Raw genomic sequence first — 72,089 nt, 5'->3', positions numbered from 1 at the left:
GTCATTCTAGCAAATTATCAAACCCGAGGAGGGGGTCATGAGAACCCCAATTGATAGCCAGTCAGTCAGAAGTGCAGGTGATAACTGGGACATGCAGTTGGTGTCTGAATGAGGGGGGAGTTTGTGGGACTGAATGCTAACTCCAGGTGGACGGGGTCAGAACTCGTCAAACTGCAGGATGCCCAGGTCTTTTGGGATAAAACCCACACATCTGGTCACTGCTGCTGCTGCTAAGTCGCTTCAGTCGTGTCCGACTCTGTGCGACCCCACAGATGGCAGCCCACAAGGCTCCCCCGTCCCTGGGATTCTCCAGGCAAGAACACTGGAGTGGGTTGCCATTTCCTTCTCCAGTGCAGGAAAGTGAAAAGTGAAAGTGAAGTCGCTGAGTCTTGTCCAACTCTTAGCGACCCCATGGACTGTGGCCCACCAGGCTCCTCCATCCATGGGATTTTCCAGGCAAGAGTGCTGGAGTGGGGTGCCATGAAAGCAAGTTTTCTTTCACAGCTTCTAATACCTTCTTTGCTTCTCAATACCTGTGTGTCCTTGGGCAACTTAGTCTGTTTCAGCTTCAGTTTCTCCATCTGTATAATAGGAACAATAATATCTCTTTGAATAGGTATTAGGAGGATTTGAGAAAACATGCATAAAATATTTAGGGCAGTAGATGGTAGCTCCAGTGGTCAGTGGAGCCTTTTTATGGTGAAGGAAGAAACAGGCTGAGAGAGTTTTTAACAACTTGTTCCAAATCACACAGTAAATTAGGAACTGGATTAGAAACCCACATTAGAACCTCGCATGAACAAAGGCATGAAGGTCAGAAATATCACCTGGGCCTGGACCAGAGGTGGCAGAGGAAGGTTTGGGCAGAGTGGGGCAGGGCAGCACCAGCCCTTGAAAGCAGGAGACCAGCTTGAGATGGTGGAGAAAGAAACAGCAACGCACTCAAGTATTCTCTGCTGGAGAATCCCATGGACAGAGGAGCTTGGCAGGCTACAGTCCATGGGATCACAGGAGTCTGACACGACTTAGCAACTAAACGATGCACCACCACCAGCTTGAGATGGAAGCTACTCAGTTCTCAGGCAGGGTGGTGGTTTATGCAGACTTACTCTGAAGTTGGGTTGCAAATAGATGAATGATATAATTAATACAATAGATTTTGAATCAGGGCTAGGAATACAGTCATTCAGCCACCATACTCAGTGGAGAAAGATCTACTAAACAGCAACCAGAGTCTTTTCATCATTCTCAATCTGTAGTCAGGGAAACAAGGAGACTAAAAAAGACATTACCAAAGAAACACTGTTTTGAAAATATCCATAAAGGAAAGAGGGGAACTAGCTACGTATTCTGTGCCCACGTTCCCATGGCAGCACATGTCTGAATAGGACATTACACCCCAAAGCATGGGCATAATTGTGTGTGTGTGTTTGTGTGTGTGTCAAGGCAGGTATGGACAACCCACACCCAGCTCACATGAGTTGCAGTTGGGAGAAGGGGTGATAAGCATGTGGTCCCCTGTAGTATTCCTTGTGGGTGAGGAATCCCCAGGAGCTTTTATTTTTCTTCTAAAACCCCCAAATGTATACTCAAACCCAAACTTCTTTTCTGAGCTCCAGACCTAAATCCGACCTGCTTAGCAGACATTTTTATTTTCTTTGAATGTCACACAGACATCTCAAATTTCACATCCAAATCCAAAATCATGATTAAGAGCCTTTTTCTTATTAAACTGATTTATTTTTATTTTTTATTGAAGTATGGTTGATTTACAGTGTTGTGTTAATTACTGCTATATAGCAAAGTGATTCAGTTATGCATATATCATTCTTTTTAATGTTCTTCCCCATTATGGTTTATGCTAGGATACTGAATATAGTTCTCTCTGCTATACAGTAGGACCGTGCTGTTTATCCATTTGAGACATAAAAGCTTACATCTGCTAACCCCATCCTCCCACTCCATCCTCCCCAAACCCCCTCCTTGGCAACCACCAGTCTGTTCTCTTAAGTCCATGATTCTGTTTCTGTTTCATAAATAGGTTCATTTGTATTGTATTTTAAAATCCATATATAAGTGATATCATATGGAATTTGCTTTTTTTCTTTCTAACTTACTTCACTTAGCATGATAATCTCTAGTTGCATCCATATTGCTGAAGATTGGCATAATATTTCATCCTTTTATATGGCTGAGTTTAAACTGATTTTTAATCTAGTCTTCAGTATCTTATTAAATGACACCACATCCATTCAGGTATTCAGTCCAAATACCTGAACATCATTTATGTTCTTCCTTTTACTTCACCAAGTCCTATGTTCTCATACCCCAGATATAAGTGGCCATCTTCTAATAATCTAATCTCAGAAGTGACATACCATCGCTTCTGCTGTGTTCCGTTCATTAGAAGTGAGTCAGGAAGCCCAGACCACATGCAGGGAAGGGGATTCCACGTTTGGGGGCCATTTCAGAGGCTGCCCACAGCTCTCCACCACTGTTGAAGCAGATTCTAACCCTATTGTGCTCCTCCAAGCCCCACCAGGATCTTCCTTCCCCTCATCCATGAGGCCTGCTGGAAGTAGGGTGAATACTTCTTTTGGAGTCCAGTGGTTGGCAAAGGCCTAACAATGCTCTGCTGAACTGAGTTGAATTGTCCTCTCTAAGCCCTGGTCAGAGTGTATAAACTGTGCTGATTGTTGGGACTAAACTGAGGAGCTTCTTGAGCTTGTATCTTTTATGGCAAATGAGCTGTGGAGTAGCATCTCAGAAGTCATTTGGGGTGAGTATAGGAAACAGCTGGAACCTGGGGTCTTGCCTGTGAACAGATGGAAGGTGTTTTGGGTGGGGGTCAACTGTGTGTTGTCATGGAAGGAACTGAGGACATGGAGTCAGCTGAACTCTGGAATCACAGTACTCACTCACTGAGGGACCTTTGGCAGTTTGTCTTATCAATACATGAGCGTCTGAGATTCATCACTGAAAGAAATGTAAGATCTACCTTTACTGTTGTGAGAATCAAAGGAAGCATCTGGCATGTGGAGGCCACACATTTATTTTCCTTCCCTCCCTTCTCTTCTCAATCAGAGAGTCTCAACCTTTAGAGTCTCAACAAGCTGCCTGGGAGATTGCCAGCCTTACTTCACCCCCAAGAATCTGATCCAGTAGCCTGCAAATGGGACCGGGAAACCAGCATATTTAGATAGGGCCCTGGTGATCGATGAGGTGACCCAACAACCACACCTTGAAAAACATTTTTCTGGAGGACACTGGAACTAGAGAAAAAAATAGAAGTCAAAGGATGAGGTCTCAGATGAATAGCAGGGGACTTTTTCTGGCTACTTTATTATCTGGGTGGATGAGGAGAAGTTGTTAGGAGCAGCCAGGCTACTTTCCAGGGATGTCGGTCACAGTGACCTGAGGCCAGAAACCATGTTTATAGTAGAAGCCTGGTTTTTAAGCTCAGTCAATGCAGTCTCCTTGTGTAAGGCCATAGGAGGAAACTGAGAGCCCCGGAAGTTGTGCGTTACCCAAGTCCAGAGGTGTTCATTTGTGGCTTAATGTGTTCACTTATTCATTCATAAAATGAATGGCCTATTATATTGAAGCTTATATAAAAGTACAGTACAGGTTCTCTGCCCTCAAAAACAGATGTTATAATATAACAATTTGAATCTCTATAAAGGATAACAGTATAGAATGGAGGAAAATATAAACCGGGCAGTAGAAGGAACAAATTATGTAGTTGCAGGAATATGGGAGTATGAGTGCTTGTGTGCTTAGTCGACTCTCTTCTTTGCGACACATTGGACTGTAGCCTGCCTTGGCTTGTCTCTATATCCATGGGACTTTTCAGGCAAGAATACTGGAGTGGGTTGCGTTTCCTTCTCCAGAGGATTATACCAACCCAGGGATCAAACCTGAGTCTCTTGTGTCTTCTGTGTTGCAGGCAGATTCTTTACCCCCAGAGCCATCAGGGAAGTCCCAGAACACAGAAGCTGTGGGTCCAAAAAAGATTTACTAGAACCCTCGGCAGTCAGCATGAGACTTGAAAAGGGGATTTGATTTGAGTAGATAATGAGAGGAGGGCATTCCAGCTTTCCACTTTCAGCGAATACCTCTTTCTTGTGTATTGTTTTGTGAGTTATTGCATATCCTTTGGTCTGTTTTTATATGTGTTACTACATGTTGTTATTCAAACTTTACTGGTAATTGTAATAAGTTCTCTTTTGGGAAAAAGCTAGGCGCTGCTGTTTTTTTTCTAGACAGTATTTTTTGGAAATTTCACCTGCATGTTTTCCGAAGTTAGAGTGAATTTCTAATGTTCTAAAAAAAATTTATTAGCATGTATAAAGCTTCTGACATGACCAATTAATTAAGGAAGAATTAAAATTGCAGTATATAGTTTTCCTCTTCAAAAACTTTTTAAACTGCTTCCAGGCCTGCTTAGGTGCCGGCCCAGCACACTGGATAAACTTGTATAGCCCCAGAGCATGTGAGGTGAGATTTTCCTCAAGAACGAGTCACACTGGCTATCCGGTCTTGGTGACCCAGAGGAATATTATCACCACAAAGCCAGGAGAGTTTTATCTCTAGAACTTTCTGCCACACAATGACAACCCTAATTGACGGGATTAAACTACAGACCGTTGCCAGGCACCAGAATGATAAAGTCAGAGTGTCTTCCAGCCTGATTTTCAAATCAGGTAAAAAGAAAGAGAGAGCCAAATTCAGCCTGTCTGCGTCCTGATGCCGCCCGACTCTGCAGGTCTCTGAAGAGCTTTGGTCAATTACATGGGGCTTCATCAAGATGTTGTTAAAGAGAAAAAGGACTGACGTGTTTATCTCCTGGTATGTGCCAGTTGTTCTACAAATGTTAGTCCTTAAACCATACACCTGCTCTGTGTTTAAGTATACTCTTCCCTTCTTTACCTCTTCTTCCAACGATCCCATGAGCAGTACATATTCTTAAATTAAGAGTTAAAGGTTAATTGCACATTGACACAGAGCAGTCATTGATCTATATGACTCCAAGGTCCATGCCTTTCTTCATCTACTACACCATTCAGCCCTAACACCAAGCCCAAGATGGCACACATCAGTGTACAGATATAAACAGACATATAGATTGTCCAGAAATATTGGGAGATACACACTTGCATTGAGGAAGTAATGACTGTGAGTTTTCCAGGAGAAAGAATACCCATAAAAACTTGCAATGCAGTGGTCTCAGGAGTGAGCTGGAGCTGTCTTGTATTGGCTTGCTAGACTTGTTTCAGTTTTCAGGAATTTAGTGAGCAAGTTGTTAAACACAGCCATTATTAGAAATATATAACCATTAAGTAGATCTTATTTTAAAATGTCATTGTTACAACTCAGTGCTTCCTAATATTTTATTATATTCACTGTTACCTCTGTTCTTGAGGTAGAAATACTGTATAATGGTATCCTGCTATGTACACTTCTTCCCAACTGATATGCAGTGATATTTGTTGATAGCTTAAAGTTGGCTATGGGAGTTATACCACACTATGGAAATCAGTAGATATTGAGTTGGCCAAAAAGTTCGTTGGGGTTGGTAACATGTTATGGAAAACTTGAACAAACTTTTTGGCCAACGCAGTATTATAAACCAGGGCATAGTTTATCCAGAAGCCAGTTGTTATACATTCACCAACCACGGGGCAGTAGCCATACAGGTGTTGTTATGAAATAAAAGATCCATAAGGACTAATGAATACCATCTGCTGGCCATTCAATAGAGACCTGGTTGGGAAGTCAGAAGAACAGAAAGTCTGGAAAGTTGGTGAGCTGAGTAGTAAAGACTCCTTATATCAGAAGAGCACTTGGTCATTCACACAACTGCAGCACAAAGATGCTTGTGTGAGCTTGATGGTGGCCCTGAAAGGGAGAGCCTGTGCCCTCAAGGAAAAGCAAGCCTCATTTCTTGTGCTTACAGTAACAAAAGCCCTGGAGTGTGTTTAATATTCTGCTTCCTGGGCCTCAGTGCTAATGGACAAGAAGGGGCAGCCCTGGCTGGTGAGGTGTGTGGACACGTACTCACAGCAGGTTGTAGAGCATGGTTTCTGGCTGGCTTTCTTTAGCTCACTGTGTTTGGCTCCTGATGCTGAGCACTGCCAGCCCATTGCCCCAAAGTATGTGCACTGGTTTATTCTGGGTAACTGTCACCAAAGGTCAGATTTAAACCTCCATGGAAATAAGGTACTTGGAAGTGAGTAAGTCAGAATAATTGGGAAGGGGTTCAGAAACAAAACTCATGGTCTCAAATGTAAAGTCATCCCTGTACTCTAGTGCCAAGAGAAGGGACCATAAAGTAAACTTGAAATTTTAGGGTAAATATGGTCTTGGTTGTGGTGGTGGTTTAGTCGCTAAGTCATGTCTGACTCTTGCGATCCCAAGGACTGTAGCCTGCCAGGTTCCTCTGTCCATGGGATTCTCCAGGCGAGGATACTGGAGTGGGTTGCCATTTCCTTCACCAGAGGATCTTCCCTACCCAGGAATTGAATCCTGGTTTCCTGCACTGCAGGCAGATTGTTTACCAACTGAGCTATGAGGGAAGCCCCACATATGGTCTTCAGATCAGATCAGATCAGTTGCTCAGTCGTGTCCGACTCTTTGCGACCCCATGAATTGCAGCACGCCAGGCCTCCCTATCCATCACCAACTCCCGGAGTTCACTCAGAGTCACGTCCATCGAGTCAGTGATGCCATCCAGCCATCTCATCCTCTGTCGTCCCCTTCTCCTCTTGCCCCCAATCCCTCCCAGCAGCATCTTAGGGATCCTCAAACTTAGTAGGTAGATACCCATGACAGGAACGTAGGTAAGATTTCTGTGGATATTATTTCTCTTCAATTACTTTTGTAAAAAAAAGATTACAAAGTGACTCACATCACTATAAAAATTTTGAACAATATTTGAGATTATAAAGCTGAAAGGGAGTTGCCTCTTTATCCTAGCTTTCCTGGAATAATCACAATATGTATCCCTCCAGAACTTTATCTACACACACACACACACACACACATACACACACACACCCTGCTACCTACCTACATAATTTGAAAAATTTTAGGTAAAAAATAGGATCATACTGTCTCCATAAATATTGGATAGTTTGGTGCCTTGTTTAGTTCACAGTATATCTTAGAGGATCTAACCCATGCTTTCGGTGCGCATTAGAGAATTCAGTCATGTCAGTGTACCATAATATATTTAAAGAGTTCTTTATTGAAGAACATTGAAGTTTTCTTCAATGATATACAGTTAAAATAATATAGTCAATAAGCATCCTTATAAATATGTTCTTGTTTACAGTATAGTTATTTCTGTAGGATAGCTTCCAAGAAATACAATTGTAGGGTAAAACTTTATGTGCATCTACACTTTTTATTTTGTCAAATAGCCCTTCAAAAGAGTTGTACCTGTTACATTCCCACAACCTTATAGTGAAATATCTACCCACCCCCCCTTATCCTCACCAATATTTTATATAAACAGTTTTAAATTTTGGCCCAACTCAGGTGAAAACTTGTGTGTTATTCTTATTTTACAATTCTTTGACAAAATATTTGTCCTTTGAATTTCCTGTTCATGCCCTTTGGCTTTTTTGTATTTATTTGAATATGAAATATTCATTTTTGAATTTTATTTTACTGATTTGTATGAGTTCTTTATATAGAACTTTTAATATCTATGTATTAAGGAATATATTAATATTTTGTTATATGCTACAAATATTTTCTCTCTGCCATTTATCTTTTATCTTTAGTAGAGCTATATTTTTGGCCATATTAGCATTTAACATTTTTTTGTAGAAAAATCTCATCTGTTCCTTCTGGGTTTGGGGGCCTTGTTTTGGATTTTTTTTTAAAAGGCTGATAAGGGGAAGCCTTAAAGTCTCACTAAATGAATGTCATAAAGTAATAGCCAGGATTTACTTAATACTTCACTAGATAAACCTTAAAAAAATGTTTTCCAAGTAAGATTAAGAAATGTTTTTCACAGCTCAGGGAAGAAAATGCTAAGTAGAAAGCTGCACTGAGCCTTCTGTGCATGGGAGTGGAGTGAGGGAGGCAAACAGGACCCGGAAAGGTGTCTTGGTGTATGCATTTCATCTCTGGAGCCAATATTTAGCACTGGCATATTCTGTCTTTCTTTGGCACATTAAAAGAAGAGAAAGAGAATGAGAAGTCTGTCAAGTGCTCTGCATTTGAAAAGTGACCACTCTTTCAAGGCCAGGCCCATCCCAGTTTTCTCTTTCTGACACACAGTTGAAGATAATGTATGACATCCTTCTAAAGGGACCAAATTGGGAACTGGTTGATGTTTCAGTTCAGTCCAGTTGCTCAGTCATGTCTGACTCATTGCTTGCCCATGAACTGCAGCACACCAGGCTTCCCTGTCCATCACCAACTCCCAGAGCTTGCTCAAACTCATGTCCATTGAGTCAGTGATGCCATCCAGCCATCTCATCCTCTGTTGTCCCCTTCTCCTCCTGCCCAATCTTTCCCAGCATCAGGGTCTTTTCCAATGAGTTAGTTCTTCACATCAGGTGGCCAAAGTATTGGAACTTCAGTATCAGTCCTTCCAGTGAATATTCAGGACTGATCTCCTTTAGGATTGACTGATTTGTTCTCCTTGCCGTCCAAAGGACTCTCAAGAGTATTCTCCAACACCACAGTTCAAAAATGTCAATTGTTTGGCACTCAGCTTTCTTTATGGTCCAACTCTCACATCCATATGTGATTACTGGGAAAACAATAGCCTTGACTAGATGTACCTTTGTTGGCAAAATAATGTCTCTGCTTTTTAATATGCTGTCTAGGTTGGTCATAACTTTTCTTTCAAGGAGCAAGAGTCTTTTAATTACATGGCTACAGTCACCATCTGCAGTGATTTTGGAGCCCCCAAAAATAAAGTCTCTCTCTGTTTCCATTGTTTCCCCATCTATTTACCATGAAGTGATGGGACTGGATGCCATGATCTGAGTTTTCTGAATGTTGAGTTTTAAGCCAGCTTTTTCACTCTCCTCTTTCACTTTCATCAAGAGGCTCTTTAGTTCTTCTTCACTTTCTGCCATAAGGGTGGTGTCATCTGCATATCTGAGATTATTGATATTACCCCCAGCAGTCTTGGTGTTCCAGCTTGTGCTTTATCCAGTCCAGCATTTCTCATGATGTACTCTGCATAGAAGTTAAATAAGTAGGGTGACAATATACAGCCTTGACGTATTCCTTTCCCTATTTGGAACCAGCCTATTGTTCCATGTCCAGTTCTAGCTGTTGCTGCTTGACCTGCATACAGGTTTCTCAGGAGGCAGGTCAGGTGGTCTGGTATTCCCATCTCTTGAAGAATTTTCCACAGTTTGTCATGATCCACACAGTCAAAGGCTTTGGCAAAGTCAGTAAAGCAGAAGTAGATGTTTTTCTGGAATTCTTTTGCTTTTTCTATGATCCAGTGGATGTTGGCAATTGATCTCTGGTTCCCCTACCTTTTCTAAATCCAGCTTGAAATTCGTAAGTTCTTGGTTCATGTATTGTTGAAACCTGGCTTGGAGAATTTTGAGCATTACTTTGCTAGCATGTGAGATAAATGCAGTTGTGCGGTAGTTTGAACATTCTTTGGCATTGCCTTTCTTTGGGATTGGAATGAAAACTAACCTTTTCCAGTCCTGTGGTCACTGCTGAGTTTTCTAAATTTGCTGGCATATTGAGTGCAGCACTTTCCCAGCGTCATCTTTTAAGATTGGAAATAGCTCAACTGGAATTCCATCATTTCCACTAGCTTTGTTTACAATGATCCTTCCTAAGGCCCAGTTGACCTTGCAATCCAAGATGTCTGATTCTAGGTAAGTGATCACACCACTGTGGTTATCTGGGTCATGAAGATCTGTTTTGTATAGTTCTTCTCTTCTCAATATCTTCTGCTTCTGGTTGATATTTAAATTCTTTAAATGGAAATAAACAATGTTGTTATTTTGAAAGGAATTAGTCTCTGAGAAACACAGGGCATATATATTGGTTCTCCTAGCATTATTTTGCCTTTACTTAAAATATTAAAATCCTTATGCTCCTTTTTCCCTGGGATAGTTTTTCTTTTTACTTGAAATCATGACCAAATGAGAATGTACCAGCAGTTATTAAATATCATTTCTCAAGTGGATAACTCAAATCTAATTACTCAAAATGCCTTCTATTAAACAGGGCTCCCAGTAGATGGGTATATAATTGCTGGAAATATCTCGTAATAGAATGAAAAAGAAGAAAAGACATTCATTTTCAACATTTTAGGATTGTATCCATAAGAATTATAGTGTAGAGCAAGAAATGCTTAGTTTAGACAAGACTATAAAACCAGTTACAATAGAGGATAAGAAAAAGAAAAGAACATTGCAGGAGGCATGTTGTATAGTAAAATACAAGTTAAGATAATTGGAGAGGAAGTGAGAAACACTATATTTCTGATGCCAGGTATCTGTATGCCATTGCCTAAGCATTGAGCAGTAAAGAAAGTGAACTTGCTGTCTTGCACCCAGAATGAAGTAGGACCTCATGGGTATTCCTGAGACTTGATGTGGAAACTCAGTGACAGGAATGGAAGGACAAGCATTGCCCAAGAGAAACAGACTATTAGGAAGATAAAATAGGAATAGAAATTTAAAAATCGAGGACAGCACCGTGCTGATGAATGTCTGAGTACAGACAAGGGGAGGGAGGGTTGGTCAGAAGCAGCCCAGAGGTTGGCAGCACCCACCCAACTTATTGGGCAGCTTCAACTGTTTGATTGTTTTGCTAAGTCTCCTTAGTCCATAGACATATGTGTAGGTCACAGATGCCATACTAAGGAGTTCTGTCTTCATTTGGTGAAGAGCTGCCTAAATTTCTGAGGAGAAGGTGGCCTGTTGGAGTGCTGTATTTAAGAAGACAGAGTGGAGATGATTCTTTGAATTAGGGCAGCAGCAGTGGAAATCCTAGAAGCACTGATAGAGCACCTATTGTATGCCAGGCAGGCTACACAGTAGGCCCTGCAGATGCAGAGTATAGAGACAGACACCAAGTATGAGCTACAAAGTGACACCCAAACTGGAAAACAATGGGATGTACAGGAAGGAACAGTTCGTTCTGCTGGGAGTTGAAGGGGGAGCCTCAGAGAGGGTGATAGCCGAGCTAGGTCTAGGAGGAATCAGAAACATGTTACAGACGTGGGGGAGGTGAGAAGGCGTGGGCAGTCCAGGCCGAGGGAACAGTGTGAATAAAGGCACAGAAGCTTGAACATTCCTGGCATATTCTGGAAAGAGCGAGTAGCTACAGGTCTGAGTGCAGGGCACTGGGCTGGGGGATGGTTGGATGGGGAAAGGCTACCTGGCTGTGAAGATACTGTAAGTTCTTCTGGCAGCAATGGGGAGCTTTTAGAGGGTTTTTAGCAAGGCCGAGACTGATCAGAATCTGCAAAGACCAAACCTGGCCATAGTGCAGAGTATGTGCAGGGTGTGAGAAGCTAAAGACAGGCAGATCAGTTAGGAGACCATTGTCTTTAGATGAGTGAGCGGTAGATCCTGAGCTAGGAAAGGAAGAGGCAATGGAAATAGAAGACAGGAAACAGATGAAATAGAACTTGGTGACTAACTGGAGATGGAACATGAAAGTTTCTGACCTATTGGGTAGCCGATTTTGCCGTTCATCTAAAGGCAGAAATAAGGGACAGGGAGCATAGGAGGCAGGGACGAGTCTGAGTTGGGACATGGTGGGTGTTCCAGTTATCTGTGGCAGTACGGTGAAGGAATCCAAACACGGTGACACAGGATAACGATCACTTTAATGTATAGTTATACGTGGCTCATCTGCTCCTGATCTGCGGCCTCCGCTGGAGACTGGGGATGACTCAGATGATTGGGACAGGAAGAGCTGGAAGGGCAGGAGCCACTTCCAAGATGAGCTTTCTCCTGCTGTTTCTGGCACCTTAGTGGAGGAGACTAGAAGGCTGGCCTCAGCCCAGGCTGGTACAATGCCTGCATGTGCCCTTCACGTGGCAGCCTCGGGGAAGTGACTTCTCACCTGGTGGCTCACTGTGTCAGTAGACAGTGGGCTTTAATGACCTAGCCTTGGAAGTTTGATGTCATCACTTCTATCTTGGTCTGTTGCTCTAAGCAGTCACACGCCCACTTAAATTCAAGGCGAGGGGCCACAGTCACCTCTCAATAGGGAGAGTGTCAAAAAGTTGCAGGCTGTGTTTTGAAACTAGCTCAATAAATTTGAGAGAAAAAACAAAAGGACAAATGTGAGACACTGATGGACTCTACAGATCTCAGCAGCTGGTGGAATATTAGGTTAAGGAGGAAGGAAGCCTTAAAGCTGAATATGCACGTCAAAATTTCCCACATTATAACATCATTGCTAGAATCAGAGGGCAGATTGGAATCAGACTACCCAGGTTTGAATACCAGCTCCATTGCATGTTAGCCATGTGATCAGAGACAAGCTAATATCCTTGTGCCCCATGTTCCTTATGTTATCCCATTTTAGTGGGTGTAATAATAGTAACCTGCTTCAAAGGGTTGGTGAGGATTCCAGTAAGACCTGTGAAGTTCATGGGCCAGTATCAGGCACATAGTACCTTCAATGCATGTTAGCAGTTACTGTTTATGAAGCATTCCACATGCATCATCTCACTTATTCCTTACCAGGACCGTCTGATGTATCTGTTCACATTATCATTGTTTAACAGCTGAAGGTGGGAGAGGTTAGGTGACATTTGCAAGGTCACACAGCTGGCAAGTGACTGAGCCGTAACTCGGAAACCTGCTTTCCTGCTTGACTGGAGTTGGCTGTTCCCAGGCAGCCAGCACAACTGCTCCCCAGGCAGAAGCCTCAGGCCCACTCCTGCGCCCACCCACACTGTGGGATTCGCTTCCTGGCAAAGCCACTGTGTTTCTGGCATTGATGTTGTCCTTCTGGGAGAGGCCATCATGGCTGCCTAGGCCCTCACCCACCGCCGGCATGTCTGATATTTACTAGAGGCGAGACGCGGACAACTGTGACAGCAGGTGTGACTCCTGCTGCTTGAAGACTGCTTAAAGTCTCCAGACTGTTGTATTTGCTCTGGAGTCAGAGTGGGGTGGGGTCAAGCCAGTGGGAACTGGTAACTGGATGCTTCAGTGTGCCTCTGCTCCCTCTGAACCCAGCACCAGAGCAGATGCCGGGCCCAGATGCTCCTGTCGCCTTTCTGGGCACAGATGGCTGTGGAGGTTGGGGGCTCCTAAATAAGATGGGCCTGCCTTTCCCTGAAAAACCCAATATAAGCCAGCACCCTGGGGAAGGCTGGCAGCCTCCAGCGGCGGTCTCAGCTGGGTGGTCCCTCTCATGCTTTGGAGTCTCTGGCCTAGCTCAGGCCTTTTCTTAATCCCAACTTGCCCCATCTTCCTTATTTGGGGGGCTCAAAATCAAACAAGGAAATACTGAGGACAGTGGTGGGTTTTTTCTTCCTGCTTGAGCAGCCTAAAACATCTATGAGAAAATGAATCTTAGCCCATCAGAGACCCTGAAACTGTGGGGAAAGGAATAACAATGTCCCCTGCTTCCTGTTAAAGGTCGCCCTCCAGGCCCTGAGGAATTTTTCCTGAATTACAAAGGAGGAGCAGATCAAATGCCTGTCATAACACTCTTCAGAAAACAAGGAGCAACCAGAAGTTTCCATTCATCTAAGGAATCTTTGAAAATCCTGCCTTGGGTGGAGTGACATTTGGTAACAATAAAAACAGTCCCCTTGGCAGAGGCCCAGGGCACAGCCGGAGCTGACCAGTGGCCTGTTCCTCCAAGGGTGGGGCCTCACCTCTTCATGCTTCCAGGAAGTTCCCAAGAACGTCAGGAACCCTGTCTGGTCTTGCTGGGTCCCAGCCCGCCCTCCACCCAGGCTTCCTGTCCACCCCCATCACAAGAGAAGGCACCTTTAAACCAGCGCTTTCCTCTTCTAAAGGCCAGCGAGGCTTCACCTCTCCTCAGTGTAAGCAGACTGGAAGGAATCACCAGGCAGAGCGCCTCACAGATTCATATTTTCAACAAGTTATTTGGGTTCCAGCCCACTTCAGATCCTGAGGGGTGGAATCCTAGATGGCAAAACCAAAAAATTACCATGTAAGCTGTGTGGCAACTGGTCTGAATGAATACACTTGCTACTCTTCTCTTTATGGTTTTTTTTTTTTTTTAAACAAAGCTCTGAAATAACAACTAATATTTCAAAACAAAGTATGTGCTTTTAAATGAATATACAAAGTAATTTTTATAATTAACATCTCGTGATTCCTACAACGTTTTTGTGGAGGTAATAGGAGATTTTATGTCCTTTTCCTCCTTCTCTCTGAAAAATGTAATTTTGCTGTCTTTTTATAGCTGGCAGCACTGAAATATAAGACTGAAGTAGCATAGAATTACCAGGTGTTTTTGTACTGTTGAATTTACTGGTAGTGATGTTAGAAGCAAAATGAATAAAGGAACTTCCCACTTGACCATCCAGCAGTGGGACACCCTCCTTGCCATCACTGAATTCTTTTGTCTAGCAACTTCGGCATGATTGATGTGATGAGAAATGTCAGCATGACACTGATGTAAAACACTCTGTGGCCTAGGAAGGAATGTATTTCATACACACACACATATATATATGAAAATATGCATTCAGAAGTATTCTTTTTCTCCTTAAAACAATGCTCCCCTGTAACCATGGAATTGTTCCTAGTTATTTAAACAATTTTTATTTGCCCGTTAAAATGTTCATAAAATCATGACTTCAAAGTTGTGATAATGAACCTCACATCTGTCTGTCACTTCACAAATTTTAAAGCACTTTCCAATCAATTTTTAGTGGAGGTGCTGGAATTCCAGTTGAGCTATTTCAAATCTAAAAGATGATGCTATTAGAGTGCTGCACTCAATATGCAGGCAAGTTTGGAAAACTCAGCAGTGGCCACAGGACCTATGAGAGTGGAGAAATATCAATAACCTCAGATATGCAGATGACACCACCCTTATGGCAGAAAATGAAGAAGAACTAAAGAGCCTCTTGATGAAAGGGAAAGAGGAGAGTGAAAAAGCTGGCTTAAAATTCAACATTCAGAAAACTAAGTTCATGGCATTTGTTCCCATCACTTCATGGCAAATTAGATGGGGAAACAGTGGAAACAATGGCAGACTTTATTTTTTGGGTCTCCAAAGTCATTGCAGATGGTGACTGCAGCCATGAAATTAAAAGATACTTACTCCTTGGAAGAAAAGCTATGACCAACCTAGACAGCATATTAAAAAGCAGAGACATTACTTTGTCAACAAAGATCCATCTAGTCAAGGATGTATGGATGTGAGAGTTGGACTATAAAGAAAGCTGAGTGCCAAAGAATTGATGCTTTTGAACTGTGGTGTTGGAGAAGACTCTTGAGAGTCCCCTGGACAGAAGGAGATCCAACCAGTCCATCCTAAAGGAGATCAGTCCTGAGTGTCCATTGGAAGGATTGATGCTGAAGCTAAAGCTCCAATACTTTGGCCATCTGATGCAAAGAACCGACTCATTTGAAATGACCCTGTTGTTGAGAAAGATTGAAGGTGGGAGGAGAAGGGGACAACAGAGAATGAGATAGTTGGGTGGCATCACTGACTCAGTGGACATGAGTTTGAGTAAACTCCGGGAGTTGGTGACGGACAGGGAGGCCTGATGTGCTGCAGTCCATGGGATCACAAAGAGTCGGACATGACTGAGCAACTGAACTAAACTGAAGGGGTATGAACTGTTTTTTTCATTATGCTTTTGATTTGCACTTCCCTAATTATTCAAGATGTTAAGAATCCTTTCAAGTGTTTACCGGTCATGTATATAGCTTTCTTGGAGAAATGCATATTTAGATCCTTTGCTCATTTTTTAAATGGGCTGTTTTTAATTGTTGAGTTTGCAAGTTGTTTTGGAGAAAAGTCTCTCAAATGATTTGCAACTATTTTCTACAGTGAGTTGACTTTTTACTTTGTTGATGGTGTTCTCTGAAGCACAAAAGTTTTAAAGTTTTATTAAATCTGACTTGTCTTTTTTTTCTTTTGTTCCTTGTGTTTTGGTGTCGTCTGTAAGAAACCATTGACTAATCCAAGATGATAAAGATTTATACCTATGTTTTATTTTTAAGAGTTTTATAGTTTTCACTGTTAAATTTAGGTCAGTGATACATTTTGAGTTGATTTTTGTTAGATGTAAAAAAAAGGGGATTCACTTTTATCCTTTTGTATGTGGTTATTCAGTTATATCAATAACCTCAGATATGCATTTGACACCACACTTATGACAGAAAGCGAAGGAGAACTAAAGAGCCTCTTGATGAAAGTAAAAGAGGAGAGTGACAAAATTGGCTTAAAACTCAACATTCAGAAAACTAAGATCATGGGATCCGGTCCCATCAATTCATGGCAGATAGATGGGGAAACAGTGGAAATAGTGACAGACTTTATTTTGGGGGGCTCCAAAATCACTGCAGACGTTGACTGCAGCCATGAAATTAAAAGTCACTTGCTCCTTGGAAGAAAAGTTATGACCAACCTAGACAGCATATTAAAAAGCAGAGACATTGCTTTGCCCACAAAGGTCCATCTAGTCAAAGCTGTGGTTTTTCCAGTAGTCATGTATGGATATGAGAGTTGGACTATAAAGAAAGCTGAGCAGCGAAGAATTGATGCTTTTGAACTGTGGTGTTGGGGAAGACTCTTGAGAGTCCCTTGGACTGCAAGGATATTCAACCAGTCCATCCTAAAGGAGATCAGCCCTGAATATTCAATGGAAGGACTGATGCTGAAGCTGAAACTCCAATACTTTTGCCACCTGATGTGAAAGGCTGACTCATTAGAAAAAACCCTGATGCTGGGAAAGATTGTGGGTCGGAGGACAGAGAATGAGATGGTTGGATGGCATCACCCACTCAATGGGCATGAATTTGAGTAAACTCCAGGAGCTGGTGATGGACAGGGAGGCCTGGTGTACTGCAGTCCATGGGGTCACAAAGAGGCAGACATGACTGAGTGGCTGAACTGAACTGATCCAGTTATCTAGCACCATTTGTTGAAAAGACTAGTCTTTAAATTGTTTTGGCACCTTTCTTGAAAATCAGTTGACTAGATACATAAGTTTATTTCCGGAATCTCAGTTCTATTCCGTGAGTCTGCATGTCTATCCTTGTCCTAATGCACACACACCATTTTGATTTACTGTAGCTTTGTGTGAAGTTTTGAAACTAGGAAGTGTGACTACTCCAACTTTGCTCTTCTTTTTTAAGATTGTCTTGCCTGTTCTAGCCCCCTTGCATTTCCATATGAATTTTGGAATCAGCTTTGATTTCTTTAAAAACAAAACAAAACAGGCACCAGGGATTTTGAAAAGTATTGTATTTTCTCTGTAAACCAGTCAAGGTATTTTGCATTTTAACAATATCAGTTGTTCCAGTCCTTGAACATGCACTGTCTTTCCACGTATTTAGATCCTCTAATTTCTTTCAACAATATTTCATAATTTTCAGTTTAAAAGACTTGCAGTCTTTGAAACACTTATTCCTAAGTGTTTTATTCTTTCTGAGAGTGGGATGGAAATAGAATGAGTTAAAATACCATAGAGCTTACTGTTCTCACAGAGATTGTCATTTTTTTTGAATGAATGTTCTTCTGGTTATAGTAAGCTTTTGGTTAATTTTCAAAGTTTTGAAGTAATTGATATCAACCACTTTTGCCAGTGTCTCATTTCTTTCATGGAGAAATAAATTTTCCCGAAGTCTTTTCTACCAGAAATCAGAACTATTATTTATACCACTGCCTTATTTTGGTTAACCTGCTGGTCTCTGTGGAAATTTGAGACAACAGAGACAGGTGACTCAAAAAAGAGGTATGAAGCCAAAGTTTATTGGGTCACAGGGCATCTTGGAGGCTTTATTAACAGACAGATAAATTGGGTTAAAATTGCCATTACTAGGACCACAGAGTGGTGTAACTAAGACGTGGTATAACTAGACGTTGTTGCTCCATGAACCAGAAATGAGAGAGCCATCAAGTGTCCAATAATAAGGCATGTTTCTTTGTACAGGTTCAAACCAGGAGGAATATCATTATGTCCAAAATCTAAGAATGACAAATGTATTTTAAGTGTCAACTTTAATCAATTTATAGTTATAACCTGGTGTTGAGAAGATTCTGTGATCATATGTGACAGTGCCTATCACTGTATGAATCTAGTCCAGCTAGAAAATAATGACCACTGAAATAGGGTGAATGTGGAGAACAAAGGGATAATTTAGGAAGCTGTGGGCAGAGTTAAATGAAGTTAATAAGGAGCACACTGTACCATAGCCAGAAATAGTGATGACCACTTTAAGGCCAAAAGGACCTTTGATAGGATTGATTAAAGAAATGAGAATTTTATTGACTGATACACAGATCTTCTTTTTTGCCATTTCTTTACCACAACTGAGATTAGTTGTAGTAAAATCAAGATTTTGTCCTTTAAAATTTCAGAATTTCTTCTTGAAAATGCTTCGTTATACTTTTAGAGCTAAATAAATTAAATTATTACATTCTTCTGTCAAACATTCCAACTCTATCTAATGTAGTGAGAGGTGCTATATTACCAGGCAATTTCTCTATAGACCTAATTATCTTGCTTAATCCTCACAACAGTATTGCTTTGTTTGAGGGCCTCTAAGATTGTTCTCACTTCTGACACTAACTGCAAGTTCTAGGGTCCCCAAGATCACCTTTTGTTGTTCAGTCATGCCTGACTCTTTGTGACCCCATGGACTGCAGCATACCAGGCTTCCCTGTCCATCACCACCTCCCAGAGTTTGTTCACACTCATGTCCATTAAGTCAGTGATGCCATCCAACCATCTCATCTTCTGTCCCCGCCTTTTCCTCCCGCCCTCAATTTTTCCCAGCATCAAAGTCTTTTCCAATGAATTGGTTTTTCTCATCAGGTGGCCAAAGTATTGGAGCTTCAGTTTCAGCATCAGTCCTCCCAATGAATATCCAGGGTTGATTTCCTTTAGGATTGACTGGTTTGATCTCCTTGCTGTCCAAGGGACTCCAGAATTACAGTTCAAAAGCATCAGTTCTTCAACATTCAGCCTTCTTTATCATCCAACTCTCACATTCATACATGAGTACTGAAAAAACCATAGCTTTGACTATCTAGACCTTTGTCGGCAGGGTGATATCTTTGTTTTTTAATACAGTGTCTAGGTTTGTCATAGCTTTTCTTTTAAGGAGCAAACGTCCTTTAATTTCATGGCTGCAATCACCATCTGCAGTGATTTTGGAGCCTGAAAATAAAATCTGTCACTGTTTCCATCTTTTTCCCATATATTTGCCATGAAGTGATAGGACTGGATGCCATGATCTTAATTTTTTCAATGTTGAGATGTTGAGTCTTAAGTCAGCCTTTTTACTCTCCTCTTTCATCTTCATCAAAGAGGCTCTTTAGTTCCTCTTCACTTTCTGCCATTAGGGTGGTATCATCTGCATATCTGAGGTTGTTATTTCTTCCAGAAATCTTGATTCCAGCTACTTCTTCATCCAGCCTGGCATTTCGCATGATGCTGCTGGTGCTGCTAAGTAACTTCAGTCGTGTCCGACTCTGTGCGACCCCATAGACGGCAGCCCACCAGGCTGCCCCGTCCCTCAGATTCTCCAGGCAAGAACACTGGAGTGGGTTGCCATTTCCATCTCCATTTTCATGATGCACTCTGCATATAAGTTAAATAAGCCGGGTGACAATATGCAGCCTTGATGTACTCCTTTCCCAGTTTTGAACCAGTCCATTGTTCCCATGTCTCGTTCTAACTGTTGCTTGTTGACCTGCATACAAGTTTCTCAGAAGGCAGGTAAGGTGGTCTGATATTCCCATCTCTTGAGGAATTTCCTACAGTTTGTTGTGATCCACCCTTAGGTCTAATAATTTGCTAGGAGTCACAGAATTCACTAAAGCTCTTATACTCATGGTTACAGTTTATTACAGTGAAAGGATACACATTAAAATCAGCAAAATTAAAAGGTGCATAGGGCAGGTCCAGGAGAGATCCAAACATGAGTTTCCAGTTGTCTCCCCATGGAGTAGTGGACAGAACTAACTTCTCTTGGTCCTATGTTAGAGACACATGAAATATTATCACCTGGGATTTTGTGTCCAAACTTGGGTTTTGGTGTCTAGAATTTTTATTGAGCTTGGTCATACAGCCATGGTTGACTGCCTCCATGGCTGACCTTTGTCTCCAGAGCCTATAGTGGTCAAACTAAAACTGCATGGCCCAGGACCCACCCCCAAATAATCATATTGTTGCATTGACTATCTGGCATGGCCCAGGTCCTCAGGTCAACAAAGACACACTTATCAGTCAGGGTATTCCAAAGTCTTAGAGGTGACCTCATAGGAGCCAAGGGTAAAGGTCAGTCCTCTGTTTAGGCAGGGTTAATACTTTATTATACAAACATGTAGGGTTATAGAATCCTGATTTTAAAAACAGAATGGAGGAAACCCTTAAGGCAGGCAGACATCTGATCAAGATTTTTCTTTTGTCCTTGTAGCTCAATGATACTTTAGTGTATATAAAAATTACTATACCACAAATTTCATGTTCTAGACATCCTAAATGATGTGAAGGACTTTCAAAGGACTTTTTACTTTACAGCTTGACTTTTAAAAATACCTTCTCATTATACCCAGCTCCCACCACAATGAAATACTGAAGCCTCTAAATACCAAAGCAGAAATAAGCATAAAGAAACAGAAACAACCTAAATAATGAAATTGTTTTTTTTTTCAGAAGTGCTTAATTTGGAAATGCAGCATCCGTTAGAGCCGCAATTAAGATTCTAGCCTTAAAAACTCCATTAGGTAGTAGGCTTCTTCAACTCATTTGCTTGTGATTGTGAAACAAAGAGCTGAGAACTCTGGGCATCATTTTTGGCATGTTTCCTTCTAGTGCAAAGCTGACTAGAGAATGAGGAAATGTGATTACCTAAGAGTAAAATGTTAGGCATTCTTTATTTACAGAATTTAAAAAGATAGTTTACAGAATCATTTGAAGAAAGTTTTATAATAAAGAAGTTAATTGCGCTTCCCTGGTGGTCCAGTGGTCAGGAATCTGCCTGGCAATGCAAGGGACACCAGTTCATCCCTGGTCCAGGAAGATCCCACATGCTGCAAAGCAGCTAAGCACATGTACCACAACTACCGAGCCAGCGCTCTGGAGCCCACGAGGTGCAACTACTGAGCCCTCGAGCTGCAAGTACTGAACCGTGCACCTTAGAGCCTGTGCTCCACCACAGGAGAAGCCATCACGATGAGAAGCCTATGCCCCACAACTAGAGAGTAGCCTGTGTGCAGCAACTAAGACCCAGTGCAGCCAAAAAATTGAGTACATAAATCTTTTTTCTTAAAGTTTCCCAAAAAAGTTAATCACCACAAACAAGCAAAAAGTAATAGGAGGAGAAGGGGATGATAGAGGATGAGATGGTTGGATGGCATCACTGACTCAATGGACATGAGTTTGAGCAAGGTCCAGGAGTTGGTAATGGACAGGGAAGCCTGGCATGCTGCAGTCCATGGGGTCATAAAGAATCGGACATGACTGAGCGAATGAACTGAACTGAAAAAGTAACCTATTTTCTCTCTTCCTCACAAAGTTCACTCTTTCAGAGGTGTGCAGTCTGGTTATACATCTTTGACTTTGTTGTACATATAACAGCACTGGGCTCTGCCTTCCTGGATGAAATACTATAGATCATCTTGATATAATTTATCAGCCAATGGCATTCTCTCCATAAATCTTAATAAGTTAGTAATGAATTTCTGTGGTCGAAAGGGCTTTTTTCCCTTCCTTTTTTACATTTTGATTTATAGCATGCCCTTTCCTGGGTGATTCTCCCTAATAGTTACATGTAGCCTGTGTCCTCTTTACACCATGAATTCAAATACCCAGTGAAATATCCTCTTACTAATAAGTATATTTTTTGTATAACATATTGGTAATTAACTTGGCTAATTTGCTTTTTCAAAAAACAAACCTTTGTTGCACAATAGATTAAACCAATAGTTTCCAGACTTCATGATTTCATAGACTAGGAAAATTCCCAAAGTTTTTTCTGGGGGAACTAACATAGAGTTGTCAAATATTTTCTTTTGCCAAGTAAAGACTCTACAAGGAAAAAAAAGATCCCTAAAATCTAGTATCAGAATTATTTTACAAAAGAACATTTTTGTAGTTAATATATGAGTTACTCAATATGATTTACTGATTTGTCTTATTTTTCTACTTACATCCTACTTTTTATGTCCAGGTTCAAGATCATTCTTTTAGTAATAATTTCAGGGAAGGTCAGTGGGTAATACAGGCCATTACTGTAAGTGATTAAAACCATGGACTCTGGGGAACAATGCCTGTGCTTGCAGCTGAATTCTACCAAAAATTTAGAGAAGAGCTAACACCTATCCTACTCAAACTCTTTCAGAAAATTGCAGAGGAAGGTAAACTTCCAAACTCATTCTATGAGGCCACCATCACCCTAATACCAAAACCAGACTAAGATGCCACAAAAAAAGAAAACTACAGGCCAATATCACTGATGAACATAGATGCAAAAATCCTTAACAAAATTCTAGCAGACAGACTCCAACAACATATTTAAAAGATCAGACATCATGATCAAGTGGGCTTTATCCCAGGGATGCAAGGATTCTTTAATATCCGCAAATCAGTCAGTGTGATACACCATATTAACAAATTGAAAGACAAAACCCATATGATTATCTCAGTAGATACAGAGAAAGCCTTTGACAAAATTCAACATCCATTTATGATAAAAAAAAAAAAACCCTCCAGAAAGCAGGAATATAAGGAACATACCTCAACATCATAAAAGCCATATATGATAAACCCACAGCAAACATTATTCTCAGTGGTGAAAAATTGAAAGCATTTCCCCTAAAATCAGGAGCAAGACAAGGGTGCCCACTCTCACTGCTACTATTCAACATAGTTTTGGAAGTTTTAGCCATAGCAATCAGAGAAGAAAAAGAAATAAAAGGAATTCAGATTGGAAAAGAAGAAGTAAAACTCTCACTGTTTGCAGATGAGATGATCCTCTACATAGAAAGACTCCACCAGAAAATTACTAGAACTAATTAATGACTATAATAAAGTTGCAGGATATAAAATTAACACACAGAAATCCCTTGTATTCCTATACACTAACAATGAGAAAACATAAAGAGAAATTAAGGAAACAAATCCATTCACCATTGCAATGAAAAGAATAAAATACTTAGGAATAAATCTACCTAAAGAAGCAAAAGACCTATATATAGCAAACTATAAAACACTGATGAAAGAAATCAAAGAGGACACAAATAGATGGGGAAATATACCATGTTCATGGGTTGGAAGAATCAATATAGTGAAAATGAGTATACTACTCAAAGCAATCTGTAGATTCAATGTAAACCCTATCAAGCTACCAACAGTATTTTTCAGAGAACTAGAACAAATAATTCACAATTTGTATGGAAATACAAAAAATCTCGAATAGCTAAAGCAATCTTGAGAAAGAAGAATGGAACTGGAGGAATCAACCTGTCTGACTCCAAACTATACTACAAAGCTATAGTCATCAAGACAGTTTGGTACTAGCACAAAGACAGAAATATAGGTCAATGGAACAAAATGGAAAGCCCAGAGATAAATTCATGCACCTATGGATACCTTATCTTTGATAAAAGAGGCAAGAATATACATTGGAGAAAAGATAATCACTTTAACAAGTGGTGCTGGGAAAACTGGTCAACCACTTGTAAAAGAATGAAACTGGAACACTTTCTGACACCATACACAAAAGTAAACTGAAAATGGATTAAAGATCTAAACATAAGACCAGAGACTATAAAACTCTTAGAGGAAAACATAGGCAAAACACTCTCTGACATAAATCACAGTAAGATCCTCTATGATCCACCTCCCAGAGTAATGGAAATAAAAGCAAAAATAAACAAATAGGACCTAGTTAAACTTAAAAGCTTTTGCACAATGAAGGAAACTGTAAGCAAGGTGAAAAGACAGCCTTCAGAATGGGAGAAAACAATAGCAAATGAAGCAACTGACAAAGAATTAATCTCAAAAATATACAAGCAGCTCCTGCAGCTAAATTCCAGAAAAATAAACGACCCAATCAAAAAATGGGCCAAAAAACTAAACAAACATTTCTCCAAAGAAGACATACAGATGGCTAACAAACACATGAAAAGATGCTCAACATCACTCATTATCAGAGAAATGCAAATCAGAACTATCATGAGGTACCATCTTACACCAGTCAGAATGGCTGCTGTCAAAAAGTATACAAATGCTGAAGAGGGTGTGGAGAAAAGGGAACCCTCTTACACTGTTGATGGGAATGCAAACTAGTATAGCCGCTATGGAGAAACAGTGTGGAGATTCCTTAAAAAAATGGAAATAGAACTGCCATATGACCCAGCAATCCCACTGTTGGGTATACACACTGAGGAAACCAGACTTGAAAGAGATACATGTACCCCAGTGTTCATCGCAGCATTGTTTACAACAACCAGGACATGGAAGCAACCTAGATGTCCATCAGCAGACAAATGGATAAGAAAGCTGTGGTACATATACGCAATGGAATATTACTCAGCCATTAAAAAAAATGCATTTGAATCAGTTCTAATGAGGTGGATGAAACTGGAGCCTATTATACAGAGTGAAGTAAGTCAGAAATAAAAACACCAATACAGTATTCTAACACATATATATGGAATTTAGAAAGATGGTAACGATGCCCCTGTATGTGAGACAGCAAAAGAGACACAGATGTAAAGAACAGTCTTTTGAACTCTGTGGGAGAAGGCAAGTGTAGGATGATTTGAGAGAATAGCATTGAAACGTGTATATTATTATATCTGAAATAGATCTCCAGTCCAGGTTCAATGCATGAGACAGGGTGCTCAGGGCTGGTGCACTCAGATGATCCTGAGGGGTAGGATGGGGTGGGAGGTGGGGTTCAGGATGGGGAACACATGTACACTCATGGCTGATTCATGTCAATGTATGGCAAAAACCACCACAATATTGTAAAGTAATTAGCCTCCAATTAAAAAAAAAATGCATGTGCTTGAATCCCCATTTGGTTACTGACTAGCTATGTGACCTTGGGCAAGTTACTTAACCTCCCTGTGTATTAGTGTCATCATTTCTAATATGGTAAATATAAATAATATCTTAAAGTGTTATGGAGATTACAGAGTGAAAACATAAAAAGCACTTAGAATAGTGTCCTATAAAATTGTTATTACATAGCACTTGCTGTTATTATTAATCTGTATATGTTAGAAAATGTCCATGTTTTGTCTTCATTCTTGAATTAGTTTAATTAACCATGAAATACTATGTTGACCTTTATTGCTTTCAGCATTTCAAGATACTACTCCACCATCTTCTTACCATCTGTTGTTGTGAATGCAAAGTCTGTTGCCATTGCGATTGCCTTCCCTTTATAGGCAAGAATCTCTTTTCTCTATTTGCTTCAAAGCCTTCTTTCTTTATACTTGATGTTCTGTGGTTTCATTATTATGTGTTCATGTGTGAGTTTAATTGCATTTTTCTACCTCAAAATTATTTGCTCCTACAAATTGAAGATTCACGTCTTTCTTCAGTCCTAGAAAATTCTTAATCATTGTGTAAATTAGGATGAGATTCTGCTGCAAGTGACAAAAGCAAACCAAAACACCCAGAAAAACTCGGAATCAGAGTAACGTATATGAGATAGAAGTTCCTTTCTCACATAAATTAGGCCTTCCAGGTGGTGTTTGATGATGCCAGGGGCTCAGGGACCCTTCTGTTTAATTGTTCCACCGTGCTCCACAAGTAGATTCTCTGCTCAAACCTTAGCATCTGCATTCCAGTTACTAGGAAGGAAAAAGTATAAAGAAGGGCCTGCCTCCTCCCTTTAAGTATATTTCTGGAAGCTGTTCTGCCGTTTCAGTTATATCTCAGAAGATAGTCATATGGTCAGTCCAGATACAAGGGAAGCTGGAAAATACTGTCTTTAGTCTAGGCAACCAAATTCCCAGCTGAAAATGGGTAATTCAATGAATAATGCAGAGGGAGAGATTGGTTACTGGAAACAAGTTAGTAGTCTCCCTCATAGCCTTTTTCTGGTTGCAGATTTCTCACGTATTCCCTCTTTTATGTCCTTCTGGAACTCTCCGTAACATTACATTCTGACTAACATTCTGTTTTCTTTGCCTCCTTCTAATATGTTTTAATCTTTTTGTGTTATATTCTGTGAGATTTATTCAGCTTTATCTTCCAATTTACTGGTTTTCTTTTGAGCTATGTTTTGTCTACTGAGTTAAGTTTTTTTTTTAATGATATATATTTTATTGAAGTATAGTTGATTTCCTATATTATATTAAATTCAGGTGTACAGCATGGTGATTCAGTATTTTAACAGAGTATACTCCATTAAAAGTTATTACAAGATAATGGCTATAATTCCTTGTGCTACACAGTATATCCTTATTACTTACCTATTTGATACATAGGAGTTTGTATCTCTAAGTCCCATACCCCTAATTTGCCCCTCCGCATTACCTCTCTCCTTTGGTTACAGCTAGTTCTTTTTTTTTTTTTTTTAACAACTAGTTGTGTTCTGTATCTGTGAGTCTGTTTCTGTTTTGCATATGCATTCATTTATATTAGTTTTTAGATTTCATATATAAGTAATATCATACAGTAGTATTTATTGTTCTTTGACTTACTTCACTTAGTACAATACTCTCTAAGTTCATCCATATCACTGCAAAAAATGATATTTTTTTATCTTTAGAATTTCTATAACTTTTTCCCTGAAATATGCCTGTTATTTTTTACTGTATAGTTTTTATTCTTTTATGTCTCAGATCATTTAAGTGTACTGTACTTACTTCATAGTCTCTCTGCCCTACTGTCTGTAATTCTTGGGGGAATGAATTCTCCTAACTTCTTCCCATAAAATAGACACACACACATGTGTTAGTCACTGATAGTCATAGTGTTAGTCACTCATTCTTGTCCAACTCTTTGCAACCCCATGGACTATAGCCTGCCAGGCTCCTCTGTCCATGGAACTCTCCAAGCAAGAATACTGGAGTGGGTGGCCATTCCCTTCTCCAGGGGATCTTCCTGACCCAGGGATTGAACCCAGGTCTCCTGCTTTGCAGACAGAGTCTCTACCATCTGAGCCACCAGCAAAGCCCTGTGTGTGTGTATGTGTTTTCATCTCATCTCGGGCATTTCTTTCTATACTGTCTCATGTATCTAGGATTGTAAAGGGTTACTATGGAGCAGTTTTGTATTTGTCTCTGCCTGCAGCCTTCAGGTTTTCGTGGTTTGTGCCAGCTTTTCTATTGCTACCTCTGTTTCAGTTTCCTGCACTATTCATGAATGCACATTTGGCCTACACGCCTGTGCACAGTTCAGTTTGGGAGATACATCATGTGGGTAGTAATCATTCTGTTCTCTCCCCTAATTCTCAGGCTAATGAGAGGAGATATTCTAGAATACTTTTCAAAGCAGCAAATCTCTTCTGGAATCCTGGCTGTATGTTAAGCCCAACTCCACTGCTTGGAATCTCAGCTCCCTTTTCAGCTCAGATATTAAAATCCCAGCCCTTAAGTTCAACTTCTGATTCTACTTCTTCAGTTGCCTCTTTAGCCTCACCCTTTACTCACCACTTTTTAGCATTCTCTTTATTTCTGGTATTTGAGAATTTTAATTTCTTGTTTTAGTGCTTAGTTGTATATTTCAACTTTTGAAATATATTTTATTGAGCTTTATCTGTGTTAGGAATGATTGGTGTTTTCCATATCAACTTAGTCCATCATAGTGATAAAAAGTCTGGCAAAGAGAATTTTAAACCCCAAAGCAATAGAATGAAAATCTTTCAATAAAAGTGTTGAAATTATTTGCTTTGATACTTCTTATACTGTCTTTGTTTACTCATTTGTGATGGGCCAGCATTGCCCTGTGGTTGACATTTCAGAATTAATGGACAAGAGCATTGGGATTAGATTTAGGTCCTCACTCTGTTGCTTGCTAATTGCAGTCTTGGGGAAATTACTTAAATTCTCTGAGCCTATGATTAGCTGTAAATTTGACATACTATTATTTGCCTGCTTCATAGAAGTTTTATAAGGATCAAATGAGATATTAGACTAAAAAATATGTTAAAGCTTAAATCACATAATGTAAATTTATGATATTATTAATAGCAGCGTCAAGGATTGAAACCATTAACACATTCATTAAGAAGGTTTTAAAATATTATGTGAAGAATTATTGTTTGTTTGATTTGTTATTGTTATTTAGTTGCTGAGTTGTGTCCAACTCTCTGTGACCCTCATTAATGAAAAAAAAGATCCTGTTTCCTGGTAAAAGCTATCATTCTATGAAAATACCTAATAAGGGAACTACATGGAAACATTCAAATATTCTGGAAAAATTTAAGACCAGCACTTACACTGACAGGCAGTTATAAGTTTAATAGACTGTGGAATTCATTGTGGAGAGAGAAACTCTTAGCAGTTAAAAACAGAGAATTGAACCTGAAAGTCATCACTGCATTTTGTTATTGTTTATTCAAACAATGAATACTGAAAGTCCAATTACTATTTTGTGCAGAAACATAAAATCTTTATGTAATGCAGAAAAGATGTCCTCATACTTGAAAATATTGAAAATGACAGACCTAGCCTATGGAAGTAGTCCACTAACTGGATCCAGACCCTCTATCCTTCACTAAAGCCTATTGTCTAAGGCAGAAGGACTGTAGCAATGCTCAGTGATTATCAGTCAATTGCGAGGTCTATCTCAGAGTATCTGTGGTCTACTCATAATTAAAGTACTAAGTTTACAAGTGATTTACTTAAAGAAAATTAAAGATTGACTCAAGATGGCAGACCGATCATACACCTCTATCACTGCATACTAAATCTCATGTGTGTGAGAGTCACTCAGTCATGTCCAATTCTTTTGGAACCCCATGGTTGGGGCCCATCAGACTCCTCCATCATGGGATTTTCTAGGAAAGAATACTGGAGTGGGTTGCCATTCCCTTCTCCAGGCAATTTTCCCGACTCAGGGATTGAACCCAGGTCTCCCGCTCCTGCATGGCAGGCAGGCTCTTTACTGTCTGAGCCACTGATTTGGGCTAAATCTCATAAAAATAGTTAAATATTGGAATTCTTTTAGTCTGCCATGTAATGCGACACCGCTATTCCAGAGTTCTGGCTTTATGCAAATTTCAGTTCCAGCTTTCTACTTTGGAGGTTATAAGGTTCGAACTCCGTTCCAATGTGAATTAAAATTCAAGTCCAAAGCCTTTAAAAAAAAAAAAAAAGTGTATGCTTTAACAAATTTTTTTTCAAGTCCATAGCCTTTAAGACCTCTCTCCAAATCTGCTAACAACCTCCATTCCTTTCCCCAACACACAATAATGAGGTAGTCTACAAATAAACTTATTTACAAAACAGAAACAGATTGACAGACAGAAAAAAACAAACTTATGGTTACCAAAGGGAAAAGAGGGTTGGGTAGGGGTAAATTAGGAGTTTGGGATTGTCAGATATGAACTATTATATACAAAATAGACAGGGTCCTCTGGTACAGGGAAGTATATTCAATATCCTATAATAAACCAAGATGAAAAAAGAATATGTACATGTATTTATAACTGAATCACTTTGCTGTACACCAGGAACTAACACAGCTTTATTATAAATCAGCTATACCTCAATAAAAAAATAATAAGGTAGTTTACATGTGTTGACAAGGAGAGATCTTCAAGATAGGAATTGATACATAAAATAAGCAAGTTCTCTGTTTTGGAAATGCGGATTTCTCTGTTTTGTGAGCTGGGCTATGAATTTTATTGTTCCATTTTATTCAGCATTTCAACGTATTTGTAATGAAAAGGATTCACTATTTGGTTTAATTTGCCATGTTGTAAGAAGCAGAAGTCCCCAATACACAAATATTTAATAATGGCATTTGGTTGTTTGCAGTCTATTAAAATGTCTTTAGTGAGGGAATAAAGATATACCTAGAGTCTTACCAGTACTATAGATAATAGAGTGCAACTGATAAGTTCCCCTGGAAAGTTGTTGTGTACGTAAATACTCTTTTAAGCATCAGAGGAATACTTTACCTACTTCCACTTGTGTGCAACACAACACAGCAATACAACAAGCTTATAATAGATACATTTTTTGGCACAAAATGTATCAAAGAGAATAACTGGAAGAATTAACCATACCAAACTGAGCCAAAAAGGCAAAGAGTGAGTTAGTGCTAGAAATAATTTAAGTAAAATAGAAATCAGTTTAGGAAATATTTTGATATTCTAGGTACTCATGCCTTTGAATTAAGTGGGTATGTTTGTGTATCTTTTACTGGGAGGAATGTTTTTAGTTTTCACACTGTTAACTGTGCATAAAAGGGTTCAAAATTTTAGAATAAGGAGGAAAATTCAAGCATATGGGAGAATGTTATCCTTAAATTTAAATTTTATTTATAGTAATAGTGATGATGTGGTTACATTGATCACTGATCAGTGTGCATGATCTCATGCTTAATATCCTTATGAAGTTGCTATTATCCTAATTTTATAGATGAGGAAACTGACTTCTAGAGAGGTTAAGTAATTTATCCAAGGTCACATCGCTTATATGTGCTGGAGCCAAAATTTCAACCCCAGTTTGATTCTAAAGCCATGATTAACGACTATCTAACAAAGCCTCTCATATTTGTTAATTACATCCATTGTTGTACAAAACAAAGTTGTTATATTTATAAATATGACATAGAAATATGTCTCATGTCTATCACTCATTGAAGACCACACTTGAATTTTTGGTGTATTTTATTATCCCTTTTTCATTTTCCCAAATTGTAATTTTTGAGGTTATTGATCAAAGAAAAAACAAATGTGAGGGCCTGTATGACGATTCTGAAATTTCTGTACATTCAAAGGTTTATTTTTTTTTCTGAAGAAGGTAATTTATCCTGATTTGTCTTGACTTTTTATTGGTGGACTTAAAGGATCATGCCTGGTGAGAAGAGCATTTACTACAGCTATTTGAAAGACTTTTGCAGTCTTCTCCCTTTTCTCAGGCCTTCTGGGGGAGGCATTGGCTGCCACTCTGATGTCTGTTTCTGATAAGTGAGTTTTAGTCTCTAACAACTCCTGGGAATTTTGTCGGCAGAGACCGGGTGAGATCATTTTGCTTTCCGCTGAGTTTCCTTTCTCTGTTTTTTTGGACTGTTCTGATGAGCATGACCCTGAAGCATTCAGTAATACCTCTGTTCTCTCAGGAACTGTTGGCCTACTCCCTGGTTTTATCTCTGTCTGCACAAAAACTCCATGTCTCTGGAAAGGAAAACAAAGTTGATGTTAACCAGGGCACACAAGTTGCTGGAAGACGCAGCTGTGACCTGAGTTCATGTATTAGCTCAAGTCCTGGTTGAAACAGGCTCTTACTTCTCTGCCTGTTCATTAGCTGTCACCTTAGTCTGAAACTGTAGACTGCAGCAGCATAATAATTATTGGTGAACCATTCAAACAAAGTATGAACAAAGGTGCACCAGAAAATGAACAGGAAAGAAAAAACAAAGTCAGAAGAACATCTCATTACCTCTCATTCTCAATTTTTCTGTCATTTGGATTGTATGAGACTATTCATATCAAATTTCCTTTCTTGCTCTTTGGGTTGCTATGGAAACAGTAGAAACTGCGGTTTAAAGACCTAAGGATTTATGATTGCATCGCAAACATCTATTAGTTCCAACAACTAATAGTTGTTGTGAAATGTTATTATTAGCCATTGTGAAATATGAAAACAAACATCTGTAGTTGGTTAAAAAAAATCCAGCAATTGGCTATTACATTACTGTTTCAATTTATAAACCTGATATGCATCCCCCTGCTACACACATCAAAAATTTATCAAATTGCTTTGCTTTCAGTTCAGTTCAGTCGTTCAGTCGTGTCCAACTCTTTGCGACCCCATGAATCGCAGCATGCCAGGCCTCCCTGTCCATCACCAACTCCCGGAGTTCACTGAGACTCACGTCCATCGAGTCAGTGATGCCATCCAGCCATCTCATCCTCTGTCATCTCCTTCTCCTCCTGCCCCCAATCCCTCCCAGCATCAGGGTCTTTTCCAATGAGTCAACTCTTCACATGAGGTGGCCAAAGTATTGGAGTTTCAGCCTCAGCATCAGTCTTTCCAATGAACACCCAGGACTAATCTCCTTTAGAATGGACTGGTTGGATCTCCTTGCAGTCCAAGGGACTCTCAAGAGTCTTCAACACCACAGTTCAAAAGCATCAATTCTTTGGCGCTCAGCTTTCTTCACAGTCCAACTCTCACATCCATACATGACCACTGGAAAAACCATAGCCTTGACTAGACAGACCTTTGTTGGCAAAGTAATATCTCTGCTTTTTAATATGCTATCTAGGTTTGTCATAACTTTCCTTCCAAGGAGTAAGCATCTTTTAATTTCATGGCTGTAATCACCATCTGCAGTGATTTTGGAGCCCCCCAAAATAGTCAGCCACCATTTCCACTGTTTCCCCATCTATTTCCCTTGAAGTGATGGGACCAGATGCCATGATCTTCGTTTTCTGAATGTTGAGCTTTAAGCCAACTTTTTCACTCTCCTCTTTCACTTTCATCAAGAGGCTTTTTAGTTCCTCTTCACTTTCTGCCATAAGGGTAGTGTCATCTGCATATCTGAGGTTATTGATATTTATCCCAGCAATCTTGATTCCAGCTTGTGCTTCTTCCAGCCCAGTGTTTCTCATGATGTACTCTGCATATAAGTTAAATAAGCAGGGTGACAATATACAGCCTTGACATACTCCTTTTCCTATTTGGAACTTGCTTTACGTTAAGTGAATGATTTTACTAATTTGAACCAAATTCCAAATATTGTGATCCAAAATGATGACATCATTCTTTAGTTTTGATTATGACATGTGTTTAAGATTTTCATCCTCCTAATAACCATATTAGTTTGTTTAAATCAACTTTGAGAAAGATGATTGTGACTTGAAAAGGCTTGGAGTTCTAGCATAAATCTATCACCCATCATAAACTATTAAATAATTGATTCTAAACACTGTCTCACCTTTCCCCGAATGGGCTCATTGGGTGTTTTCCTGGCATCATATTGATGTATAAAGGAGATGTGTTCTTTAAAGTTCCTTTGAAGTTCTGCTGATGCATCAGGAGAGACAAGTGGAACTAAGGGGGAAAAAGATTTTGTAAAGGTCAGGATACATTAGATTTGTATATGGAAACATAAGTATTTATAATATTTTGCTTTATAAAAAATGCAAATGAAACTAAATTGTTTTAAGTATGCAAGGTTACCTAAACACATCTAAATAATACTATGATAGATTTATCATTCTTTCTCTATGAGAAGAACCAAATCAAAACAACCAAATTAGCCCCACATGTGGAATTGCTAGTAACTTAAAAAGCTAATATTAATGCAGTGCAGTTCAGTTTAGTCCCTCAGTTGTGTCCAGCTCTGCGACCCCGTGGACTGCAGCACACCAGGCTTCCCTGTCCATCACCAGCTCCCGGAGCTTGCTCAAACTCATGTCTTGAGTTGGTGATGCCATCCAACCGTCTCATCCTCTGTTGTCCCTTCTCCTCTTGCCTTCAATCTTTCCCACCATAAGGGTCTTTTGAGTCAGTTCTTCGCATCAGGTGGCCAAAGTATTGGAGTTTCAGCTTCAGCATCAATCCTTCCAATGAATATTCAGGACTGACTTCCTTTAGGATTAACTGGTTTGATCTCCTTGCAGTCCAAGGGACACTCAAGAGTCTTCTCCAACACCACAGTTTAAAAACATCAATTCTTTGGTGTCAGCTTTTTTTATAGTTCAACTCTCACATCCATACATGACTACTGGAAAAACCATAGCTTTGATGGCTTTTAAAAACCTACTGTTAGATCTGCTTCTTGTACATACACCAACCAAAGTGCTAGGAAAAGCATAAGTACAATTTATTTGTTGGTTTTTTTTTTTTTTTTTTTTACTACTAGAAAGGTTTTGAGAAATTTATGCACAAATTGCTCTCAGATAGCACTGACAGATGAACTGGAAGATTCCAGGGCTGTTGCACCTACAGTTGAACACATAATTCTTTTCATTTCCCATTTACAGAGGCTCTGAAAATTTGCAAGAGTATTAAGCTCTCTAAAAATCACTTTAAAATAATCTTTTAATGTGGGTAATAGCTATCTATGTAGGGGTTCATTATGTTGGACTCTCAATGTTAAAATTTTTTAATTTTTAAAACTCACTTTATTTCTGCTTTTAGCACACACTGTTATATAAGGAGTCAGAGTAACACCCAGTTTAGTGACATAAAATTCTGTCAAGGAAAAAATTAAAAATTTCTCCTTTTTATAGAATAGCATTGAAACATGTATATTATCATATGTGAAACAGATCACCAGTCCAGGTTCGATGCATGAAACAGGGTGCTCAGGGCTGGTGCACTGGGATGACCCTGAGGGATGGGATGGGGAGGGAGGTGGGAGGGGGGTTCAGGATGGGGAACAGATGTACACCCATGGCTGATTCATGTCAATGTATGGCAAAAACCACTACAGTATTGTAAAGTAATTAGCCTCCAATTAAAATAAATACATTAAAAAAAATTTCTTTTTATAGAAAAAAACATACATAAGGTAATTACATACATATCACTACCATATCTATGGAGTGATAACAAGAAACTGATAACAGTGGTTGCTGCAGGAGGAAGGAGTTAGCTGACTGGAGGATGGAGGTGGAGAAAGGTGGATTCACTTTCACTCTTCATCCTAATGTACCATTTGAATTTTGTACCATATGCATGTATTCACTATTAAAAAATAAAATTTAATTTTTTAAAAAACATGCCTTTAAAATTAGGGAGTGCATATAAAAAGGAAAAATGTTAGTAAATTTACATTTATTAAATATTCACAAATTCAATTCAATAGTCAGACATTAATATAAACTAATTTTACTAGCAGGAATGAAGCATTCAAACATTTATGTATTACATGATGTGAGATGGCATTCTTTTCCAACTACCAGGAAAAAATGCTAATTGATAACATTTCCTTGATTTCTAATTGAGATCAGATACTCAAAACTCATTTTCTACCTAATCATTACCTTTCCTTTAGGATTTGCTATCACACAAAAGAGAGCAGGTGCCAAAAATTTAACAAAAATTTGTGGACAACGACTAAATGGAGAAAATCCTAACCATAACATATTTTTCTACCAATTTGGAAAAGACTGTCAGTTTTGGGGTAAATGTCACAGTGCAGCTCACAGAATGTCAGTGTTTCCAGGAACATAGTCTGATAACTTTGTGAATAAAATGAAGCCCTTCTAAATTGAGGCATTAATTAGGTGGGGTCAATGGAGTATCCAAAGCATGGGCTTTGGGAAAAGATAGACGTGTTTTCAAATTCCAGCTCTCCCACATATCCCACCTGTGTCACGTTGGACAAATCACTTCTGTCTCTAAAATGAGGATAATAATACTTCCCTTTCGGAGCTGTGAGGATTAAGGACAGTGTCTACAATGTCTCCAGGATGATGGACCAAATTAGAAAGGGATTTCCAAGTTAGGCAGCAGGAGAGCTCTTTTGTATCCTGACAAAAGGGAAACCATCAAGCATGAATCCAATGAACTATCAAAAAACTGTGAGAAAACTTAAGAGTTTAGTAAACCTGTACGAAGGGTTGGTGGCAGCTTGGGCTGGAGGATAGGGAGATCAGAAATAGCCAGTGGAGAATAGGTTGAAGAGAGCTTTTCAAATCTGCTCTTGACTTTCCCCTACTTTACCTTAGGAAGATCACTATTTGCCTGAAGGCAGCAGAAACTGGCAGCAACAGTCTCGCCATCTGTTATCGACTTAGTAACATCATTGAAACCGCACAGAAATCCCTCCAGGGTAAGGAGCTGATGAAAATGGACGCATGCAGCCCTCTTGGGCATTTCCTCCTCCAGCATTCCCCTAGCAACTGTCAGTGCTGGTGGATTAAAAACATCAAGAGAAATCTCAGTGATGCCTCTTTTTAGGAGTTTAAAGGAGAAGGGAGTGGAGCCCTGACTAGAGCATTGGTCTTAGTAGGGACAGAAAATAGAGATGGTCAAAACTGGTTTTGTGGGGCCTGACGTACAGCTGGCCCAGCCTGACCTTCATCTTCTTGCCTTAAATTCACTGGGAGGCACAAAATCCAAGCCCTGGTCTTCAGCCTTGCCCTCACAGAGCTTGATAATTCCCTTTGTGGAATATGACCTAAAGTTAAACTAGAGAGACACTGTAAAAGAAAGACAACAAAATTTAAAACATATATTATGTGAAGGAGAATTATTAGAACCTATGCACCAAGAATAGAATAAGCATAACAAATATCCTCAAAGATATAGAAGGTATTAATATAAAGCAAGAATGAGAACATAAAAAAGAATCATGTAAAATATTAGAAATGAAAAATTAATAGTTTAAATGGAAATGATGAGATAAATAACAACATTTATGAACTAGAAAGTCAGACTGAGATGCTCTCCTAGAAGACATCTGGAAAGGTTAAAAAAATAAAAATTAAAAAGCTAAGAGACATGGATGATAAAATACCAATACTAGAATTCAGGAAATCTAGAAGACAGAAAATGATATGTTTAAAGTAAGGATGATAAATATATCAGAATTAAAATCCAGAGGCCTCAGATTGAAACGGGTCACAGATTGGCAAACAGGTAGCAGGGTGAGAAGTAAGATGGAGCAGGTGAGGCCCATGGGATGCAGATTTAGGGAGGCACTTGCACAATGCTGGGAGTGAGTGCCTCCTTACATTTTGCACCCTAGATCTCTAATTTGGCTCACACTCCTCCAAATCCTGCATGGTAGATAAAGAAAAAAAACTTATCTTAGATATTTTATAGAGAAATTTAAAGTCATGTGAGACGAAGAAAAAATTTTAAATGTTTTCAAAGAGGAGAGGTAGATTACCTACAAAAGAGTAAGAAGCAGATTTATATCAAACTTGATAACAACAACATTGGACACATGATAACATTAATATTTTTTAAATATTAAAGGGAAAAATCTTTAAGCCTAGATTTTCTATATCCAGCTAAACTGCCATTTAATTATGAAGCCAGAATAAAAAATATTTGGAGGCAAAGAAGGCCTCAGAATATTTCCCTGTAAAACAGATCACTTCAAAAAATTTCTAGAGGAAGAACTCACGAAGAGAAATAAATCAAGAAGGTTTATGTTTAAACCCTTATGTGCCTAAGGTTTATGTTCAACTTGAGTTTAAACATCAAAGAATAAGTGAAAGTTACTATCTACTATTATATTTAAAAATTAAAGGCTTAAGGAAAGAAATATCTTTAAATTTATAATGTTAAAACTAGAATATTAATTTAAATCATAAGTAACTATAAACTCTTTCTGTACACAAAAACTCCCTTAAAACATAAAAAAGATCTACTGAAACATGAGCCCTTCAAAGGATTAACAACTGGTTCACTTGTACACTTGACATAACAATAGAATCCAGATGACAGTGGAATAATACCTTCCTGGTGTAAAAGCTAAGTAACTATGGATCTAGAATTTTATATCCAGCTATACTTTCATTCATTAAAGAGTGAGGGCAATTCAGTTTAGACATTTTCAAAGAGAGGTGAAGAGTTGGCCATTCCTAAATTCTAATGGAAAGAACTATTTAAAGACATTGAACTAATGTGTTACATTGATGGCTCCAAAGAATCAGGCCTTCCAGTATTCACATCCTTGCACAGTCCCTCTGTGAATGTGAACTGGACTTGTGATTAACTTCAGTCAATAGGATGAGGCAGAAGCAATATCATGCCATTTCCAGGCATAAAGTTTAAGAAAACACTGCATTCTTGAGAGCCCTGAACTGCCATGTAAGAAGTCCATCTACACTGCTAGAGAAACCACATTCAGAGACCAAATGCAGAAGGAGAGGCCCAATCATTCCAGCATCCTAGCTGAGTCCAGTCCTCAGATGACCTGTCAACTAAATTAAGCCACTTAAGTGCCCACCGATAAGACCAGCCAAAGAACTGCCCAGCTGAGCACAGCCCAGATTGCAGAATCAGGAGCAAATAAAATAATTGTTGTTTTAAGCAACTAAATGTTGGAGTGACTTGTTAGGCAGATAACAGCCAGAAAGACTTCAGAAGGAAGTTAATTGAATCAATTAAAATAAATCATCTTTTATATAAGACCTCCCAGAATCTTAAAAGTAGTAACTTTAAAAAATATCTTCATGGAGACTTATAAAGGGGCAGGGAAGGCAATCTAGAGTACAGAAAGAAGTTCCTTATCCAGACATTATTAAAAGTAGACATAACTACCATATTCATTTATGCAAATATATGAGATTTTAAAAGAAGCCCACAATAGTGAAGATCATCTAAGTGGGAAAACATCAAAGAAGATATTCAAGTTCTTAGTGGTTACTTAAGAATTCAAATTGGACCCAAAATAATTACTTAAAAGAAACCTTGTTAGATGAGGCTTCCAAAAGTAAGGCAAAGTCTATGAAAAATATTTGAAATCCACTCTCTGTTTCTTGGAAACTTCTAATTAAAATAGGAACTTTCCAAACAAGTTGGTGTCTAGCCATCTATATTTTATCAACAAAGGCAGGATTTGTTCAAGCACACAACTTGCTCCTCATATTAATGGGAACTTAGCAGTTTTTACTTTGAAAATTTTTCTAAACTTTTTGTTTGTATCTACTTAAGAAAGCATTCCTCAGTATAATTTTTCTATTAGAAACCCCATTCTTCAAAGTAGGATTTATTTTCATCTTAAATAAAAGATTATTAATGTAAAAACAACAGTACAGATTTTCAAAATACAGTGGAAAAAAAAGAAACTTGGATACAATTATAGCAAGAAATCATTGTTATACCTTGATACAAAAGAAGCAACACAAACTAAAACCTATTTTAGAAAAATATTTTTAGCACTGTATCTGAATTTGCAAGAATGTTAAAATATCAAGTAATTTATAACCAGTCAAAATTTCATTTAAGTTCAAAACACCTCCCTTATAAACTAGATCAGCTTTTCCAATTTATAAAGTTTTATTATATAAAACCAAAAGCGAACACTTACTCCTACAGCAACTGGGATATGATGGAGTATAGCCATTTGTTGAACTGACCATGGATGGCAGCCAGGAAATTGTGTGGTGGTACAAGACATAAAGGGCACTTTCATTATCAGCACAAGATGACATTACTAAAATGCCAAAAGCCATGCGTAATTAAGTGGGCTGATGGAAAAGAATAACTATGAGATGACTTTTGTTAGTAATGCATGTTTATATACACATTTTCTGTCTGTATGAATATATATAAACATGTACACATGTATATATACGTTAAAAATCTGACATACAGACTGGTTTATATACACATTGTAAAATGTTACATAAACTAAAATCATTCTCATCTAGTATCCAAACACCATCTAAACTATGAATAAATTGCAGGTTTATATTATGTTATTAGTTTAAGTTATATTATGACTTTAAAATAAATAATCTACTGAATAATATGAATTATCATTTAACTTAATAAATAATTGTTGAGTCTGGGCATAGTGGTAGGACCTGGAATATAGTAATGATCTTGGCAATGAGAAATACCAATAAAAGAACAAGAGAGAGAGGAAGAGACAGAAAGAGGAAAAAGATAGTACAGTGATAGTAAAGAAATTAAAATGTCTTAAAGCCTTAAGGAAAAAAAAGAGAACTAAATATGAGCAAAGATACTAACAAATTTGGAGGTTGGAAAGCAGATGGATAAGTGGCAGTTGACTTGAGTAGATCCCAGAAAACTGGAAGCTAAGTGCTTGTGGAGGAGGAGGTGGGGTGAAAATTAATCTAGTTCCTGCCCCAGTGTTTGGCATCAGATGCTTCTGAGGCCAGGAGCGTGCAAAGTGGTGCAAGTTGAAGCTGCACCCTCCCCTACTCCAGGCAGAGCTTGGAGGATTCCTCTTTGAGAAAACTGACAGACCTATAGACAGTGATTATGGTTGTTCCTTTACGAAATGGCCAGGTCCTGCTTGTTCATCCTAGAACAAAGCCTGTCTCTCTGTCTCGTCTTCCACAACGTCCCTTCTTGAACCAGAGAAGAAATAGCTGCTCCCAGAGAAAGTATTGGGACCGACTGGTTAGCTCACAAAAAAGTCAATAAAGGCAAAGAATCACAGTCAATGATGAAACCATATCTAGATATTTTAAGCAGTCCATTTACCAAAATTTTATTGAAGTACAAAGGCATTTTCTTTGAGGAAGTGTCTGTTTGGAATTTCACTTTGTATTTCTTGTACAAACCACACCCTGATGCATCACAGAATGGAAACTTAAGGAAGCTTTTGAAGGAAAATGAGTACATCGTCCTTCAAGATTTAAAAAATTCGCTCTCTCTCTTCTTTTATAGTTATTTTACCCACTCTTAATTAGCATTTTTAAGTTAGTGAATGACCTTTTAGCAAGTCTTTTCTAAAGCATACAACTTTGAATGTCTTCTAGAAAAAACTACTTAAAAAAAAAAACAACTCAGATCCTTGGAAGGATCTTTTTAAAACATAAATGATATCACTCTCCCCGTTTAGAGCCTCCAGTTATTTCTCATTGTTTGTAGAATACATTTCAAACTCTGCTGTGGTCTACATGATCCTATTTGACCTGCCAGATCTACCGATTTTATCTCCTGCTGGTCCTGATATCATGGTATGGGGATTTAGAGAAGGAGTACATAACTCAGACCAAGAAGGTAGAGAATACTCTTTAAAAGTCATGTTTATTTCAGAACCAATCTTCACCTGTGTACTTGGTTCTGAAACAAACATGACTTTCAGGAGATAAGTAGGTAGTGTCTGATCTGTGTGTTTGTGTTAGTCGCTTAGTTGTGTCCTACTCTTTGTGACCCCATGGACTGTGGCCTGCCAGGCTCCTCTGCCCATGAAATTCTCCAGGCAAGAATACTGGAGTGGGTTGCCATTTCCTTCTCCAGGAGATCTTCCCAACCCAGGAATTGAACCTGGGTCTCCTGCACTGCAGGCAGATTCTTTACAGTCTGAGCCACCAGGGAAGTGTTAAATTTTCTATGTTGTGTCTATGGAGTGATGCTAAAAGTTGAAGACTACTATATAGTATTTACAGTATATTAACAATTATATGAATTTTGTTCATTTAATGACCAAATATTGTGCTAGTACTACATTTCTTTCTCATTTGATCCAATGCCCAGTGCCACTAGGGGTTAAAAGTTCTAGTGTACATGTCAAATAGAATCCTCTTTGCTAGGTTAAAAATGATTTCCCCTGAGATCTTTAAAGACATTAACTCCATTGTGCTCTTCCAGCAGTGTTAATTCCATATACTTATTCTTTAGGTGGTGACTTGGTTTTCTTTTAATGGAAACTTTTAGAATCTTTTTATAATTGTGGTTTTACAGTTTCATAGTGATGTGTAGGTGTGTCTCTTTTTTTTTTCCCTTCATATTTCGAAGTACTCAGTGGACTCTTTCAGTGGCTTTCTTTTAATTGGGAAATTATTATTATTTTAGAGGCTGTGTAGAATACTGGTTATTTTTAATTTAATATTTGCTGCATGGCATATGGGATCTTATAGTTCCCCAATGAGGGATCTAACCTGTGTCTCTTGCAGTGGAAGTGCAGAATCTTAACCACTGGACTGCCAGGGAAGTCCAAGTACTGGTTATTTTTACAGGTACTAGAGTCCGAGTGAGTTCAGACACCAGTTTTTTGCTGTGTAGCCTTGGGAAAATTATTTTTTTTAAACTCTTAAACTCTGGTTTCTTATCTGAAAAATGAGAATATTAATAGTATTGTGCTCAGTCACTCAGTCGTGTCCAAATCTCTGTGACGTAGCCTACCAGGCTCCTCTGCCCATGGAATTTTCCAGGCAAGAATACTGGAGTGGGTTGCCATTTCCTGCTCCAAGGGATCTTCCCAGCCCAGGGATTGAACTGCCTTGGCAGGCGGATTCTTTACCACTAGTGTCACCTGTACTATTAATATTACATCCATTATGTTGCTGTGAGAATTGAATGAGCTAACATTTAGAAGGTTCGTAAAGTACCTGGCAGATAGTATCTGCTTAATAAATGTTTAGGGCTTCCCCGGTGGCTCAGATTATAAAGAATCTGCCTGCAATGCAGGAGACCTGAAGACACGATTGAGAGACCAACACTTTCACTTTCAATAAATGTTATGTGTGGATAATTCTCTCTCTTTTATATTTACTCTTTTCTGGAGCTCCAGAAGAGTTGGAACTCCAAGAATGATTCTCTATTTTGTTTTTATTCTCTTATATTTTCTAAAGTTTTTGTTTTTTTATGCTCTGTGATATTTTCTTGACTTTTTGCTCCAAACTAAAGAATTTATAATTTGGCATAATTCTAATCTTTGGTTGTCCATTCATAAGTTAAGAATAGGAGAGAAGACCAGTTTGAAATACTGAACTAACTAGTGTGGTAGTTGACATCTGGCTGAAACACTGGACTCTAGCAGCCAATGTGGGGAGAGGGTACAGTGCTCATGACTGGAGAAGTTATTTGAATAACCCTCTAATTCTCCCTCCACACTTTGCATTTTGCTTTGTCTCCTGGCTGAGCCTTCAGACACTTCTGTTTTTTTTCAGGCAGATTGTCTCTTCTTTGTTGCGTCTCCTTCTGTATATTCTAGATTATTGCTTCTTTGCTGTCTTTTATCCATCAACAGTCTTCCATTCCTCCTCACATGTCAGAAAGCTCTTCCTTTCATTCTTCTCACTTTTATGGGTCTTTTGCGGGTTGACTGCTTTGGTATCATGTAATAGGGTTGTGGGAGGCAGGGGATTTAGATGTTTCTGCTCAGTCTACCATCTTGAATTAGAAGTGGAAACTTTATTACATTCCTAAAAGAGACACCATTGTTATAGATTATCTCATGGTTTGCCCTCCCTATTGATTGCCTCTCTTGAGGTAGAAATCATGTTAAATATGACCATTTTCTAATATCTGACCTTCAGTCTAGCTGCTTTTTGTATTCTTAACTAGACTGGCCAGTCACTGAGGCCAGAAGGCTACAGCTGAGGAACTGTTGACCTCAAAGCAATCCTTCACTGCATACTGTTGTGTTCAGAAAATTTAATATGTATCTTGTGAACTTTTGTATAGGGTGAGAACAGAGAGGGTACTCAATAAATACATTTTTGTTTGGACTTGATCCTGTACTTCTATTTGTTGTTAAGTCACTCAGTCATTTCTGATTCTTTGCCACCCCATGGAATGCAGCACACCAGACTCCCTTGACCTTCCCCATCTCCCCGAGTTTGGTTAAACTCATGTCCATTGAATTGGTGATGCCATCCAACCATTTCATCCTTTGTCGTCCCCATCTCCTGCCTTCAGTCTTTCCAAGTATCAGGATCTTTTCCAGTGAGTTGGCTCTTTGCATTGGGTGGTCAGAGTATTGGAGCTTCAGCTTCAGCATCAGTCCTTCCAATGAATATTGAGGGTTGATTTCCTTTAGGATTGACTGGTTTGATCTCCTTGCTGTCCAAGGGATTCTCAGGAGATTTCTCCAACACCACAGTACAAAAACATCAATTCTTTGGCACTTAGCCTTCTTTATGGTCTAAATTCCACATCCATACATGACTACTGGAAAAACCATAGTTTTGACTATACAGACCTTTGTCAGCAAAATAATGTCTCTGCTTTTTAACATGCTGTTTAGATTTGTCCTAGCTTTTCTTCCAAGGAGCAAGCATCTTTTAATTTTGTGGCTGCAGTAACTATCCACAGTGATTTTGGAGCCCAAGAAAATAAAGTCTGTCACTGTTTCCATTATTTTCCCATCTATTTGCCATGAAGTGATGGGCCAGATACCATGATCTTTTTTGACTGTAGAGTTTTAAGCCAACTTTTTCACTCTCCTCTTTCACTTTCATCAAGAGGCTCTTTAGTTCTTCTTCACTTTCTGCCATAGGGGTGGTGTCATCTGCATGTCTGAGGTTATTGATACTTCTCCTGGCAAGCTTGATGCCAGCTTGAAGACTTGCTAAATGGGGAAGGAAATGGCAACCCACTCCAGTATTCTTGCTTGGGAAATCCCATGGACAGAGGAGCCTGGCGGGCTACTAATGCAGTCCATGGGGTCAAAAAAGAGAATTATTAAAAATTGTATTCCCAAATAAACCCTTAAACATACATAAACTGCAGTTTTTTTATTGGAAGTATTCTAGTTAATTAATACTAATGAAGATTCACATTCGGGACAAGAGAAAACAGAAATGGTTCTTTCTTTATAGGTAATTACCTAGGCTCTTCCCAGACCATGGTAAACTGCCACTCAGCCTTGAAAATGTGAAGCACTATTATCTCTAAACATGTATTGATATTAGTGTCATTGATCAAATACAATTCACTTAAGTGAAAGGACTCAAGTGAATTTTTTTTTTTTTGGTAGTCATTTGGGGGAGGAGGGAGCCATGTTTTACTTCATTTCACCAGTACAGTCAATTGACCTAGACTTTTTTAGTTGGCTTAGAAAAATAGAAATCATTTCTTATTATGATAAAAGTAAGTTAGTAAATGTGGGGGGAAAAAAAAAGGCTTGCTAAAAAATCCTACTCCTGTGGCAGAGATGAGTAGAACTGGGTTGAGAAACAAATTGAATAAATGTGAAAGACTTAGATATGATAATGATGCCATCAGGTAAAACAAATTTTAGATCTCAAAATATATGAATAGTGTATAGAACAGTATTTCCTAAATTATGTTTTGTGAGATACCAGTCATGTAGATGATCTTCTGAAAAGGATGAAGTTGTCTTTTACATTCAAACGTAGCATACTTCATTCCTCTTCTTGGAAATTTATTATGCTTATGCTTAGAATAAGGGTTTTAAGAGTTCTGTAGTAAGACAAAAACTGTTTAACTTTCTAAATTCAGTTTTTCCCTGTTTTTTTTTTTTTTTTTGAGCAGTATCTATAAACATCAGAAAAACTAGTGTCCCTCAGTGTGCACTTTGAGAAATACTGCTTGTTAGAGTTGCCTCCTATTTTAACAGTTACAGTTTTAAAAGTTTGCTGGCAATAATGTGCAGAATGCCACTAAATTTCTGACTTGGAGACTAGTGTTATCAATGATCATTACAATTTTCATTATGTTATATTAAACATGTTTAGAGCTAAATCGTCCACCAGGAAGGGATGAGAAACAAACTTGTCAAGGGCTGCACTTGCTGCATGTATATTTTCAACTCCTGTAGAGGACTGTTTTTCCCCAGGAGGTAAAAGCACATCTAATACATCTTAATTTGATAGCAGTAACTTGAGACAATGGAGACGTGCTAACCTTACCTATTCCGTAAGAAGGCTTTTGCAACTTGCTGTGTTTGACTGGAGAAACCAATGGGCATGTTGGCTTCTTAAAGTCACTCCTCTGGGTGCTCTTAGTGTCATAAGGTGGTTGGAAGGGATTTTCCAGCCCTTTACCATGTGGCCACCAGTCACCCTTCATGGGAAGGAAAATGGAAACATAACATTGGATATTATAAGATATTTTCATGTGCTGTTTGATGTCTGTGAATGTTTAGTAATTTGATTCAACAAGTTACTGGATTTTTCTAGTCCTAAAATACAGTTCTGAAATCTAGGAATAAATATATTGAGTATTTTCACAAAGGCTATATTTCTTAAAAGGCATCTAAAAATGCATTATCACATACTGTTAGCTAAAATACAGCAGCTAAGTTCTTAAACTACCTTATATCCACAGATGGAGTGGTAAAAATCAACAGAATAGTTATGTTTCTATGTTTTGTACTATTGTTATATATATATGTACACATGTATGCCTATGTATTAACATAGTAAACATGATTTAACCTAAAATTTACATTCTGTTCTTTTCCTTTCAGCAATACAAATAATGTATTATCATCTAAGATAATGGTTTTTTAAAGTTTTTAGTCCATGACCCCTACCACAGAATACATTTTATGTCATGCAAGAGTACCCACTGCATACGTTCACATAAAACTAGGTTTCACAAAACAATACTTACTTTTATGACATGCAGTGCACTTGGCTATTTTTCTATTATATTACTTTTTTATTTTCATTTCATAAAGCTGGTTGCAGTTCACATGGATTTATAACTCACTAATGACTCAGTTTGAAAAATTTTGTTCTAAGCAGAAATTTCTCCAGTGTTACTGAATTTTTCATAATAAAACATGACCTAAGTATGAAGCAAGTGAAGATTCTACATTAGCCCATTTGATAATTTGATCTCTTAGAAGCTGAGAAAGCAGTGAGGTGAATTGTTACTTGTCTTCAGTTCAGTTCAGTTCAGTTGCTCAGTCGTGTCTGATTCTTTGCGACCCCATGAATCGCAGCACGCCAGGCCTCCCTGTCCATCACCAAGTCCTGGAGTTCACTGAGACTCACGTCCATCGAGTCAGTGATGCCATCCAGCCATCTCATCCTCTGTCGTCCCCTTTTCCTCCTGCCCCCAGTCCCTCCCAGCATCAGAGTCTTTTCCAATGAGTCAACTCTTCTCATGAGGTGGCCAAAGTACTGGAGTTTCAGCTTTAGCATCATTCCTTCCAAGGAACACCCAGGGCTGATCTTCTGTCTTAGAACTGACTAAAAAATTTTTCATCTGGTTGATCAGGTAGAAGAGAACCTTGGGAAAAGGGAACTGTGATACCTCAGAGTTCTTGGATATTAGAGAATGAGAATAACCTTGGGTATATTCAAACAGCTACCCGAGACTTTAAAGGAAGAGATCATCCTTTTAAAAAATCAACTGTTATTGCACAGTCAGAGACTTTAAAATATGATTCAAGGGCAATAAATATGAAATTCTAGTAAGTTAAATTCTGAAAATACAATTGAAGCTGCATTGATTTAAAAAAGAAGGAGGCATCTAAAGAAACCTATATGGCAATATCAGGGAGTTAACTTTCAACTGAGCTTTATTTCCAAAGAGACCTGTATGTATAAAAAGGTGCACAGTAGCAGATTCAAAGAAAACATACTCTAATGGAGTCGTCTTGTCAGGAGATTGTCAAGAAGCTTAGATAGCAGAAAGTTACGAAAGTACCAAAGGAAGGAAAAGTAGGGTATTCTGGGGAAGGAAATCTGTTATAGCAAGAAATCACGGAAAGGCTTAGAATTTGGAGTAGTGTACCTTGCTTAGAGCTGAAGTCAGAGCTATTCAATCCAAGGTTCTTCCTTAAGAGAAGTTATCTTCAAACTGAAAAGACGGGATGGGGACTTCCCTGGTGGTCCAGGGGTTAAAATTTCACACTGCCAATGTAGGGGGCAAGGGTTTGCTCCCTGGTTGGGGAGCTAAGATCCCGCATGCTGTTCGGCATGGCCCAAAGATTCAATTGTTTATTTTTGACTGTGCTGGGTCTTCATTGCTGCGCTGGCTTTTCCTTAGTTTCAGCAAGCAGGGGCTCCTCTCCAGTCTCAGTGCACTGGCTTCTCATTGCGGTGGCTTCTCTTGTTGTGGAGCACGGGCTCTGGAGAGGGCCCTCTGCTCACGGGGTTCAGTAGTCGCAGAACATGGGTTCAGTAGTTGCAGTTCCTGGGCTCTAGAGCACAGGCTCAGTAGTTGTGGTCCACAGGCTTTGTTGCTCAGTGGCATATGGGATCTTTCCAGATCAAGGACTGAACCTGTGTCTCCTGCATTGGCTGGCAGATTCTTTACCACTGAGCCACCAGGGAAGCCCCCAAATGATTAAAAAAAAAAAACAAAACAAAACAGGATAGGATGGACGTGGACCAAAGACCATGTGCATGAACTAAGCCCTGCACAGTTGGAAAGAGTTAGACCTCCCTTTGCAACTGGTAATGAGGGCCAGTAACAACCTGTAACCAGAGGTAAAAATGAATACGTTTGCACAAATCAAAGAATTTTGGAAAGTAGGAAAAACCGGCTAATGCCTCATTTTTCAGAATGAACTTAAAGGTAAATTGCAAAAAAGACTACTTGATGTGGATCCTAGGAATTCTAGAACAGATCACTACACAGATGGCATCTTCTAACTCCCTGGCTCAAAATAGTTTCGTCTTACTGTTGTCAGAGTGCCTGCTTCTTGCTCTTCTCTACTCTGTGATTACTGTGGTGCTTATGTCCCAGGGTCTAGGCCTTCTCTCCCTGATTCTCAACACAAGGTGCTGAGGTGTGTACCAGTTCTACCAGGTGTGTACACACACTGTACAGATGAGAAACTGGTGGCAGATGAAGTAACTTCTCCAAGGTGTATCTCCACCAGGTAGCAGAGCTGCACCCGGTTCTGCCCCCATCTATTGGTGTGAGCCTCTCATTTCTGTGCTGCACTGCTATCGCAAGTCTGCTGTGGAAGGCAAAGCCAGACAAACACCAAGTTATTTAAATTATCTCAAAAATAAAAAGAGGCTCTAAGTAAATATCTTGAGAAAGATCTTCTATGATAAGGTTTTTTTAAAGATTATTATTATTTTATTTATTTTTTTGGCTGTGCTGATTGATGCTTCATCGCTATGCTGGTTCTTCATTGCTGTGTTTAGGCTTTCTCTAGTTGTGAACGAGTTGAGAGCTACTCTCTAGTTTCAGTAGGTGGTGGTGGCTTCTCTTGTGGCACCCAGGCTTAGTTGCTCCACGGTATGTGGGATCTTCCCAGCTGCTGCTGCTGCTGCTAAGTTGCTTCATTCGTGTCCGACTCTGTGCGACCCCATAGACGGCAGCCCACCAGGCTCCCCCGTCCCTGGGATTCTGCAGGCAAGAACACTGGAGTGGGTGAATCTGCCCAGACCAGGGATCAAACCTGTGTCTCTCACCCTGGCAAGCAGATTCCCAACCACTGGACCACCAGGGAAGCCATATGATAAGGTTTTAAGGTATATTCTTTATATCATCTTCTGTAGATCAGAAATTTATTTTGCTAATATCCAAGTTACTAGAGAAGTGACTCTGGAATGAGTGAACCACTATGTCTGGTAGACTTCAGTTTTTTTCCTTAAACCAGAGTATAGCTCAAAAGCTAGCCTTAATGCAGAGATTATTCACCTTTCAAGAAAACTTGAATTTAGAATTTTACCAAAATGGTCTCTCTGGTTTTACAGATGCATATAAGGAAAATAATGAGCAATTTTTCCTGTTGTAATTGATGTTTTTAAGACCCTTGGAGTTGGTGAGTGTTCTGATTAGTGTCATCATTTGGATGAATCCTCACTTCACGAGAATGAAATCCTACAGTTCAAAAACTTTTTTTAATCTTTTCTCTTTCTGGATAGTTTGCCCTATGCCCCAAAAGTCTGGTTCCTTCCTAGAAGACTGAAAACATGTATGCACCCAGATACACATGCATGCCCTTTTGATCCAAGCATTTGCTCAGATTATAAAGATTAAAGGTAAAGGTGGAGGCTTATTTTCTTTCCTTTACTACATGCTGAAGGGGAGGACTAAGGATAAAACTTTACCACTCTGTGTACAATCACTTACATTGGATTGTGAGGGGCTGATGTGGAGTTATTTATGATAAAGGAGACTGGAAAAGGCCCTCTCTGTAATTGCTTTGTTTAGGTTTTGGGGGTCAGACCACAATTCTGCAGATTGTAGAGGGAGTTTTGCCTAAAGAAAAAGTTGTTCCCCAAACTTTGGACCCAGAGAGAGGATGAAATCCTCCCTTCCAGCCCAGGGTCCCTGCCCCAGGATGACCAGCACTGGGGCTCCATGGTAGGAAGGTACCTGGCGATTCCTAATGACAAGACTCACTATGATGCCGGCTCCTGGAATGCCCAAGAGCCGTTGTACTGCAGGCCTCTTGGCTACCCTTGGAAACCACTGTGAGGCCATCTCTGCATTATACTTCTGTCATCCCAATATCTTCAAAAATGCATCAGTAAAATTACTTCCATTCTTTGAGAAACTAAGGGAGAATCCTGGGGGGATATAGTGAAAGCAAGTGGGATATCTTGGAGAAACTAGTTAAGAGAATGTTAGAGGTGGTAAGCCAAGCTCTAGAGCAGCCTGGCCAAGATGACTGCTGGTGATGATGGGAGTGTGGTGATGGGGGTGCTGTCTGTGGAACAAAACGTTATACTGTAGGGATTCCTAGGGAAATACAGACTTTTGACAACAACTTACACATAGATAATCATATGTTTTTTAGTAGACCTCCGTGGCTTTAAAAAATTTGTTATTAGAGTTACATTGTATCCACATTCCTCTGTATTTTGTTGTGGATCAGAAAGAATGCTGAGAAATACCTCTCTTTAAGCAATTCATACTTTGCTCAATAACAGTTACTCTTTTTTTTTTTTTAATAGTGAAAGCTTTTATATTTGGAATTAGCCAGCTGGACTCAGTTTAAATGATCCCAATTTTGTTGGCAACATGCAAAGCAGCATGTCAGGAGCCAGTCAAACATGCACCTTCTCCTCTCCATCAGGCCTGCGTAGGGTATCGTGCTTAGCCATGTCAATGTCATAGAGCTCCTGTTTAGTTTGTCACAGCCTGTTTAGTTTGGTGCTGGGTGGCCTCGACAGCCGCAGTGAACTCCAGCGTGTTGCTGTCCTCTCTTTTCTTCACAGCTGACTGGGTGGTGAGTGGTCAGCGTTGTTTCTCCTGGGGGCGCTCTTCCAAGGATATTTGGGCTGCCTCCTGAGCCGCAGTGTTTTGGGCCGTTGGAAGCGGGGTGACCTCCAGATCTTCTTTTGTTTGTGGCTGTGGACGCCTTTCAACACTGCTTTCCTGGCCTTTGCTTTGGCTTCAGCTTTGAGAGGGGCAGGGGCGTCCTTCTTTGCCTTCGGCACCATTTTTGGGAAAAGGCAACAGTTATCTTTGAATTGTGTTCTGTGGAATACTAGTTCTGTAGCATGTTAAGTATTATATAAAAGAGGTTTCCATAGTTAAATAGATTTGACAAATAAAAAGATAAGCAAGTTAAACAAGTTTACCACAGGATTTCCCAGAACCTTTATCTACTGATGTGAATTGTGAAGCTCTCAGAAGGGTATATAAAAATACAGCTTTTCCACAGCATATTTGAGTGTGAAGCTTTATTTTGTTGAGCACATAGCCAAAGGTTAGTGCTCCAAAAAATACAATTTGTAAAACACTGACCTAGTATAATTGTCTTTGAAATATCAATATTTACCAATAATTAAAACAATAAGACAACCAAGTTAGTTTTCATTGGAACTAACAGAGCTGAAACTTGTTTTTACTTTTTCTAATATCACCAATTTGATGTCCCTATGTAGAACTATATAATTTATTATTTAATTTAAAAATCTTGCAAATAAGTAAAGTCAACCAATCTGGTATGCTAAAGACATTTTCTTAAAAAAATACATAACAGATATATGTCAATTTAAATATTTAGGTAACTTTATTTTCTTTATTCATTTTAAAGCCATTATTACTATAAACCAGTTAATTTTTAAAAACCAAGGTAAACTTTATTTATCTATTTATCTTATTATTTATTTCACATTCACACACAGGGCTATGGTGTGCTGTTTCATGACATGAGTAGTTGATGTTATCTGTGTAAAGAGAGCTCGTGAAAAGCAATCTCCACTGAAATGTTAAATTAAATCAAAACTACACCTAACCTTCCCTGGAGTAGGAAATGGCAACCCACTGCAGTGTTCTTGCCTGGAAAATTCCATGGACAGAGGAGCCTGGTGGGCTACAGTCCATGGGGTGGCAAAGAGTTGGACATGACTAGGCACACCTAACCTTACATGGCAAAGGGGCTTTGCAGCTATGACTAACGATCTTGGAAAGGGGAGATTATCCCAGATTATTTTTTTCTAAGGATCCCAGTATAATCACAAGGGTCCTTAGAAGAATGAGGCAGGGAAGTCAGTCAGAGATTTGAAGATGCTATGTTGTTGGCTTTAAAGAGGGGTCTGTGAGCCAAGGAATGCAGCAACCTCTAGAAGGTGGGAAAGACAAGGAAGTGGGTTCTTCCTTAGAGCCTGGTGAAGGAATCAGCTCTGCCGGTGGCCAATGAGACTGACTGTGGACTTTTGAGCTTCGGAACTGTTGAGAATAACTTTGTGTTCCTTTAAGCTATGGTTTTAAGTTTGTGGTAATCATTAACAGCAACATAGGAAACTAATACAATAAACCTCAACAAACCTGATTGTAAAAAAATGATAATGGAATATATTTAATATAATAGTGAATGAAAGTGTGATTTGGCTAAACTGAGAGTCCTGGGTCAGAAATGTGACTGTGACATTTGCTTACTATGTAATCTCAGGTTATGTTAATTTACTATATTAGAGCATGTTATCACTAAACTATTTCCAATAATATCTCCTAGAAATAGTTGTGCAGATTAAAGGATATAATTTATATGAAACTCTTAGCTCATTCCTAGCACATCGCACACTTTCAATAATTGGTAGCTATTATTTTATAGAAAGTATTTGAATTACTGAGTATCATGGAAAATTTTATAATATCTGTCACACATACAATATTTTAGAAGAGATTTCTTCAATAGCCCCTCCTCTCCCTAAGCACCACTGAGTGACTGTGATCCAGTTGAGAAAAACAATTATTTGGATTCCTTCTATAAACACACACATCATTTGTATGCAAACATTATCTGCGAGTATTGTTCCAGATTACTGCTTTTAACTATTTGATTATAAAAAGTATTAGTCTGAGATATGTCACATCCTTTAAGTAGTCTGTGACAAAATGATCCTGCAAAACATTTCTGAATCTAAATCTATATTTGTATGTAATGAACATCAATCCAACCTGATTTTCTGGCTCTTTTTTGACATCTATGTAGGGAACTGGTTCATTGCATGTTCTTACATTTGTGTTAATGAATTTAGCATAATATACACGTCCTCTCCCAACACATGGTTTTGAATGTTGAATACTTTTTCCAGGTTTTTTTTCATGTTTGAATTCTTCTTTTTCAGTTACATACAGTATACCAGCATCTTCTATTTTATGCTGTCTGAAAAACAGAATTAAATTGTATATCCTTTATTCCAATGAACATTTCAGTGCTCATTCCAATGAACATATCATTTTATATGATTGATAATCATATAGGCTTTATAATCATTTATAATCATTTATAATCATTTATAATCATTTAGGCTTTATATTTTTTAAATTTTAAATTTTAAAGTATATATATTTATAATCATATAGGCTTTATAATCATTTATAATCATTTATAATCATTTATAATCATTTAGGCTTTATTAATAAATATTAGGGGCTAGTGCAATTAAAATTTGAGAAGGTATCCTCTCATTTGAAATCATATAAAAGATAAAGATATTTGTTTTAATCATGATTCTTTATTACTATTATACCAATGCAGTGTACAGACATTTGCTTGGAGTAAAGAAAGAGTAGTGATTTGATCATTCTTACAAATCATGTTTACAGTATTTATTCAGGTGCCTATGTCACATGCTAATTTTAATTCATCTTCTTTAAGTTAGTTATGTAGTAAATTTAGTCATCTGGACGAGGTGACAAAGCCATCTGTTTAATTTTAAAGGCTCACCTAGCAGAGTTACAAAAGCTACCAAATGAGCACTTGTTTATCTTTTCAGTAAGAGACCACTGTGCAGACATCAGAACAGCTAATTCAATCTCATCATTTTTTGCTTCTAATGACTACCCTGGAATAAAAATAAAAATTACTGATTTTTTCAAATGTTATAAATAAAAATATTTTAAAGTAATAGTTTATTAAAGTTTTTCTCCTTTCAAATGAGTAATAGACTTTATAAAAGGTGCTTTTTAAAAAATTTCAGATACTTGAAAAATAAAGGTAAGAACAAAATATTGAGTTTAGATACTTTTTATGTAGGAAAAAATCAAAGCCCTGACCCATGGAAGGTGAGTGAATAATATTCGAAATTTATTGAGAAAGTGAGTAGTTCTGTTTAGCCTTGTCCATGGCCCTACCTTACTTCAAACCAAAGCCAAGTCCGTCCCTTCTATCTTGTCAGTTTTTCCAATTAAAACCCTCCAGTGGCACTACAGCGGAGAAGGCAATGGCACCCCACTCCAGTACTTTTGCCTGGAAAATCCCATGGGCGGAGGAGCCTGGTGGGCTGCAGTCCATGGGGTCGCTAGAGTCAGACACGACTGAGCAACTTCACTTTCACTTTTCACTTTCATGCATTGGAGAAGGAAATGGCACCCACTCCAGTGTTCTTGCCTGGAGAATCCCAGGGATGGGAAGCCTGCTGGGCTGCCGTCTATGGGGTCGCACAGAGTCGGACACGACTGAAGCGATGCAGCAGCAGCCCCAATGGCTTTCCATTGCATTTACGATAAAGCACTTCATCCTTATCATAGCTCTGAGACCCTGTGTGACCCTGCTCCCGCTAATCTGTTCAGCCACTCAAGCCATTCTCCCTTCCCTTCTGCAGCCAGACTGCCTACCTTCAGTTCCTGGAACACACTGGTCTCCTCTCCCCTCAGGGCATCTGCTGCCCGCCCCGCCCCCCGACCCCCCGCAGCTCCCTGCACAGCTCCTGACTCATTACCCTTTAGGTCTCCAGCTGAAAAGTCGTCTCCTCAGAAGCTTTTGGGCTTCCCTAGTGGCTCAGTGGGTAAAGAATCCAGAAGCTTTTCCTAGACTTCCCCTTCCCACACCATGTATTCTCTGTTTTAGTACTTTGTTGATTTCTTTCATAACGCAAACTACGATTTATCATTTATGTACCTATTTTTGTTTAGTTGTTCTAGTAAGCACTACAAAAATGTCCTTTACAAGCCATTAAGTTCCATGAAGGTGATGACTGGGTTTCATTCATCATTATGTACCCAACATCCAGACAAGTATCTTGCCACTATACTGTCTACACATTTCTGGTGAATCTGCTGGACTTGTTTGTCACTCTGGCTTTGTGTTAGCTGTTACACACCCAACCCTCACCCAGAACACATACAATATTCAGGACCCTTGGATTCCAGTTCCCTGTGTCCCAACAGAAGTTGCTCTCTGTGAAGGGTTTGGAAAAAATGATTACCGGTTAAGTGTAAATCACTTCAAAGGCTTTTCCTGTTATCTTTTCAGAAATGAATTTATTTAAAGGCCATTATTTATCATCGTAGACTTCTGGCATCAGTTTTTTCCATCTGCTTCTCATAGTTGTAACCCAGAAGTGCATTTGTACTAGAATCAGGTCCCTAAGGAAAGGACTATGGCTGTTTGCTCACATACTGATGCAGTCATTTTATTAAGTATTTGTGGTCTGAGTGGCTCTAGATTGACTCATAAATGTGAAATATGGAGTTCTTAGTTATCTCTTACTAGAAAGAAAGCACAGTTAAAAATACTGCTGCTGCTGCTGCTAAGTCGCTTCAGTGTGTCCGACTCTGTGCGACCCCATAGATGGCAGCCCACCAGGCTCCCCTGTCCCTGGGATTCTCCAGGCAAGAACACGAGTGGGTTGCCATTTCCTTCTCCAGTGCACGAAAGTGAAAAGTGAAAGCGAAGCTGCTCAGTCATGTCCAATTCGCAGCAGCCCCAGGGACTGCAGCCTACCAGGCTCCTCTGTCCATGGGATTTTCCAGGCAAGAGTACTGGAGTGGGGTGCCATTGCCTTCTCCGGTTAAAAATACTAGTGGGCTCTGAAGTAAGTTAGACCTGGGTTGGAATCCCAGCTCTGCCAGTTACTATCTGAGCTTTGGTTTCCAATTCTTTGCATGGTAAGGACAATAATACCTATCATAAGACATGTGAGAATAACATTAAATAATTCATTCTTTCAATAAATGAGTTATATGCTCTGTGCTGTTTGAGGCACTGAGGATAGAGAAGCAACAAACGGAGCTTACATTTTAGGAGGTGAAGGCAGTTGAGAAATAAAAAGTAAAGTATATAGTCTGTTAAGTACTGAGGACAAAAATAAATCAGGGAATGGGGGAAAGTCCATGTATATGGGAGGTAGGTGGCATTTTTAGATAAGGTGGAGGCTGCATTATGAAGATGGCAATGAAGAAAGGAGAGAGGGGAGAGAGCTAAGTGGGTATTTGAGGGAGTGCATTCTAGCAAGGGAACTGTAGCTGCCAAAGCTTTGCAGCAGAAGTACCTGACCTTAGGATGGTGCTTTTTCAAGCGAGGTTCCTGGAGTAGCAGCCCTGGCATCAGTTGTCAATTTGTCAGAAATGCAAATTCAAGGGCCCCCTCCCTAACCTACCAAATCAATCTTTGGGGCAGGTTCCCAGGAAACCCTATTATTCTTATATACATTGAAATTTGAGAACCACCATTTTAGAGACAAAAATAACAGACTTTGGAAGCAAATAACCTGGCTCCACGACATAACAAGCTGTAACAAGCTGCTTGATTAAATAGTTCTCAAAATTTAGGGTCCATCAGAATCACCTGGAGGCTTTGTTAATACCCAATTATCATGCTCTTATAGAGTTTCTGATATGGTGCATCTGTGGAGAGGAGGGGAACCTCTCCCCACCCCCCAGAATGTGCATTTTGAATAAGTGCTCAGGTGATGCTGACGCTGTTCTGGGGACCACACTCAGAAAGTTACTGCAGATGTAGCAGGGAGGCCTCAGTGCTGGAGCAGAACCCTGTCAGAGGCAGGCAAGTGCAGACAAGGCCAAGGAAGGCAAAGGACACATTGTGTGGGCCCCAGTGGCCATTGTAGGAGCCCTGCCTTTTCCTCTGCAGTAGCCAAGGATGAACAGGAATCTAAATTTATGCTGTAAAAAGACCACGCGGAACGCTGCCTTGAGTGGGAATGACGGTAGAGATGCTGGATCATGGTGGAGTCTGCATTTATTTTCAAGGTAAAGCCTACTGAATTTGCTAATGAATTAGATGTCAGAAGGAATGGATGATTCAAGATGGTATTGTGTCAAGAATTTTAGGCCAAGCAATGCATGTAAAATGCCTGATACATTGTAGGCGCTCAGTAAACAGTGCGTTTTAAAAAGTATTATTGCACTCAATACTAGAAGTTAGAGTAGGAAAGGGGATTGGCAGAGGAAACGCCCTGATGGCCTGAAGACACCCTTCAGATCTCACTTAACCCTCCCCACAGGGAAGAAAACATTTTCGGAAGGGGAAATAGAAAACCAATGCTCAGCACTTACTGCTGCTTATCCTCCTTTCCCTCCATGGGCTCCTACGTCTGACTCGAGGCAATGAGGAGCCTCAGGGGAAAACCATGGACTAAACCCTGCCAGGAAAGGGACGCGCGGAGAAACCGCGACTGTGACTTGTGCGTTGCTAAGCGACAGCAAACTGGGTAGAAGGCCTCGGAAAGCGTGGGAGTGGCGGGACTAGGACTGCGCAGGCGCAGTAACCCTGTCGGCTCCGCAGTGAGAGGGTGAGGCTGGTGATGGGGAGGGAGTGGCTGGCTGGATCTGACTGTGTACTTCCCAGACCCGTTGCAAGCTCCGCTGCCTATATCCGGCCGGGCGGGATATTTATCAGGGCCCAGGCTGTCTTTTGGGATCATCAAGGGGCGATTCCGGAGCCTCCCGCTCGGCCCTTGTCCCTGGGTGAGGTGCTGAGTTATTCGCGTCCCTACATCGCCCGCCCTCTAGAGCCCCTCAGGACGCCACCCCGGTTTTGCCCATGTCTGCCAGAGCTGGTTCCAAAAGGGCAGGCAGGCAAGAGAGAAGCTTGTTTTCCCATGATCCATTAAATACTGTGCAAGTCATGATTTGCTGTTCCTGAGTTGCCTAGTCTTCGCGTGAGAAAGCTTGGCTGTCGCTGTTCTCCATGATTTCTGACACATCCTCCTTACCCTGGCTGGCGGCAAACAGTAAAATAAAGCAAGGGAACACTCATCTCCTACAAATGAGACTCCCCGCATTGTGGGCATCAGCTCCAGACTGAGAGGGGTTCAGAATCAGGTAGAGGGGGCTGGAGGCTGTAGCAGCAGATCGTGGCTTGTACATATAGCCCTTATCCAAAAAGAACAAGCCTCCTGAGAGAAGCAGCTGATGACTTGCGTCCACTTTCAGGCCCTGGAATGTCTTACCTCATTTCACCATTGCTTCCCAATTTCCACTACCAGAGCCAAATGTCTTTGGTATTGCTTGGGCATCTCCCTAGATACTGGGAAGAGAAGATTCCTTTTTGAATTGAATTCTGCTGTATATTGGACTATGCATATGCATATATTTTGTACCCCAGCCTCAGTCTTAGTATGTGTTTACATTTACCTTGAAAGATATGGGACAGCAGAGGTTTGTTGAGGTAGGATCACAGGAATCATTGTACAGAAACGAGCTTAAGTCCTAAGAGGAAGAAGAGTAAATGAAAAGAAGTTTGATACATAGTGGGCTTCCCTGATAGCTCAGTTGGTAAAGAATCCACCTGCAGTGCAGGAGACTCCAGTTCAATTCCTGGGTCGGGGAGATTCCTGGAGAAGGGAAAGGCTACCCACTCCAGTATTCTGGCCTGGAGAATTCAATGGACTGTACAGTACATGGGGTTGCACAGAGTTGGACAGGACTGAGCAACTTTCACTTTCTTTCACTTTCATTACCTAGACACCTGAGTGTGGATCTTGTTGATAAAAAGACGGGAATGTGTGTGAGTATATGGTTATGTGTATGTGTACTCAGGGAGTCAAGGAGAAGATGAATAAATGTGTATGAGGCGAGTGGGTTGAAATCAAAAGCAGGGAATTAACAATAAGCGAACTCCTGCTTGGGAGCCCAGTATTTGCTCTGCACTGAATTAAGTGCCTCATACTCATCTATTAACTTAGGTTGTATCCTAACTATTATAAACTATGGTTGGGAGCATAGGCCTTGGCAGACGTCGGTGTTTGAATTCTGATTCCATTATCAAGTAGCTGGTTCAGTTGAGCGAATGTTCTGACTTCTCTGAGCCTCAGTGTCTTCACAGAATAGGGAAAGAATAACAAGGTTTTGTGAAGTTTTTTGCAAATTTTCCAACAAACTGTGGAAAATTCTTCAAGAGATGGGAATACCAAACCATCTGACCTGCTTCCTGAGAAATCTGTATGCAGGTCAAGAAACAACAGTTCGAACTGGACATGGAAAAACAGATTGGTTCCAAATCGGGAAAAGAGTACACTAAGGCTGTATATTGTCACCCTGCTTATTTAACTTCTATGCAGAGTACATCATGCGAAATGCTGGGCTGGATGGAGCACAAGCTGGAATCAAGATTGCCGGGAGAAATATCAATAACCTCAGATATGCAGATGACAGCACCCTTACAGCAAAAAGCGAAAAAGAACTAAAGAGCCTCTTGATGAAAGTGAAGGAAGAGAGTGAAAAAGTTGACTTAAAACTCAACATTCAGAAAACTAAGATCAATGGCATCTGGTCCCATCACTTCATGGCAAATAGATGGGGAAACAATGGAAACAGTGAAAGACTTTATTTTGGGGGCTCCAAAAGCACTGCAGATGGTCACTGTAGCCATGAAATTAAAAGATGCTTGCTCCTTGGAAGAAAAGCTGTGACCAACCTAGACAGCATACTAAAAAGCAGAGACTTTACTTTGTCAACAAAGGTCCGTCTAGTCAAAGTTATGATTTTTCCAGTAGTCATGTAAGGATGTGAGAGTTGGACTCACATCAACTCATGGACCCATAAACAAAGCTGAGTGAGGAGGAATTCATGCTTTAGAACTGTGGTGTTGGAGAAGACTCTTGAGAGTCCCTTGGACTGCAAGATCAAACCAGTCAGTCCTAAAGGAAATCAGTCCTGAATATTCATTGGAAGGACTGATGCTGAAACTGAAACTCCAAAACTTTGGCCACCTGATGCGAAGAACTGACTCATTGGAAAAGACCCTGATGCTGGGAAAGATTGAAGGAGGGAGGAGAAGGGGACAACAGAGGATGAGATGGTTGGATGGCATCACTGACTTGATGGACATGAGTTTGAGTAGGCTCCAGGAGTTGGTGATGGACAGGGAAGCCTGGCATGCTGCAGTCCATGGGATTGCAAAGAGTTGGACATGAATGAGTGACTGAACTGACTTTTGAAGTGTAGATGATTTAACTCAGGAGCATGGAGAGGAGAGTCAAACATGTACTAAGTCCTCAGTTATTATTATTATTTTTATTGAGAAATTTGATCTACATATGCCACCAGATGTGTTAAGACTCAGTCAACTCTCATCATTCCATCTACTTTCTATTCCAGTCCTCACCAATCTCTTGAAGCACCTAAATCCCCTCACCGTCAGGGACAATCTCAATTGCTTGATAGGAAAAAAAAAGTTTTCTCAACTTTCTGTCTCTCCAAATAGCATACTCACCTGCATTCATACAGGATGACAGTTGTCTGATTCTATTTTGAATCATATAGTATTAGTCTAAAATATAAATATATTTATGTCAGTCTCTTTCCAGCTGTTAAGTAGTTCATGTATGTGAAGGTTTATTAAGGGGTATAAAAAAGATTGTTTAAAAAGAAATTGTGCCTTTTTTCTAGTGTGTTTCACTTTTTCTATTTCTATTCAGTGCTTACATTTCATTTAGTCTATGTTTTCCAGTTTCTCCATCTCTTGTTGCCTTTTTTTTTTTTTTGATGTTCTTTCTCAAGCCTTTATCAAGCACAGGTCTTTGTATACATATATATAGTGTATGTAACCTACTATATATATTTTAGAAAACTTATGAATTTTTGCCTAGCTAAAAAATCTATGACATTTTGATTCTACTTGTTTAACTTAGTATGAATAGAATGCTAGATTTCTAATTAAAAAAAAACCGTATATGCAACAAGCAACAAAGGTTTGCTATATAGCACAAGGAACTATAGTCAGTATCTTGTAATAACGTATAATGGAAAATAATGTGAAAAGTAATATATGTGTATGTATATAACTGAATCACCTTGCTGTAAACCTGAAACATTGTAAGTCAACTATCTTTAATTATATACACACATACATACACATACATATATTGGAGAAGGCAGTGGCACCCCACTCCAGTACTCTTGCCTGGAAAATCCCATGGGCGGAGGAGCCTGGTAGGCTGCAGTCCATGGAGTCGCAAAGAGTCAGACACGACTGAGCGACTTCCCTTTCACTTTTCACTTTCATGCACTTTCACTTTCATTGGAGAAGGAAATGGCAACCCACTCCAGTGTTCTTGCCTGGAGAATCCCAGGGATGGGGGAACCTGCTGGGCTGCCATCTATGGGGTCACACAGAGTTGGACACAGCTGAAGTAACTTAGCAGCAGCAGCATATAAAGAAAAAAAGGTATTCTGCCAACCAACAGGGAGGTCATAATCTATTTATGGATACAGGAAAAAATTCTGAACCACAATGATATTATATAACTCATAGTCACAAATTTTCAATTTCAGTACTGATAATAATACAATATTATAAAAATGTGCTCATCATTTATTATTGAAACATCCTCTGCAGGACACTGAAAAATAATATGGATTTTTATAATAACTATTGACATTTTTATGTAGAAAAAAGTACTGAAGTACTATTAGTTTTTTCTACCATCAACTAGTTAACCTGACCTAGCAGAGACACTTAAACCTCTCTGCTGTAGATTATCACTTCTAAAGAGAGATAGTCAGATTAGACTGTCCTTGTGATCCATTCTAGCTGTAAAATACAGGATTCTGTTGGAAATTTTTTGTCTGAAATCAATGAACACACGTGGAGCTTTCTCATTTGTGTTAGGTAATTTGGACACTTGTCAGCGAAGAAGAATTCAGAGTGGTATACTTAAATTGTGCGAGATAAAAATACCAGTGCTATTTGAGCTAGAGCACCATATGTGAGGAAACACAATAGGATGCAAATTGCTCATCCAAAATGTTATAGATGCAGAAAATTGTCAACACTTTTTTTCGAACCATAGGAAAATGCCAAAAATAATGAAGGTGCGGTTGTATAACCTGATGGGAGCTGAGGCTCAGGAAGCTCCTGCTGCTTCTCAGTTCTTTCTTCAGTGATGGGATACAGGTGAGGATCTCAAGAAGACGGCAAATAAACAAAGCTATCTCTAATTTTATTTATTGTTTTAAAGGTAGGTTTTTTTCTTGCCTCATTTACATTTGTTGTAAGGATTAAATTACAAAATACATGCAGATAACTTATCCTCATAAGTAAAGTGAAAAAAATATGAAAGTGTTAGTTGCTCAGTCGTGTCTATTTGCAACCCCATAGACTGTAACCCTCCAGGTTCCTCTGTCCTTGGGGTTCTCCAGGCAAGAATACTGGAGTAGGTTGCCGTTCCCTTCTTCAGGGGATCTTCCCGACCCAAGTCCTGCATTGCAGGCCAGTTCTTTACTGTCTGAGCCACCAGGGAGCATACATTAAAAACTGGCTGTTAGTATTCTTCCTATTTTTATAGTTAATAGGATAGAAAATTCATGAAGTACATGTATTACATTGTCTTTATTTCATTACCTTAGACTATAAGACCTTTATTAAGCCAAAATACACATTAATTAATTGGAGGGCAATGGGAATGAGAAATGTTAGTGTTAGTTTTGTTTATCTTTGAGGATGGATAAGTTTGGATGAATTACAGATATGAAGTGAAGCGCTCAGTTGTGTCCGACTCTTTGTGACCCCATGGACTATACAGTCCATGGAATTCTCCAGGCTAGAATAGTGGAGTGGTAGCCTTTCCCTTCTCCAGATATGAAAGGGACTGTTAATTTCCCTCTGGTCCAAGTTCAAAGTCAATTGATTATATAACAAGTAAGAAGTGTTGTGTCTCTTAAAAAGTAAAGATGTCTAGTATAAATCATATAGATCACTCCAATATAAGTGACCCTGGATGTATTCATGAGTATGGATTTATTCATGTAGATGTATAATTTAAAACCTTAATTTTATGAAATTTCTTGAAATAACTAAAACAATTACAGCCTGGGTTACTCAAAATCATTGTTGGAAATCAATAGTTAGGTAATTCACCTGACTGAAGGAAGAAGACTATATTTTATAAATTTGAAGGGTTCTATAACTTCATAATTCAAGATTCATTTTTAAATAATCCAACTGTGGTCATTCATATAGAAACTGTGTAGCCAAGGATGAATGAAAGGCTAGTCTTGGGTGGCTAAAATAGTAGAGGGCCATTTTGGTACTGTTTTAAGTAGAGTGATCACGTAGCTAAGATTTGTGAATAGTTGTGGACATATAGGCAACTTCACAGGTGACTCAGTGTAAAGAATCTGCTTGCCAACGCGGGAGATGCAAGAGACGTAGGTTCGATCCTTGGGTCCAGATGATCCCCTGGAATAGGAAATGGCACCCCACTCCAGTGTTCTTGCCTGGAAAACTCCATGGACAGAGAAGCCCAGCAGGCTGCAGTCCATAGGATCACAGAGTTAGACATGACTGACATGCATGCATGCACACACACACACCACACACACACCCTGGCATAGAACCTCTTAAGGAAGGAACAATGCAAAATGAAACATGGTTGGGTGTTACCATTATCAAAAAGTTAGAAATCACTAGTCTAAGCTGTCATTTTGATGGTTTTCTGTTTTCATCTAGCTGCTTTTTAAGGCTATTTCCCTTTGTCTATTTGAAGACTTTCAGAGATACAGTCATTTTCCTTGCATGTTATTATCACATCTTACCTAATTATTGAGCTATCCAATATATATTGAGCTCCTTGTATATTCTGGCCTGTTCTCATAGGACCATGAGATTTTAGTCTATTCATGTGAGATTCTCAGCACCTAGAAAAGTACCTTGCAAACAATACACCCTATGAGCAAGCTTGCCCCAGAAAAATTCTTCGTTATATAATACAAACTGTACATTACCTTTCATTTTCAAGTGTTTTATGGATACAGATTATAATTGCCCAACAAATTCCTTAGAGAATCTTGACATTTTAAAAATGGTAATTAAAATCACCTTTAAAAGTTTTTTTAAACTGAAGTATAGTTGATTTACAATGTTTAAAACTACTTATTAAGCTAAGCAACTTATATTCTTCAACTCCTGCCCATAAAAAAATCTATCTTTGATCCTTTGGATGACACAAATTGCTATTCTCTGTGTTTTCCCTGGGGTAAAGAACGAATATTTATTGAACTTCAGAGTTAGTAGACCTGAGTTTAAATCCTAGCTCTGTGATTAAAGCCCTATGGTTCTGGGTAAGTTATTTAAATTCTTTGAGGTTTAGATTTTGAATATGCCTCTTATTAATCTTTAAAAAATAAATGAATAAGAAAAGATCCTGAAAGATTAGGGATAAAAGCTTTTCTCTTGTAGGATTGTTATGTTAAATAAGATATGCATAAGGCATCTGGCACAAAGTGGGTGCTCAGTAAGTATGATTTCCCACCACTATTCTCCATTTTTACCCTTTGTGGAAGATTACCCAGCTAGACAATGATACAGCTGGGATATGGTTTCAGATCATTCTCTTTTTTTATACTACATTGCCTCTACATCTAGTTTCTCTACCTCTTCCTTTAAACCACAGCAGTAAAAATTGAACATAAGACTCTAAAAAAGGTTTTCCTAATGTCATTATGGTATTATGAGAGTAGGTAAAAATAACTGGGAAGGGTAAAAATTGGCCAGTGTTTTAGAAGTGGAAGCCTCCCAGACAGGAAGCTGCGCTTGGGGAGGAGACCAGGATAACCACTCAGTGGTGGGGGAAGGGGAGTGAAAAGTGGACGTTTCCACTATCAACATGTAAAATGTCACCATACACAGTGCGTTCTGGCAAGTGTGCAGCAGCTAGAGCTGATGTTTCGGTTCCATGGTTGGTAAAGCAGACCATAACAATCCAAGAATAAGCACACAATCACAGATCACCACCACTCCATGTAAACTCATGACTTTACGTGGCGCCACAATTTCAGACTATGCCAATGAACTGCTAAACAATAGTAATCATTTTTATATGGATGGATGGTCTATCTTATAGACCTATGACAGATTAAAAACTACTTTCCTTCTGTACCAAAAGTGAAGAGTTAGGGGCTAACTTAAAGCTTCCATTTTTTAAAAAATGAAGGTAGGATGTACCTAAAAGAAATCACAGTTGAGGTTGTAAATAGGAAACTCATTTTAAAAACACTTTTTAATTAATAAGGGTTAGTTTAGTTTACCTCAAATACCTCCTTCAGTTCAGTATATACAGGCAAAGTCATGCCCGACTCTTTGTGAGCTCATGGACTGTAGCCCTCCAGGCTGCTCTGGCAAGAATATTCTCCAGGCAAGAATACTGGAGTGGATTGCCATTCCCTTCTCCTAGACCTGTATCATTCCTTTCAGAGTGGTATGGGGGTGGGGGAAAGTTGGTATGGCAAATGACCATTTCACAAGTCATCACTCTTAAACTATTATTCCAACATATCCTTTTCCCCTTATGTAACTATAATGGTATTATATGCTTCAAGCTGTATTTAATTATTTCAGTATTTATAAGATTTGCAGGAGTTTGGGAACTTAACCATGTTTTTATCCTCTTATAGTAAGCCTGGGAGCAAACTATTTACCTATTTATCTGATTTAAGCTTTCTCTCTGCTTCTTTTCTTTCTTCCTTCCTTTCCTCCTTTCCTTCCTTCCTTCCTTCCTCTGCCAACCTCTGAGGCTTTAATAATGGGTTGTAAGATTCAGGAAAAGAAATTTCACTGTATTTTAAGAGAAAGTAGGCAGCATTGCAAAAAATTTTTTTGCCAGGTAGAGAATAGATATGGGAAATATCACAGTCTTTACTTAATATTTGGATAATGGCTACTCAAGCCCATGAGGACTGCAGGGAAGACTTTTGAGCCATTGCTGAAGGAAATGAATTACCACAATGAACAAGGGCCTGGGCTTCCTTGTTGGAAACCAAGACTGGTCAAGAGTAACCTTTCTGAGCCTCTGTGCCTTTGTCTGTACACTCAGATACTAACACCTACCCTACATGCTGCCACAGGGTTAAAGGCACATTTATACATGAAAGACCTTTGTTGAGCTTTTCTTTATTAAGTGTATCAGTTGGGCCATGCTGCTGCTGCTGCTGCTAAGTCGCTTCAGTCGTGTCCGACTCTGTGCGACCCCATAGACGGAAGCCCACCAGACTCCCCCATCCCTGGGATTCTCTAGGCAAGAACACTGGAGTGGGTTGCCATTTCCTGCTCCAATGCATGAAAGTGAAAAGTGAAAGTGAAGTCGCTCAGTCGTGTCTGACTCTTAGCGACTCCATGGACTGCAGCCTATCAGGCTCCTCCATCCATGGGATTTTCCAGGCAAGAGTACTGGAGTGGGTTGCCATTGCCTTCTCCATAGTGGGGTCTTAACCTCACCCTCTTGGGGTTAGTTTCAAAGGATGAAGCAGCTCCCTGTGTGTTAAGTACAATTTGTCTCAGCATGTTCTTTGGCAGCAGCCTCAGCTTAACTTTTGCTTTTTGTTTATATTTTCGGCACTGTTTGTTTGTTGAGCCTGCTATTAATCCTCTATTTAAGCTATATTTTATCTGTGTGAGAATATTGGGCTGAGAAGCTCATATACAAGGTAATCTGCTCCAAACTCATATTTCTCCCTCTACAGACAGGCCAGAATAGTACAAAAGACAGGACCAAATAATTACCTTTAGGCATTTATTTTAACTGGAATATGAGTTAATTAGATTGGATGAGAACAGAAAGTCTCCCTTGTGGGAAAAGAGAATGATTCTAAGTATGTTATTTCCCTAGTGAGTGGCTGAGGTTACATAAAATAAAATATATAGAAGCTATGTAATTTTATCTTGGATATACTTCATGGGGTTATATCCCAAACTTTATTTTCTTCCTGTCATTTTCTCTTCATATATAGTAATGTGAGACTTGTGATTTTTTTTTTCTTATGGTGACTCTCTTTAAACTTTTTATTTTAACCTTCTCTAAGAATTTTTTATACTTTTTTACGTAGATCTATTACACTTTTTTTTCCCCTGAACTGAATACAAGTGGGACTGAAATTCTACTTCCTATTTTTAATATTCTCTTTCCTCTCATTCAGTATTTGAAGGAATATGGCACAGTGGTTACATACTGTGTCCTGGAATTGAACCATCTCTTAGCAACATGACTTTGAGTAAGTTTTATTTTTCTGAACCTTAATTTCCTCATAGTAAAGTGGTAATAATGGCCCTCCCTGCTTTCCTCATAGTGTTTTTGTGACACTAAAATTAGACCATCTGTAATATACTATCTGCCATGTGGTTGATGCTCAGACACTAGTTATCTATTAGCATTACCATCAGGATATAAATGCCTACAGAGTTGAAACTGTCTCATCTTCCCCCTACCCCCAGGCACAGTGCTTGGCATCTGGCAGATTCTAAGTAGATGCTCCTGAATGAGCAGCCAAAAAGTCCATAAGTTTTATGTCGTCCCTGCTCTTTCTCTTCCAGTCACTGGTTTCTCCCTGCTTCTGTAATCCTCTTAGTTATGGGTATCAGAGGCTGGACTCTTGGAGTATCCAAGACCTTCATATTTTTGGAGGTATAGTTGATATAAAATACTATATAAGTTTTAGGTGTACAACATAGTGATTCACAATTTTTAAAGGTTGTATTTGATGTATAGCTTTTATAAAATGTTGGTTATATTCCCTGTGTTGTATAATATACGCTTGTAGCTTACTTATTTTATACATAGTGGTTTGTACCTCTTAACCTCCTGCCACTATCTTTCCCCTCCCCACTTCCCTGTCCTCACTGTTAATCACTGGTTTGTTCTCTATAGCTATGCGTCTGATTTTCTTTGTTGTTATACTCACTAGTTTATTTTTCTGATTACACGTTTAAGTGATAACATACAGTATTTGTCTTTCTCTGACTTATTTCACTAAGCATAATACCCTCTGGGTTCATCCATGTTATTGCAGATGGCAAAATTTCATTCTCTAATGGTTGAGGGGTGTGTGTGTGTGTGTGTGTGTGTGTGTGTGTGTGTGTGTGTGTATAGCATCTATGTTATCCATCTATTGATGGACACTTTGGATTGCTTACATATTTTGGCTATTGTAAATAATGCTGCTTGAACATTGGGGTGCATGTATCTTTTTGAATTAGTGTTTTTGTTTATTTTGCAGAGAGACCTTTGTGTTTGATTGAGCAAGAAAGGTTTTTTGTTTTAATCAGACCATATATTTTTCCTTGGGTGTTATTTCAGCTGTCTCTTAGCTTCGGACTTCACACTCTCAGGAGGAATGAATCTTTGTCTTAGCACTGGCTCCATGTGCCTCACAGCCCCACAGTTTTGATCCTTTGGTCTAAATAGTGTATTCTTTTACCACAAACCATCTTCATTTCTGCTTTACTCTGTTTAGTGGATGAAGTTATACTTATGTGGTTATACTCCTCTTCCTTTGGGGAGAAGGAATTTATTTTCACCTTTGTCTGTGGGTTAGAAGGAAACTGTTGCTGCATTTCTGGCACCCCACGCTCCACTTGCTTTCATTGCCCTGGAGAACAAACTTGCTCAGCAGACTGTCAGGACAGGACCTTGACCGGGACAGTTTTACTAGAGGGCGGGTTCACTGGATTAAAGGTCCGTGCTCAGGGTGGCACCTGCCCCTGCCCTCTCTTGTACTTCCTGTCTCCAGGAATTGGACCAACGAGACATGGTCGGTCTTAGCTGGCCTGGCCACCACAACCCTCCGTCTTCTACCTGTAGCTGGATGGACCTGACGCAGCAGTCATCCATGACCATGCAGCTATCTGGAGAGGACACAGAATTCAAGGGAGAGGGCATTGGAAGTAAGAGGGCTGACTTTGGCTTCCTGCTCTAAATGATTTTCTGTGATCCAGCTTTTACTTGTAATCCACTTTTAGGTCCTTGTCCAGTTAATAAAATCAGTATTTTGTTTGCTCTTTGGCTGTGGTTTCTTGGCTGCATGCTCCTTCAGCAGAGAATTGCAGAAATGAGACCAAAGCCACATGCAAAACCAAATTGTCAACACCATTCTCCATCCAGTACAGCCTACTTCGCAGAACCCTTTTAGACAGCATTGTAAGGATCTTTTTCTCAAACTGGGTCTTTTTACAGCACTGAGGTACATAGCCTGTTCTAATCCCTTCCCATTCATGTTGTTGACAAAGGAGAGAGTGCTGTCCTGGGGTTATGGGGACGGCTGAACACACGACCCTGGACACGGGACAGGACACATGAGACTGGCAGCAGTTTATTAGCCACATACGCTGGACTTTGCGCCATGCAGGACCGATGGGAACAGAGTGGACAACCAGAGGCTGTGGGAGGCAGGCCTTCAGTGTCAAAAGAATGAGATCACCCCTGGTTTCCACTGGAGGATGAGGCTGGCTGGTTTGAATAATTTTGCAGGCTGGCAGGGAACTGAAACTTGTTACTCAGGGATAAGCAAGAAGTGCATCTGGTCTCTTGTAAGGAGGGTTGTTTTTCTACATGACCCTTTTCCTGGGAGCAGACTAGCAAAGAGAACTTAAGATTTATAGGCTATTTTGAGACCCTCCTGATTTCATCAGATGTCAAGGAAGCACATAACATCGGGCCTTAATTCTAGGATTTACACCACAAAGACTATAGTACTATAACATTACTAATTACCTCAGAATTTCACTCTAGATGTGTGTTTGTAAATATCTTGTTTCCTATTGAAATTGTGAGCTACTCAGGGACAATCAGCATTTCAAAAACAGTTCAGGTTATGATTTTGGGGAAAAAAATATTTGCATTAAAATGGTCTTTTGTCACATCTCAAAGTGCTATTTTCAAATTTAGTCACACAAATACCATTTAATACACCCAAGCTTTGTCTTTAGCATGGTTAGATTTTTTTAATGTAGCAAAACTTTTAGTAGTGAGGGATATGCTGTGTAGAACTTAGACTTGTTTCTGTTAAGAGTTTGAACTCAGGCTGGCAACAATGCTCACATATACACAGATTACTGAATTAAAGACATGTGATATGCCATGGATTGACAGCTCTAATCATTTAGTTACCCACGTTTGCTGACATTTCAGAAAAGTTAATGGGTTTTTTCCCACTCTCTTTTCAAACAATGGGCGAAACAATAAAATGAATGGGACATTAACATTCTTTTAAAAATCAGAGTTAAGCTACAGCCTAAACACCAGAATGCTGATGTCTCAAATGTATTATTCAGACAGCATATTGTAGGCATGAATGGGGCCCATTAAGAGGTCTTATTGTTGCTAAATTGAAGTAGATTGGTTTGAAGAAGGGAATGTAAGGAGGTCATAGATTGGAAGAATTTATAGTATATTCCCTCAACTTTCTAAAAACATCCAATATTAAATCAAGTATTAATTTTATTCATCTCAATTTAGGTCCATTAAACTAATTTTATTTTCTATGATTATGAAAGTATTTATTAAAGTTTATACAACCTAAGTACAAATTCTTCGCCTTTTAGTTATGATATACAATTAGACAAATGACTGGAAGTTTCAACATTTAATTGATTTTTATATTGTCAAAGAAATCCATGATGTCTCTGAGATAGAACATCTTTTCTTATATTTCTTACAAATAATCCTATTGAGATCCATCACAGTACAAACAAAATATTATTAAAGAAGCTACTGATTTCACTTTAACGTGAAAACTTAAAACTGAACTCCTTTAATTAAAAAGAGATTTCTGTTGCTAAACTCTGTTGGCATAGAAATTTCTACCCAGAGATTAAACACTACTTTTAGAGATTAAGTGCTAATTCAGTTTTTAAAGCATTAGAGTTTAATTCTAAAAACTTTCTAGTGAAATCACTGCTTATCAGTCCAAATTAGGTATTAGGAATTTAATGCATACATTTTTAAATGGATGTTTTCATATTATAAAAGGAATGCATACTTATTCTAGAAAAATTTGATGGACATATATATAAATAAAAATCTTACAAGCTGGAGTCAACCACTGTCCAGTTTCAGTGGATTTGTTTCCATTTTCCCCCATCAGTCTCGGGCTGTGCTGTCCAATGTGGCAGCCGCTAGCTGCGTGTAACCTAGCCTCCCTGAGCCCCATTCTCTCTCTCTGCTCTTTAGCAAGGCATCCAGGTGCTGTTTGAATTCCCTCTCTGCTCCTGCAGTCTGGAAATCACCTGTAGGCAGAAATTGTGGCAGTTTTAGGACTAACTTCATTTGCTCCTCTTTTTCTCAAGGATCACAGTCGTATGCTGCCTCTTGTCCACTGTCTGACAACAGTTTGTCCAGTGTTCTGGTTGTTTACAAGGGAAGATTAAGTCCATAGGTTTTGTCACTTTATTCTATGTGTCTATTACAATTGGCATATGTTTGGCTTATGTGAGGACTTTTAATAAAGGAATTTAACCTATTTTTTATATATTATCATGAATATATGGTGGCATGAGTGATAAAGAATCTGCCTGCCAGTGCAGGAGACATAGGAGTTTAATCCCTGGATCAGGAAGATCCCCTGGTGTAGGAAATGGCAACCCACCCCAGTATTCTTGTTTGGAAAGTCCCATGGACAGAGGAGCTAGGCATACTAAATCCATGAGGTTGCAAAGAGTCGGACATGACTGAGCACACACACACACACGTCGTGAATATGCAGTCTTAAAATCGTCATCTTAGTTTAAGCCCTGGGAGGAATATTTCTTTTCTTATATTTAATTCAACAAGTACTATTAAGTGCTTACTATGGCCATTCATTATTGTAGATGCTGCAGATAAGGAGATAAAGTAGGGTACAAACTTACACAAATTCCTGCCTTAATGTAACTTACACTGTGGTGAAAGAAAATAAGTATTAATAAAATATGGAATAGTAATTAGTTAGATGGTAAAAAGCACTATGAAGATAGTAAAGAAGAGCATTAGATAAGGAGTTCGGGGAGTGAGTATTTGACAGTTTAGGGAAGGGAAGGGAAAGATTCA

The 72,089-nt window shown here is 39.3% G+C and overlaps 1 protein-coding gene across 1 annotated transcript; it reads right to left on the bottom strand.

Annotated features, from left to right (window-relative positions):
- Positions 1 to 29,854: 29,854 nt before the first annotated feature.
- C11H2orf73 (chromosome 11 C2orf73 homolog) lies at positions 29,855 to 58,590 on the bottom strand. Its single transcript, XM_027555289.1, has 5 exons — positions 57,349 to 58,590; positions 53,008 to 53,215; positions 45,588 to 45,741; positions 33,263 to 33,378; positions 29,855 to 31,496 (listed from the first exon to the last, which is right to left on the bottom strand). The coding sequence occupies exons 1-5, from the start codon at positions 57,372 to 57,374 to the stop codon at positions 31,128 to 31,130; spliced, it is 873 nt and encodes a 290-aa protein (XP_027411090.1). The 5' UTR covers positions 57,375 to 58,590; the 3' UTR covers positions 29,855 to 31,127.
- Between the last annotated feature and the right edge of the window lie 13,499 nt (positions 58,591 to 72,089).

Source organism: Bos indicus x Bos taurus, chromosome 11, assembly GCF_003369695.1.
Source record: "Bos indicus x Bos taurus breed Angus x Brahman F1 hybrid chromosome 11, Bos_hybrid_MaternalHap_v2.0, whole genome shotgun sequence".
NCBI classification, from domain to species: Eukaryota; Metazoa; Chordata; class Mammalia; order Artiodactyla; family Bovidae; genus Bos; species Bos indicus x Bos taurus.
This window is presented reverse-complemented; position numbering and strand designations above follow the sequence as displayed.

Coding starts and splice junctions, on each gene's coding strand:
- C11H2orf73 (XM_027555289.1), bottom strand. CDS start 57,374: ATGGAGGGAAAGGAGGATAAGCAGCA. Junction 53,216..57,348: donor GGAAAGGAGGATAAGCAGCA/GTAAGTGCTGAG, acceptor TCTGTTTTTCAG/ACAGCATAAAATAGAAGATG. Junction 31,497..33,262: donor ATGAGCCCATTCGGGGAAAG/GTGAGACAGTGT, acceptor TTTCCTTTCCAG/AGACATGGAGTTTTTGTGCA.